Source organism: Amia ocellicauda, chromosome 13 (assembly GCF_036373705.1).
Source record: "Amia ocellicauda isolate fAmiCal2 chromosome 13, fAmiCal2.hap1, whole genome shotgun sequence".
In the NCBI taxonomy this organism is placed as follows: Eukaryota; Metazoa; Chordata; class Actinopteri; order Amiiformes; family Amiidae; genus Amia; species Amia ocellicauda.
The window spans coordinates 7,227,365-7,298,842 of NC_089862.1; the positions used below are offsets into that span (position 1 = coordinate 7,227,365).

The 71,478-nt window shown below is 48.2% G+C and overlaps 4 protein-coding genes and 1 pseudogene across 4 annotated transcripts; all 5 read right to left on the reverse strand.

Moving 5' to 3' along the window:
* Positions 1-16,883: 16,883 nt before the first annotated feature.
* LOC136766957 (zona pellucida sperm-binding protein 4-like) lies at positions 16,884-18,881 on the reverse strand. Its single transcript, XM_066720935.1, has 9 exons — positions 18,665-18,881; positions 18,399-18,586; positions 18,206-18,303; positions 17,996-18,126; positions 17,715-17,904; positions 17,481-17,628; positions 17,314-17,392; positions 17,096-17,215; positions 16,884-17,005 (listed from the first exon to the last, which is right to left on the reverse strand). Exons 1-9 carry the CDS (start codon positions 18,879-18,881, stop codon positions 16,884-16,886), a joined length of 1,293 nt encoding a protein of 430 aa, XP_066577032.1.
* A 9,700-nt stretch (positions 18,882-28,581) lies between these two features.
* On the reverse strand, positions 28,582-30,461 carry LOC136766958 (zona pellucida sperm-binding protein 4-like). Its single transcript, XM_066720937.1, has 9 exons — positions 30,416-30,461; positions 30,096-30,283; positions 29,903-30,000; positions 29,694-29,824; positions 29,413-29,602; positions 29,179-29,326; positions 29,012-29,090; positions 28,794-28,913; positions 28,582-28,703 (listed from the first exon to the last, which is right to left on the reverse strand). The coding sequence occupies exons 1-9, from the start codon at positions 30,459-30,461 to the stop codon at positions 28,582-28,584; spliced, it is 1,122 nt and encodes a 373-aa protein (XP_066577034.1).
* Positions 30,462-32,985: 2,524 nt separating this feature from the next.
* Positions 32,986-35,140, reverse strand: LOC136766959 (zona pellucida sperm-binding protein 3-like). The gene is made up of 9 exons (XM_066720938.1): positions 34,712-35,140; positions 34,504-34,622; positions 34,326-34,429; positions 34,056-34,233; positions 33,836-33,956; positions 33,610-33,695; positions 33,409-33,524; positions 33,211-33,330; positions 32,986-33,098 (listed from the first exon to the last, which is right to left on the reverse strand). The coding sequence occupies exons 1-9, from the start codon at positions 35,090-35,092 to the stop codon at positions 32,986-32,988; spliced, it is 1,338 nt and encodes a 445-aa protein (XP_066577035.1). The 5' UTR covers positions 35,093-35,140.
* A 5,145-nt stretch (positions 35,141-40,285) lies between these two features.
* Positions 40,286-42,282, reverse strand: LOC136766960 (zona pellucida sperm-binding protein 4-like). The gene is made up of 9 exons (XM_066720939.1): positions 42,066-42,282; positions 41,800-41,987; positions 41,607-41,704; positions 41,398-41,528; positions 41,117-41,306; positions 40,883-41,030; positions 40,716-40,794; positions 40,498-40,617; positions 40,286-40,407 (listed from the first exon to the last, which is right to left on the reverse strand). The coding sequence occupies exons 1-9, from the start codon at positions 42,280-42,282 to the stop codon at positions 40,286-40,288; spliced, it is 1,293 nt and encodes a 430-aa protein (XP_066577036.1).
* A 2,366-nt stretch (positions 42,283-44,648) lies between these two features.
* LOC136766961 (zona pellucida sperm-binding protein 3-like) lies at positions 44,649-46,842 on the reverse strand (annotated as a pseudogene).
* Between the last annotated feature and the right edge of the window lie 24,636 nt (positions 46,843-71,478).

Sequence of the window (71,478 nt, forward strand, 5' to 3'; positions counted from 1 at the left end):
ACAATACAAGGCTAGCTCACAGATCCGCGATGCTTACCCAGCCCACACCGCCTCCTTTTATACACTGACATGATCCCGCTCAGCGCGTCTCTCTGAGGAGACAGCGCGACATTTTCACGTGGAATTCGCTTCACGCTGAGCGCCCGAGTTCCGGCTGAGAGAGCGGCTTGATCAAAGGAGGCGACAAGTGGCGCAGCGCCAGCAGCGGCGCGGATCCAGCGTGTCCAGTGTGTTGGGTCCTGCACAGCTGCAGCCAGCAGGGACCACGGAACCGATTTTGCGGCTGTGTGAGCGTGGTTTTGTGCTGTGCCGATTTCATTATTTAGGCTACACTCACTTCAATGCTGGTGGAAAAACTTGAATGTGACACTGGGAGCTCTCGGTTCTTATTCAGAAAGAAGAGGAACGTGGAGTTTAGATAACACGCGCATTTATGCATTGATGCATGTACTTATTGTTAACGGTAACATCAGTAATCTGACAACAACTGGATATTGGGCTAGATTCCTCTCATCCAGGGTGTTAGAAAAGATTGTTCTCTCATTGTTTTCTAAATGGAGTAGAATGCAAATTAAAGTTAACGTGTATACACCCGAGTGTACAATTGAATAGAAAGATGCTGTGTGTGAGCCAGTCCTGTTTCAATCATTTTGCGGCTTTTTTGTACGTTTGTTTGTGTCAGATCAGTGTCAATAAGTGTCAGAAATAACGACTTGCTATAAAAACCCTGCATTTAATGTATTAGTTAAAGTAGCACTATGTTTAAAGTTATGGCAATAACGGTAAAATTCTCCTAGATGGATATTTAGGGGACGTCACACTACTGTGTTATTGTATATGTGTATATAGGCAAACCAATCAGCATTCGGCAGCGCAACACTCATTATAATATGCAGCCTATTGTTGTGTTCAGCAACTGCATACAGTATGTGTTAAATAGTGGATGCGTTCACGATACACGCAATCGTCACATATTGTGAAAATGAATTGCTTTGCCGGTCAGATCTGCGCCCACGACGGACGCGCCCGTGTATTATTATTCGCTTGTAACAGAGGTAGACTGTCAAATGTGTTAGGACTACTGCAGTTACTTCATTGCCGTCATATGTATGTAATTGGTATTGTAGGCGTTATGCTGCCATTTCTTGTGCACTAATCATGTAAAAAGTACACATGTTTTATTAATACAAAACGATCCGAGCTCACTTGATTATTGCAATATGAACACAAGTGATCTGAGACCTGAGAAAACACGACAGTGAACCACGACAACGACCCCGAGTTAGTTTCCAAACGATCTGATTTCGTTTGAAACGAACCCAGTGTGAGGGGGCAACACGTTTGCCTGTATTGAGATATTGTATGTTGCATGATGTAATGGTATTTAACATATGCCATATGTGTGACAATAGTTCTTGTTCAAAGGTGGCATGACCTCCTGCTGTTGCGGTCACAAAAATGCGCCCCTATTCTGATTCACACAGACTTTGAAAGCAACAAAATGCCACCAAATCCGGCAATCTTTTCAGTGAGAATGGGGTTTTTGACACGTTGAATATTGCGGCAGGAAATACACACGTTTTGTTAAAGGGGGCATGCAACCCGTTTTGACCACATAATCATCAGAATGTGTAAATAGGTCATTTCAGTGTTTTAGTTTACTAGTTGGAAGCCAGCATTTGTCAACACAATATTTCAATACCATGAATTCATTGGCACTGCTGAGCTTCAATGGAAATGAATACTGTACCTTCTCTCCGTGACATATAACTTGCGTGTTTATCCCACTGCGGTCTCTCTCTTCAGCCTACGGATTTACACCTCCATTACCGTGACTATGTGTAATACATTAGACTACAGGCACTAGATATTAAGCTCTAGGTATTACAAGGAGTTCAGTACATCAACAGCCCTTGGGTGGCGATGACCCTGACGGTGTCTGTGTGTGCTGATAGCCCTCAGCTGCTGATCATAAAATGCAAGAGATGACAGAATTATAATGAAAATGACTTATAACCTATAGGCTATACAAGAGCTCAAGTGTGGTAACTTGAGACCCAATCGCAGTAACTGCAATAATATTCAATAACTTCAGAAAGACCGAGCCAGTAGAAGAGAAAATACGGGTTAAATTCAATAATGGGCAGAACAAATTGGAACAATTAATGGCAGTTAGATTAGGGTCCGATACCACCGTCTCAAGTATTGCAGATACAAGGCAGTTTAAGTGCAGGGTTATACAGCAGGTATCAATAAAATTAATCGCATATTGTAGCTCATGGACTCCACTGAAAAGTATAATACAACGCAGTGCCAAAATGAAACAACTGTCGTATTTTAAGGTGTTTTAAAGCAATATGAAGAATTGCACGGCGGTAAGGTTATTCGACTGCCCCCATGAATGAAAAGAGCCTCAAATCCTCAAATGACAGCTAACGTTTTCAAGACTACTTTAAATACCAATTGTGAACGGTTTCAGAGCCTGCTTCTACATGTGACTGCGAAGAATGAATTGTGAGAAACCATACCACATACACGCACACACCCCTTGAACTTTAACACGGAATTTGTTCAAGGGCAATGAGACCTTGTTGAAATTCACCAAAGCACAGTGTGCTGTAAGAGATGTGGTTTTGAGTTCATTGAAAGGAGACCAGTTGTGAATGGTTTCACAGTCCGTTTACCTCGGCCATGTGGCTGCCGGCTTGTAGAGTGCCACTCAGCGAGCTCGTAGTAGCGTCGTTTAGTGATTCTAGAGCAACGGGGTATCAGTGAGCAAGTGTATCTGTGAACACAAGCGACAGAAAGGACAGTCGCTGCCTCCCCCTTCTGGGGGTACTTGGGCACTACAGCAGATCATGGCATTACAGCGCCAAGGGCACCTCCTTGGCTACAGGAACATTATTGACATTTCTTCTTTGGATCTGGGCAACATGCTGATCAATACAGAGCAAGCAAGAGACCACGTTTACTCCACGTCAGGACTATACTCTCAGCAACCCCTCACAAATGAAAGGGAAGTTTGATGGGGAGGGGAGACATGGAGGGGTCACTTGTTGCCACCACCAGGGCCGTAGCAAGAGGATTCGGGGCCCCCACCGCCCTCCACCCATATCATATACTGTATACTGTAACCTAATATGGGTTTATTGCAAAATAACAAAACAGATAACATACATGAATGCAAATAAAGGTCTTTACTGAACATCGGCAAAAGCAAAATACACAAATATAACATTAAATATAAAAACAAATACATAGCAAACACTAAAACAAATTTCAATCAGCAATGCACATTTAAATAACAACGAAAATTATACGAATCATTAGTATATGTATATCGGTTTGATTGATCTTTAACCTTTGATGACCTTTCACGTCCCTTCACGTAGGATGAACCAAAATCCCATTGTCAGACCTTTCTGTTGGCAAAGTCACTTATGATGTCTTTGTAGTCCAGCTGTCTGTTTAGCTGGCTTTCAATTGAAAGTCAGGCAAGGTTATAAAACCTCTCTTGAGTTTGGTTAGACCTGAGATTTCTTGACAAGCTTCAACTTGCTGAAAGCCCTTTCTGCACCAGAAACAGAGACAGGCAGAGTGCAGAAGATGTCCACTGCAACACACACTTCTCCAAAAATGCTGTGGAGCTGCATCCTGTAGATTGAATTCAGCAGGTCGAGAGGAGACTGGCAGTCTGCAAATATGACATTATACACAGACTTAAGATGCCTCACTTCATTCTCAAAGCCTGCTGTAAGATCCTGTGTATATTTGCTCACTAATGAGTGGCAAGCTGGGTGAATCTGACCTTCTTCTAAGTCTTTTAAATTTAAGTAAACCTTAATTTTAAAAGTTAAATGTTTATATAAATACTACATCCAAAGAATGCCATTAAGCCATAACTTATGAAACACTGTTTAAAGTCCTCATACCATTATTCAATACAAACTAATTAAAAACTAACAAAAGCCAAGAAATTATTAAATAATAATTACAAAACCAATTTTAAAAATGGACCAGCAATAGGCCTATAATAGTTATTCCCATCAGTCTGTTATAAATCATAAATCAAAAAGTAAACATTCAGAAATTAACAAGAATGCAGTCAAATGTTAAAAAAAATACCACTAAAATTACTCAGTGTTCATTTTTAATGAAGATAATATGGTACTGCATAATATATTAATTAAAGCGAATACATCCATCCAAGAGCAGTGTGTTGTATTCGTGTTTTCGTGACTGTATTAAAATACATCAAAAGCCGGCAGGTCGGTAATGCTTGTGACATGCGTCGTGACTCGTGTCCATTTTCCCTGTGTTATACAAACCAACTCTATTCACAACAGCGTAAAAAAGACGGGGATTTCAACCACATTATCATTCTGTTGGTGGCGGTGTGCGCCGGTAAGGAAAATTATGTGACAATACTGACCGGTAGTTTTCCTATGCCCACGAAAGTAAATCTGGCAGAGAAATGACAATACACTAACCGGTCTTAAAGAACGTCTTGATAGACTGGGATACAGCAATTCTCCTGGCCTCTCTCTCCCCTTCTTTTCATGGCGTTACTAGTACCCTGATTTAGGTTTTCCTTTCCCAGACATTTTCAGTCAGTCAGTGTCCTGCTCATCCACTAACTTCACCGCTAACCTCAGCAGCTCTGATTGGATCAGTTCACGAGCTGGGGTGGGACTTACAATTCATTGGGTCCCCCTGCTGTTTGTCACTGCATAATTAATAACAACGTCGGATCGGCCAAACCATTTTTCGGGAGGGCAGAGGAGCAGATACTTGGAAAGCTTGTCACCAAATTGCATGTTTGTGTGGTTTTCATTCAATTCTCAGGCATACAACTAATATAAAATAGAATTATTCACAGAACAGGTGTATATAGATACATATATATATATATATATATAGAGGCTAACTGCTGGATGTTGTGGGGCCCCCTATAATTGTCATCACCTTTCACCACACTAGCAAAGGCCCTGGCCACCACTGTGAAACGTACAGTAGGGCCAGGAGTACTACACACCTGTTGGAGTGCCTTACTAGAGGGAAGAGCACCCACTGAACCAAGGGCCTGTGGAGCACACGGCTGAAGGATCTTTGCAAGGCAATAAGAAACTGATCGAGTCACATATTTCACAGTCCAGTTTTATTCAAAAGCCTGATCCAGCTACAGTTGGGTTTCCCGCCTGTGGGGCTTGGATCTCCACACAGCCACCAGCAGTACAGCACAGAGCACAAGCACCGTGAAGGCAGCCACAGTCAGCACAGCATAGCCGAAGGCCTGGGACACTGTGGAGACAGGAGAGGGACAGGCAGCTCACAAGGGCGCAGACACCAGAGGACGGAGCGCCAGCAGACAGTCAAAGCTCCCCTCCTCACCTTCACGGGGAGAAGCCCTCCTGTCCACAGCAGAGAGCTCAGAGGCAGTCAGGATCACTTCCCCACTGGACACCACTGCCGTCTCCCTGGAGGCCCTCTGCACCGGGGCAACAGCTCTCCCTGAAGGGACAAGAGCAGCATTACAGAAGCAGGCCCTCCACTGGCAGAGCCTTAGGGAAAGATGCCATTCCAGCTCACACTGGAACCGAGCCACTCACTCATTCTCTGGCTGCATGGAGCGACACAGCTGTCAGTAGCACTGGGTTGGCACACTGCTGCACTACAGTGGATGAACACCTGGGGAAGCAGGAGATGCAGTACAATACAATGCCACCATTGGGAATACAGTCAAGACCATGGCACTCCTTGGCCAATAGACCCTTACCTTCTCCTTCAGAGGGAGCTGGGAGCCAGCATCCACAAAAGTGAACATCTGCACGATGAAGCGCTTGTAGTGCGTTGGGTATGGCAGCCCTGAGGAGCCAGCCACGGGAACCAAGGTGGTCTGGTACTGGTCGTCTCTGTACGGACACCTGGAAAGAGCACCACAATTGGGTTCAGAGGTCTACCTAAACCAGCAACACGAGCCGGCCGGAAAGAGATACAGGGCTCCAGTTACCCAGCAACCAGCAGGCTCCACTGGGGCTGGCCGAGTGGGCTGGGGGTGGAAGTTGCCCAGCAGTCTTCCAGCGTCAGGACAATGTTGGGGTCGGTCCTATTCAGGATGCGAACCTCAACATACACAGGATCCCGCAGGACCTTGGTCACGGGGTAGTCCCCATCACCGTAGTAGGAGGCATACACAGCTTCTACAGGAGGAACGACAGGGAGCTTTAAGAAGCCAGCATGCATTGGAAACCAGTTCATAGCATGGCCACGTACAAGGGCTCGTCACAGTACCCGTTGCAATCCTGAGCTCCACACTGAGAGGTCCCGGGGCCACGACTGAAGGAGGAGGCGGGGCTGCAGTGTACACTACAGCCTCCACGGGAACAAGCTCACTGCCCGAATACTTGCACAGGAAGGTCAGCCTGGAAGGAGAAGCAGGCAGCCATTGGACCTAGTCGGGTACTGGCACAAGGAGACGGGCACTGGGGAGCCCCACTTACTCATAGTAGCTGTCCCTGGTGATGGAGCCATCAGGCCCGTTCTGCACATCGCGTTTAGAGGACATCGTGTTCTCGTACACCACATCGCCACCCTCACTCTGGAAGAGGGAGGCAGACCCTCACGTTATGCAGCCGAGACAATGACCACAAGGCGCTGCAATGCTCAGGGCAAAGCTGGGAAACGCTTCCTCACCTTCAGCGTGCTTCCACAGGCACTGACTGGGAACTGGAACAAGGCAAAGCCAGCAGTGGTTCCAACAGGGCTGCAGGGGGCGCTCTGACCCCCTAGCAGGCTGACCGTGTCAAGGCTCAGCGGAGGCGTGGTCACATTCCTGGGTACTACAACCACAAACTGACCATCCGTGGTGCATTGCACAGTCACTGGAGGGAGAGGGGAGAAGATTAGCAAAGCAACGCGCTCAGGAGCCCTTTGTACGATATGTTGCCCTGAACACTCACCCTCATTGCTGTAATAACAGGGCTGTCTTCCCCTCTGATCAAAGCAGCAGTTACTCGCTTCACAGTCGGCTCTACTGATAGCAGGGGCACCACACGCCATTTTCTCGTTGTCACTAACCAAGCAGTTCTGACCCTGGGCTACAGAAACATCCGCCGCAGCCGCCATCAGCAAACAGACAAGACTCCAGACCCGCACGCTCATCCCAGACCTCTCCATTGTGCAACTCGGCAACGAACTACCGAGAAGCGGCGCTCCGCTCCTTAAATAATCCGGCGCCCTGATTGGCTGAGGGCTGGCCCTGGCGCAGCAGGGTGCACGAGGGTTTCAGCCACCCCAGCGGGCCAATCGGGCTCTTTGGTGGAGCTCTCGCTTTGCTGCCACACAATCACGGTCAGATGCCACATCACTGTCTGTCGGCAACCCCGCCGCGCCCCGCTGCGCTCACTTCACTGCCCTGGCTCTCAACGCACAGCTCCCCTACCTACTGAGCACTCATCTCCAAGACTTCCACAGCTTTTTAGAGACAGTTCCGACTCATGTGAAGCTGAATGAGCACAACTATACCTTTATCATTTGTTTTTTGGTCCTAAATAGTAATAGAAACATTGAATACGACCATTCGAGGATTCGGTCTGCATGCGACACTCGTACCAGTAGCAGTGAAGATTAAGTGCATGACATTGTAACGGGTTTTCTTCAGAGACAGTGTTGGCTTTTCCAAAGAACGGAAGTGCAAAACCACATGGATTATCTGTTGATTCACACATTCCTATTGTAATTGAGCTTCGAGTTATACTTTAAACGGACAGTGTGCAAAATCACGTCCTCCTTGTAACGAGACACGATTTGATGCCCTGATTGCAACGAACCAATTACTTCCAGCATCACCGAGTGCACACTGAAAATGTATGGCAAGCCGCTGTGACATTTAGTCCATAATTTCTGATATCAAAAATACAATTGTTGGTATCAAGAATGATCTGCTACTTGTGATATCAACATTTGTATTTTTCACATCAGCAACTGTATTGTTGATTTCATTAACTGTATTTTTGATATCAAAAACGCATACTATTTAGCATCCGTAACATGCGTACTAACTGACGTGAAACTTAACCCTTTACACTCCGCCCCAATATTTTCATATCGTCCGCGAGCCAAGTAGTAAATTGTAGGTTTATCAAAACTACAAAATGTACTAGAGACTATAGAGAAACTAGAAACCGGGAGCTTTCAAACGATGTCTTTCTCGCCTATGTAGGGTCTTCATAGCATGGGCTACAGGCTTGCGAAATCAGCCATTTGTCCTAGTGTACAGAGTGTTTGTTTTTAGTCTGTCAGCCGATTAGACCTTAAAATACGAAAGGCCACAACTTTCACTTGATCGAAGATAAATGCATAAGGCACAACGTAGCAAGGAGAAACACAAACCGGAAAAATGCCAGTCGAGAATGGCTGCCGCTGAGATTGTTCAACAGTGAACAGGGCAATGTCAGACATTAACAACGAGAGGAATGGCCGTTCTGAGTGCTCGCAATTATGAACGTCTACTCAGTGAATGCTCGCTCACCTGTTGCTGTCGTGACTGGGATGGTATACGAGTACATTACAAACTACATGACCCTCAGAGAAAGCCTGTACGGGGTTTTCTTCCTCGAGAAATGCGGCTATTGCGCGCAGTGCTCTTACCGCTCCTCGGTTCACTCGTGCAGCTCGGAGGAGCGCCTGGCGTATGCGGCTCGCACCCCGAAATATTCACTAGTTTGTGTCAAAATACATTGATTCGACTATTTTAAACGACACTGGCTCCGAAGTCTGTACCAAAATGACAATGTCAGTTTCATCTTCATTACGTCCTTTTGTTTCCAGGAGTTTCAAAGGATTTGCGGTGTTTCGGCAGAGAAATAAGGCACGAACAGTTCTGGGATCAGAACATTATGACCCCACATACACCTAAATCAAAGGTACACAATCCTAGCTCGGATTGCCGCTCTGTGACAAATGTATACACTTCAAATCAAGCAGCAGATTAGACGGAACAGACCCAACACTCTATAATGGCATCAAACCATCCTCTAGGTATACACAGACAGACCCAGGCATTGTTCATTGCACAATGATGCACAGGTTTCTCCCATACAAGGACGTTAGCTTAACAGAAAGTTAGTCCCTCATAGGCTGAGTCACATTTGCTCGGATTGAATACCTAAGCGTGCAACCATGCTTTTTGACCAAGAATTCGTCATACACACATCTGATCTAACCGTGTAGCTTAGGGTCACATGTGATGGTTTGTAACCCTGGCATCTGGGGTCATAACGATCCCCGTCCTCCTCCTGCATGTTCTAAAATACAGTTTCCTGCCACCACATGTGACTAGGGTGCAATGTTCCCAAACACTGAACCTTCTCCCGAAGCAGTCGTGTCTCACCCTCCAGAGCCCAATTCTCTGCACAAGAGCTGCAGAGATGCTGGAAAGCAGCAACACTCAAACGGAGCGCTAAAGGACAGCTTTACATGATCTGTAGCATCCATTGATTGAGATCATGCAGAACTTGGAGAGCAAAGAGGAAAGACACGGGTCATGGTCTGTTCTCAGCTTTATTGATCAGTCACACCACAGTCAAGCCGTGGGTGGGCTTGCTCTCCTGTACAGCACAGTCCCCAGCACAGCAATGCACAACACAGCCACAGCAGCCACCACACCAGCCAGGAGCACAACCTCAGCAGAGATGCCTGCAAAGAAAGCACAGGTCAGTCACTTTAGGTCAAACCCAGACTACAGCAAGGGACCACAACCTCTGGCTCCAATTCAAGAGGCACATTCCCCACGCAAAGGCCCCAGTACCTGCTGCTTTGCCGTCCTCTGCAGTCAGGGGAGACCTCTGGGCATTCGTCTCCACTGGAGGGACGGCATCCTGCGGCTTCTCCAGCACACGCACAGACACCATGGCATCACCTTCCCATTCTGGAAGGTGGAGAGGCTTAGATCCAGCCAGACTCTATAGCCCAGTACCACACTCACAACCAGGCAAAGCATCCTTACCCTCCTTGAAAGCCAAGTCCCTGCCAAACCTCCCAATAAGCCTAGATCCAGACAGAGGGTTACAGCTGGAGTCACAGCAGCTACAGACCTGATCACTCCCATCCACCGAGCTCCAGCTACAACAGGGATACAGCGGTCAGTACAGATACCGGGAAGGGAACACCAAGGGCCTAGAGCACCCTCCCACCCCCACCCCACTACCTGTTGCCCACAGGCTGGCAGGCCTTGTCCAGGTTGTCCACAGCCTGGGAAGCAGCAGTCACCTTCAGGTGGCAGGTCAAGTAGATCTGAGCAGAACAGACATTGGCATGGTTAGTGCACCTTGGGAGAGCTGCTTCAATGCCAAAGCAGCCACACGGTTGAGAAAGCAGAGCCCAAACAAGCCAAAGATACAAAAGCACAGAGGCACAGTGGCTGGGAGACGTACGGAGCTGTTGGCTTCATTGTGGAACCTGAAGGCATCAAGCACCAGCTGCAGCTTCGTGACATCCTGAGGTCTTGGCATGAAGTGAGAACTGGAGCCCGTCACCTTGGCATCAATCAGGCAACTGGGCACAGGAGGAAATCCATTATAATGGCCCCGCTCAGAGTCGAGAGCCAACACCTGCAAGCACACTGGCCATGCTTGACTATGGGATCTCACTCACCCATAGTTCCCAATGAAAGTATAACTGGGAGAAGAGGTCGGGTCAGAGGTCAAGGTGGCCACACAGCTGTCCACAAACAGCCGCAGGGGCACGTGGCTGGCCTGGTTGACGGAGGCTTGGATGTTCAGGACGTCCCCCAGGAAGTACACGTTGGAGGGTCTCGGGGAGCTCCAGTCATCTGCCGAGACAGGGAGCAGCATGAGGCCTCTGCAGAGCAGAGCAGCACTCCGGTAAACGGGAGGCTTAGAGCTGCATTAGGTTGGCCTCTACCAGTCATGAGCTGCAGGGAGAAGTCCAGGAGATCCTCCGCAGACTTGGTGGAGGTGTAGGGGACCCAGGTTGGCTGCAGGGCATCGCTGCTCACATTGTGGAGCCTAGGGAGCAGACAGCAATTACACACCGATCCTACAGCAGCTAGGCTGAAGCAGTACTGCGGCAGAGTCCTCACCGGAGGTAGACGCACTCGATGTGGACAACAGCAGGGTCGGTTCTCACGATGCCAGTGTTGGCAATCGGGGACGGGTTGTAGTTTAGGGAGAAGCTGTACACCAGCTCGTCCTCGGTCATCTACAAGTGAAAGGCGCAACGCTTAAGCTCGGGATGGTTTTACCCATTCACCGTGCGAGTCTGCAGCCTTATTCCCCTCCCCTACTTACCGACAGGGCGCTGCCACAACCCTGCAGCTCCGACTGGAAGACCAGGACCGTGTCGTTCTGCCCGCTGAGCGCACAGCCTCCCAACTGGATATCCGCAGCCTGGATCAGTCTGCCGGTACCGAACAGGTCTCTCTCCACCGACACCTGGATCGCGCTCTCCCCACACTGCGCCCACACGACGGGGGAGACTTGCTGCTTGAACAGAGAAGAGTTCACTCGCACAACGGCCTTGGCTCTGGCGACAGGCTTGGCTCTGGCAGCAGGCTTCCCTCTGACAGCAGGCTTGGCTCTCGCCCACTTAGAAACTCTCCCGGCGTCGCAGAGCCCAGCGACCACACACAGCACTAGCAGCCCACACCACGAAACCCTCGCACGCAGCATTGCGGCCACAATACAAGGCTAGCTCACAGATCCGCGATGCTTACCCAGCCCACACCGCCTCCTTTTATACACTGACATGATCCCGCTCAGCGCGTCTCTCTGAGGAGACAGCGCGACATTTTCACGTGGAATTCGCTTCACGCTGAGCGCCCGAGTTCCGGCTGAGAGAGCGGCTTGATCAAAGGAGGCGACAAGTGGCGCAGCGCCAGCAGCGGCGCGGATCCAGCGTGTCCAGTGTGTTGGGTCCTGCACAGCTGCAGCCAGCAGGGACCACGGAACCGATTTTGCGGCTGTGTGAGCGTGGTTTTGTGCTGTGCCGATTTCATTATTTAGGCTACACTCACTTCAATGCTGGTGGAAAAACTTGAATGTGACACTGGGAGCTCTCGGTTCTTATTCAGAAAGAAGAGGAACGTGGAGTTTAGATAACACGCGCATTTATGCATTGATGCATGTACTTATTGTTAACGGTAACATCAGTAATCTGACAACAACTGGATATTGGGCTAGATTCCTCTCATCCAGGGTGTTAGAAAAGATTGTTCTCTCATTGTTTTCTAAATGGAGTAGAATGCAAATTAAAGTTAACGTGTATACACCCGAGTGTACAATTGAATAGAAAGATGCTGTGTGTGAGCCAGTCCTGTTTCAATCATTTTGCGGCTTTTTTGTACGTTTGTTTGTGTCAGATCAGTGTCAATAAGTGTCAGAAATAACGACTTGCTATAAAAACCCTGCATTTAATGTATTAGTTAAAGTAGCACTATGTTTAAAGTTATGGCAATAACGGTAAAATTCTCCTAGATGGATATTTAGGGGACGTCACACTACTGTGTTATTGTATATGTGTATATAGGCAAACCAATCAGCATTCGGCAGCGCAACACTCATTATAATATGCAGCCTATTGTTGTGTTCAGCAACTGCATACAGTATGTGTTAAATAGTGGATGCGTTCACGATACACGCAATCGTCACATATTGTGAAAATGAATTGCTTTGCCGGTCAGATCTGCGCCCACGACGGACGCGCCCGTGTATTATTATTCGCCTGTAACAGAGGTAGACTGTCAAATGTGTTTGGACTACTGCAGTTACTTCATTGCCGTCATATGTATGTATTTGTTATTGTAGGCGTTATGCTGCCATTTCTTGTGCACTAATCATGTAAAAAGTACACATGTTTTATTAATACAAAACGATCCGAGCTCACTTGATTATTGCAATATGAACACAAGTGATCTGAGACCTGAGAAAACACGACAGTGAACCACGACAACGACCCCGAGTTAGTTTCCAAACGAGCTGATTTCGTTTGAAACGAACCCAGTGTGAGGGGGCAACACGTTTGCCTGTATTGAGATATTGTATGTTGCATGATGTAATGGTATTTAACATATGCCATATGTGTGACAGTAGTTCTTGTTCAAAGGTGGCTTGACCTCGTGCTGTTGCGGTCACAAAAATGCGCCCCTATTCTGATTCACACAGACTTTGAAAGCAACAAAATGCCACCAAATTGCCGGCAATCGTTTCAGTGGGAATGGGGTTTTTGACACGTTGAATATTGCGGCAGGAAATACACACGTTTAGTTAAAGGGGGCATGCAACCCGTTTTGACCACATAATCATCAGAATGTGTAAATATTGGTCATTTCAGTGTTTTAGTTTACTAGTTGGAAGCCAGCATTTGTCAACACAATATTTCAATACCATGAATTCATTGGCACTGCTGAGCTTCAATGGAAATGAATACTGTACCTTCTCTCCGTGACATATAACTTGCGTGTTTATCCCACTGCGGTCTCTCTCTTCAGCCTACGGATTTACACCTCCATTACCGTGACTATGTGTAATACATTAGACTACAGGCACTAGATATTAAGCTCTAGGTATTACAAGGAGTTCAGTACATCAACAGCCCTTGGGTGGCGATGACCCTGACGGTGTCTGTGTGTGCTGATAGCCCTCAGCTGCTGATCATAAAATGCAAGAGATGACAGAATTATAATGAAAATGACTTATAACCTATAGGCTATACAAGAGCTCAAGTGTGGTAACTTGAGACCCAATCGCAGTAACTGCAATAATATTCAATAACTTCAGAAAGACCGAGCCAGTAGAAGAGAAAATACGGGTTAAATTCAATAATGGGCAGAACAAATTGGAACAATTAATGGCAGTTAGATTAGGGTCCGATACCACCGTCTCAAGTATTGCAGATACAAGGCAGTTTAAGTGCAGGGTTATACAGCAGGTATCAATAAAATTAATCGCATATTGTAGCTCATGGACTCCACTGAAAAGTATAATACAACGCAGTGCCAAAATGAAACAACTGTCGTATTTTAAGGTGTTTTAAAGCAATATGAAGAATTGCACGGCGGTAAGGTTATTCGACTGCCCCCATGAATGAAAAGAGCCTCAAATCCTCAAATGACAGCTAACGTTTTCAAGACTACTTTAAATACCAACTGTGAACGGTTTCAGAGCCTGCTTCTACATGTGACTGCGAAGAATGAATTGTGAGAAACCATACCACATACACGCACACACCCCTTGAACTTTAACACGGAATTTGTTCAAGGGCAATGAGACCTTGTTGAAATTCACCAAAGCACAGTGTGCTGTAAGCGATGTGGTTTTGAGTTCATTGAAAGGAGACCAGTTGTGAATGGTTTCACAGTCCGTTTACCTCGGCCATGTGGCTGCCGGCTTGTAGAGTGCCACTCAGCGAGCTCGTAGTAGCGTCGTTTAGTGATTCTAGAGCAACGGGGTATCAGTGAGCAAGTGTATCTGTGAACACAAGCGACAGAAAGGACAGTCGCTGCCTCCCCCTTCTGGGGGTACTTGGGCACTACAGCAGATCATGGCATTACAGCGCCAAGGGCACCTCCTTGGCTACAGGAACATTATTGGCATTTCTTCTTTGGATCTGGGCAACATGCTGATCAATACAGAGCAAGCAAGAGACCACGTTTACTCCACGTCAGGACTATACTCTCAGCAACCCCTCACAAATGAAAGGGAAGTTTGATGGGGAGGGGAGACATGGAGGGGTCACTTGTTGCCACCACCAGGGCCGTAGCTAGAGGATTCGGGGCCCCCACCGCCCTCCACCCATATCATATACTGTATACTGTAACCTAATATGGGTTTATTGCAAAATAACAAAACAGATAACATACATGAATGCAAATAAAGGTCTTTACTGAACATCGGCAAAAGCAAAATACACAAATATAACATTAAATATAAAAACAAATACATAGCAAACACTAAAACAAATTTCAATCAGCAATGCACATTTAAATAACAACGAAAATTATACGAATCATTAGTATATGTATATCGGTTTGATTGATCTTTAACCTTTGATGACCTTTCACGTCCCTTCACGTAGGATGAACCAAAATCCCATTGTCAGACCTTTCTGTTGGCAAAGTCACTTATGATGTCTTTGTAGTCCAGCTGTCTGTTTAGCTGGCTTTCAATTGAAAGTCAGGCAAGGTTATAAAACCTCTCTTGAGTTTGGTTAGACCTGAGATTTCTTGACAAGCTTCAACTTGCTGAAAGCCCTTTCTGCACCAGAAACAGAGACAGGCAGAGTGCAGAAGATGCCCACTGCAACACACACTTCTCCAAAAATGCTGTGGAGCTGCATCCTGTAGATTGAATTCAGCAGGTCGAGAGGAGACTGGCAGTCTGCAAATATGACATTATACACAGACTTAAGATGCCTCACTTCATTCTCAAAGCCTGCTGTAAGATCCTGTGTATATTTGCTCACTAATGAGTGGCAAGCTGGGTGAATCTGACCTTCTTCTAAGTCTTTTAAATTTAAGTAAACCTTAATTTTAAAAGTTAAATGTTTATATAAATACTACATCCAAAGAATGCCATTAAGCCATAACTTATGAAACACTGTTTAAAGTCCTCATACCATTATTCAATACAAACTAATTAAAAACTAACAAAAGCCAAGAAATTATTAAATAATAATTACAAAACCAATTTTAAAAATGGACCAGCAATAGGCCTATAATAGTTATTCCCATCAGTCTGTTATAAATCATAAATCAAAAAGTAAACATTCAGAAATTAACAAGAATGCAGTCAAATGTTAAAAAAAATACCACTAAAATTACTCAGTGTTCATTTTGAATGAAGATAATATGGTACTGCATAATATATTAATTAAAGCGAATACATCCATCCAAGAGCAGTGTGTTGTATTCGTGTTTTCGTGACTGTATTAAAATACATCAAAAGCCGGCAGGTCGGTAATGCTTGTGACATGCGTCGTGACTCGTGTCCATTTTCCCTGTGTTATACAAACCAACTCTATTCACAACAGCGTAAAAAAGACGGGGATTTCAACCACATTATCATTCTGTTGGTGGCGGTGTGCGCCGGTAAGGAAAATTATGTGACAATACTGACCGGTAGTTTTCCTATGCCCACGAAAGTAAATCTGGCAGAGAAATGACAATACACTAACCGGTCTTAAAGAACGTCTTGATAGACTGGGATACAGCAATTCTCCTGGCCTCTCTCTCCCCTTCTTTTCATGGCGTTACTAGTACCCTGATTTAGGTTTTCCTTTCCCAGACATTTTCAGTCAGTCAGTGTCCTGCTCATCCACTAACTTCACCGCTAACCTCAGCAGCTCTGATTGGATCAGTTCACGAGCTGGGGTGGGACTTACAATTCATTGAGTCCCCCTGCTGTTTGTCACTGCATAATTAATAACAACGTCGGATCGGCCAAACCATTTTTCGGGAGGGCAGAGGAGCAGATACTTGGAAAGCTTGTCACCAAATTGCATGTTTGTGTGGTTTTCATTCAATTCTCAGGCATACAACTAATATAAAATAGAATTATTCACAGAACAGGTGTATATAGATACATATATATATATAGAGGCTAACTGCTGGATGTTGTGGGGCCCCCTATAATTGTCATCACCTTTCACCACACTAGCAAAGGCCCTGGCCACCACTGTGAAACGTACAGTAGGGCCAGGAGTACTACACACCTGTTGGAGTGCCTTACTAGAGGGAAGAGCACCCACTGAACCAAGGGCCTGGACTCAGGCTGTGGAGCACACGGCTGAAGGATCTTTGCAAGGCAATAAGAAACTGATCGAGTCACATATTTCACAGTCCAGTTTTATTCAAAAGCCTGATCCAGCTACAGTTGGGTTTCCCGCCTGTGGGGCTTGGATCTCCACACAGCCACCAGCAGTACAGCACAGAGCACAAGCACCGTGAAGGCAGCCACAGTCAGCACAGCATAGCCGAAGGCCTGGGACACTGTGGAGACAGGAGAGGGACAGGCAGCTCACAAGGGCGCAGACACCAGAGGACGGAGCGCCAGCAGACAGTCAAAGCTCCCCTCCTCACCTTCACGGGGAGAAGCCCTCCTGTCCACAGCAGAGAGCTCAGAGGCAGTCAGGATCACTTCCCCACTGGACACCACTGCCGTCTCCCTGGAGGCCCTCTGCACCGGGGCAACAGCTCTCCCTGAAGGGACAAGAGCAGCATTACAGAAGCAGGCCCTCCACTGGCAGAGCCTTAGGGAAAGATGCCATTCCAGCTCACACTGGAACCGAGCCACTCACTCATTCTCTGGCTGCATGGAGCGACACAGCTGTCAGTAGCACTGGGTTGGCACACTGCTGCACTACAGTGGATGAACACCTGGGGAAGCAGGAGATGCAGTACAATACAATGCCACCATTGGGAATACAGTCAAGACCATGGCACTCCTTGGCCAATAGACCCTTACCTTCTCCTTCAGAGGGAGCTGGGAGCCAGCATCCACAAAAGTGAACATCTGCACGATGAAGCGCTTGTAGTGCGTTGGGTATGGCAGCCCTGAGGAGCCAGCCACGGGAACCAAGGTGGTCTGGTACTGGTCGTCTCTGTACGGACACCTGGAAAGAGCACCACAATTGGGTTCAGAGGTCTACCTAAACCAGCAACACGAGCCGGCCGGAAAGAGATACAGGGCTCCAGTTACCCAGCAACCAGCAGGCTCCACTGGGGCTGGCCGAGTGGGCTGGGGGTGGAAGTTGCCCAGCAGTCTTCCAGCGTCAGGACAATGTTGGGGTCGGTCCTATTCAGGATGCGAACCTCAACATACACAGGATCCCGCAGGACCTTGGTCACGGGGTAGTCCCCATCACCGTAGTAGGAGGCATACACAGCTTCTACAGGAGGAACGACAGGGAGCTTTAAGAAGCCAGCATGCATTGGAAACCAGTTCATAGCATGGCCACGTACAAGGGCTCGTCACAGTACCCGTTGCAATCCTGAGCTCCACACTGAGAGGTCCCGGGGCCACGACTGAAGGAGGAGGCGGGGCTGCAGTGTACACTACAGCCTCCACGGGAACAAGCTCACTGCCCGAATACTTGCACAGGAAGGTCAGCCTGGAAGGAGAAGCAGGCAGCCATTGGACCTAGTCGGGTACTGGCACAAGGAGACGGGCACTGGGGAGCCCCAACTTACTCATAGTAGCTGTCCCTGGTGATGGAGCCATCAGGCCCGTTCTGCACATCGCGTTTAGAGGACATCGTGTTCTCGTACACCACATCGCCACCCTCACTCTGGAAGAGGGAGGCAGACCCTCACGTTATGCAGCCGAGACAATGACCACAAGGCGCTGCAATGCTCAGGGCAAAGCTGGGAAACACTTCCTCACCTTCAGCGTGCTTCCACAGGCACTGACTGGGAACTGGAACAAGGCAAAGCCAGCAGTGGTGCCAACAGGGCTGCAGGGGGCGCTCTGACCCCCTAGCAGGCTGACCGTGTCAAGGCTCAGCGGAGGCGTGGTCACATTCCTGGGTACTACAACCACAAACTGACCATCCGTGGTGCATTGCACAGTCACTGGAGGGAGAGGGGAGAAGATTAGCAAAGCAACGCGCTCAGGAGCCCTTTGTACGATATGTTGCCCTGAACACTCACCCTCATTGCTGTAATAACAGGGCTGTCTTCCCCTCTGATCAAAGCAGCAGTTACTCGCTTCACAGTCGGCTCTACTGATAGCAGGGGCACCACACGCCATTTTCTCGTTGTCACTAACCAAGCAGTTCTGACCCTGGGCTACAGAAACATCCGCCGCAGCCGCCATCAGCAAACAGACAAGACTCCAGACCCGCACGCTCATCCCAGACCTCTCCATTGTGCAACTCGGCAACGAACTACCGAGAAGCGGCGCTCCGCTCCTTAAATAATCCGGCGCCCTGATTGGCTGAGGGCTGGCCCTGGCGCAGCAGGGTGCACGAGGGTTTCAGCCACCCCAGCGGGCCAATCGGGCTCTTTGGTGGAGCTCTCGCTTTGCTGCCACACAATCACGGTCAGATGCCACATCACTGTCTGTCGGCAACCCCGCCGCGCCCCGCTGCGCTCACTTCACTGCCCTGGCTCTCAACGCACAGCTCCCCTACCTACTGAGCACTCATCTCCAAGACTTCCACAGCTTTTTAGAGACAGTTCCGACTCATGTGAAGCTGAATGAGCACAACTATACCTTTATCATTTGTTTTTTGGTCCTAAATAGTAATAGAAACATTGAATACGACCATTCGAAGATTCGGTCTGCATGCGACACTCGTACCAGTAGCAGTGAAGATTAAGTGCATGACATTGTAACGGGTTTTCTTCAGAGACAGTGTTGGCTTTTCCAAAGAACGGAAGTGCAAAACCACATGGATTATCTGTTGATTCACACATTTCTATTGTAATTGAGATTCGGGTTATACTTTAAACGGACAGTGTGCAAAATCACGTCCTCCTTGTAACGAGACACGATTTGATGCCCTGATTGCAACGAACCAATTACTTCCAGCATCACCGAGTGCACACTGAAAATGTATGGCAAGCCGCTGTGACATTTAGTCCATAATTTCTGATATCAAAAATACAATTGTTGGTATCAAGAATGATCTGCTACTTGTGATATCAACATTTGTATTTTTCACATCAGCAACTGTATTGTTGATTTCATTAACTGTATTTTTGATATCAAAAACGCATACTATTTAGCATCCGTAACATGCGTACTAACTGACGTGAAACTTAACCCTTTACACTCCGCCCCAATATTTTCATATCGTCCGCGAGCCAAGTAGTAAATTGTAGGTTTATCAAAACTACAAAATGTACTAGAGACTATAGAGAAACTAGAAACCGGGAGCTTTCAAACGATGTCTTTCTCGCCTATGTAGGGTCTTCATAGCATGGGCTACAGGCTTGCGAAATCAGCCATTTGTCCTAGTGTACAGAGTGTTTGTTTTTAGTCTGTCAGCCGATTAGACCTTAAAAGGCCACAACTTTCACTTGATCGAAGATAAATGCATAAGGCACAACGTAGCAAGGAGAAACACAAACCGGAAAAATGCCAGTCGAGAATGGCTGCCGCTGAGATTGTTCAACAGTGAACAGGGCAATGTCAGACATTAACAACGAGAGGAATGGCCGTTCTGAGTGCTCGCAATTATGAACGTCTACTCAGTGAATGCTCGCTCACCTGTTGCTGTCGTGACTGGGATGGTATACGAGTACATTACAAACTACATGACCCTCAGAGAAAGCCTGTACGGGGTTTTCTTCCTCGAGAAATGCGGCTATTGCGCGCAGTGCTCTTACCGCTCCTCGGTTCACTCGTGCACACTCGTGCAGCGCCTGGCGTATGCGGCTCGCACCCCGAAATATTCACTAGTTTGTGTCAAAATACATTGATTCGACTATTTTAAACGACACTGGCTCCGAAGTCTGTACCAAAATGACAATGTCAGTTTCATCTTCATTACGTCCTTTTGTTTCCAGGAGTTTCAAAGGATTTGCGGTGTTTCGGCAGAGAAATAAGGCACGAACAGTTCTGGGATCAGAACATTATGACCCCACATACACCTAAATCAAAGGTACACAATCCTAGCTCGGATTGCCGCTCTGTGACAAATGTATACACTTCAAATCAAGCAGCAGATTAGACGGAACAGACCCAACACTCTATAATGGCATCAAACCATCCTCTAGGTATACACAGACAGACCCAGGCATTGTTCATTGCACAATGATGCACAGGTTTCTCCCATACAAGGACGTTAGCTTAACAGAAAGTTAGTCCCTCATAGGCTGAGTCACATTTGCTCGGATTGAATACCTAAGCGTGCAACCATGCTTTTTGACCAAGAATTCGTCATACACACATCTGATCTAACCGTGTAGCTTAGGGTCACATGTGATGGTTTGTAACCCTGGCATCTGGGGTCATAACGATCCCCGTCCTCCTCCTGCATGTTCTAAAATACAGTTTCCTGCCACCACATGTGACTAGGGTGCAATGTTCCCAAACACTGAACCTTCTCCCGAAGCAGTCGTGTCTCACCCTCCAGAGCCCAATTCTCTGCACAAGAGCTGCAGAGATGCTGGAAAGCAGCAACACTCAAACGGAGCGCTAAAGGACAGCTTTACATGATCTGTAGCATCCATTGATTGAGATCATGCAGAACTTGGAGAGCAAAGAGGAAAGACACGGGTCATGGTCTGTTCTCAGCTTTATTGATCAGTCACACCACAGTCAAGCCGTGGGTGGGCTTGCTCTCCTGTACAGCACAGTCCCCAGCACAGCAATGCACAACACAGCCACAGCAGCCACCACACCAGCCAGGAGCACAACCTCAGCAGAGATGCCTGCAAAGAAAGCACAGGTCAGTCACTTTAGGTCAAACCCAGACTACAGCAAGGGACCACAACCTCTGGCTCCAATTCAAGAGGCACATTCCCCACGCAAAGGCCCCAGTACCTGCTGCTTTGCCGTCCTCTGCAGTCAGGGGAGACCTCTGGGCATTCGTCTCCACTGGAGGGACGGCATCCTGCGGCTTCTCCAGCACACGCACAGACACCATGGCATCACCTTCCCATTCTGGAAGGTGGAGAGGCTTAGATCCAGCCAGACTCTATAGCCCAGCACCACACTCACAACCAGGCAAAGCATCCTTACCCTCCTTGAAAGCCAAGTCCCTGCCAAACCTCCCAATAAGCCTAGATCCAGACAGAGGGTTACAGCTGGAGTCACAGCAGCTACAGACCTGATCACTCCCATCCACCGAGCTCCAGCTACAACAGGGATACAGCGATCAGTACAGATACCGGGAAGGGAACACCAAGGGCCTAGAGCACCCTCCCACCCCCACCCCACTACCTGTTGCCCACAGGCTGGCAGGCCTTGTCCAGGTTGTCCACAGCCTGGGAAGCAGCAGTCACCTTCAGGTGGCAGGTCAAGTAGATCTGAGCAGAACAGACATTGGCATGGTTAGTGCACCTTGGGAGAGCTGCTTCAATGCCAAAGCAGCCACACGGTTGAGAAAGCAGAGCCCAAACAAGCCAAAGATACAAAAGCACAGAGGCACAGTGGCTGGGAGACGTACGGAGCTGTTGGCTTCATTGTGGAACCTGAAGGCATCAAGCACCAGCTGCAGCTTCGTGACATCCTGAGGTCTTGGCATGAAGTGAGAACTGGAGCCCGTCACCTTGGCATCAATCAGGCAACTGGGCACAGGAGGAAATCCATTATAATGGCCCCGCTCAGAGTCGAGAGCCAACACCTGCAAGCACACTGGCCATGCTTGACTATGGGATCTCACTCACCCATAGTTCCCAATGAAAGTATAACTGGGAGAAGAGGTCGGGTCAGAGGTCAAGGTGGCCACACAGCTGTCCACAAACAGCCGCAGGGGCACGTGGCTGGCCTGGTTGACGGAGGCTTGGATGTTCAGGACGTCCCCCAGGAAGTACACGTTGGAGGGTCTCGGGGAGCTCCAGTCATCTGCCGAGACAGGGAGCAGCATGAGGCCTCTGCAGAGCAGAGCAGCACTCCGGTAAACGGGAGGCTTAGAGCTGCATTAGGTTGGCCTCTACCAGTCATGAGCTGCAGGGAGAAGTCCAGGAGATCCTCCGCAGACTTGGTGGAGGTGTAGGGGACCCAGGTTGGCTGCAGGGCATCGCTGCTCACATTGTGGAGCCTAGGGAGCAGACAGCAATTACACACCGATCCTACAGCAGCTAGGCTGAAGCAGTACTGCGGCAGAGTCCTCACCGGAGGTAGACGCACTCGATGTGGACAACAGCAGGGTCGGTTCTCACGATGCCAGTGTTGGCAATCGGGGACGGGTTGTAGTTTAGGGAGAAGCTGTACACCAGCTCGTCCTCGGTCATCTACAAGTGAAAGGCGCAACGCTTAAGCTCGGGATGGTTTTACCCATTCACCGTGCGAGTCTGCAGCCTTATTCCCCTCCCCTACTTACCGACAGGGCGCTGCCACAACCCTGCAGCTCCGACTGGAAGACCAGGACCGTGTTGTTCTGCCCGCTGAGCGCACAGCCTCCCAACTGGATATCCGCAGCCTGGATCAGTCTGCCGGTACCGAACAGGTCTCTCTCCACCGACACCTGGATCGCGCTCTCCCCACACTGCGCCCACACGACGGGGGAGACTTGCTGCTTGAACAGAGAAGAGTCCACTCGCACAACGGCCTTGGCTCTGGCGACAGGCTTGGCTCTGGCAGCAGGCTTCCCTCTGACAGCAGGCTTGGCTCTCGCCCACTTAGAAACTCTCCCGGCGTCGCAGAGCCCAGCGACCACACACAGCACTAGCAGCCCACACCACGAAACCCTCGCACGCAGCATTGCGGCCACAATACAAGGCTAGCTCACAGATCCGCGATGCTTACCCAGCCCACACCGCCTCCTTTTATACACTGACATGATCCCGCTCAGCGCGTCTCTCTGAGGAGACAGCGCGACATTTTCACGTGGAATTCGCTTCACGCTGAGCGCCCGAGTTCCGGCTGAGAGAGCGGCTTGATCAAAGGAGGCGACAAGTGGCGCAGCGCCAGCAGCGGCGCGGATCCAGCGTGTCCAGTGTGTTGGGTCCTGCACAGCTGCAGCCAGCAGGGACCACGGAACCGATTTTGCGGCTGTGTGAGCGTGGTTTTGTGCTGTGCCGATTTCATTATTTAGGCTACACTCACTTCAATGCTGGTGGAAAAACTTGAATGTGACACTGGGAGCTCTCGGTTCTTATTCAGAAAGAAGAGGAACGTGGAGTTTTGACTGTACCCGTTAAGATAACACGCGCATTTATGCATTGATGCATGTACTTATTGTTAACGGTAACATCAGTAATCTGACAACAACTGGATATTGGGCTAGATTCCTCTCATCCAGGGTGTTAGAAAAGATTGTTCTCTCATTGTTTTCTAAATGGAGTAGAATGCAAATTAAAGTTAACGTGTATACACCCGAGTGTACAATTGAATAGAAAGATGCTGTGTGTGAGCCAGTCCTGTTTCAATCATTTTGCGGCTTTTTTGTACGTTTGTTTGTGTCAGATCAGTGTCAATAAGTGTCAGAAATAACGACTTGCTATAAAAACCCTGCATTTAATGTATTAGTTAAAGTAGCACTATGTTTAAAGTTATGGCAATAACGGTAAAATTCTCCTAGATGGATATTTAGGGGACGTCACACTACTGTGTTATTGTATATGTGTATATAGGCAAACCAATCAGCATTCGGCAGCGCAACACTCATTATAATATGCAGCCTATTGTTGTGTTCAGCAACTGCATACAGTATGTGTTAAATAGTGGATGCGTTCACGATACACGCAATCGTCACATATTGTGAAAATGAATTGCTTTGCCGGTCAGATCTGCGCCCACGACGGACGCGCCCGTGTATTATTATTCGCTTGTAACAGAGGTAGACTGTCAAATGTGTTAGGACTACTGCAGTTACTTCATTGCCGTCATATGTATGTAATTGGTATTGTAGGCGTTATGCTGCCATTTCTTGTGCACTAATCATGTAAAAAGTACACATGTTTTATTAATACAAAACGATCCGAGCTCACTTGATTATTGCAATATGAACACAAGTGATCTGAGACCTGAGAAAACACGACAGTGAACCACGACAACGACCCCGAGTTAGTTTCCAAACGAGCTGATTTCGTTTGAAACGAACCCAGTGTGAGGGGGCAACACGTTTGCCTGTATTGAGATATTGTATGTTGCATGATGTAATGGTATTTAACATATGCCATATGTGTGACAATAGTTCTTGTTCAAAGGTGGCATGACCTCCTGCTGTTGCGGTCACAAAAATGCGCCCCTATTCTGATTCACACAGACTTTGAAAGCAACAAAATGCCACCAAATCCGGCAATCTTTTCAGTGAGAATGGGGTTTTTGACACGTTGAATATTGCGGCAGGAAATACACACGTTTTGTTAAAGGGGGCATGCAACCCGTTTTGACCACATAATCATCAGAATGTGTAAATAGGTCATTTCAGTGTTTTAGTTTACTAGTTGGAAGCCAGCATTTGTCAACACAATATTTCAATACCATGAATTCATTGGCACTGCTGAGCTTCAATGGAAATGAATACTGTACCTTCTCTCCGTGACATATAACTTGCGTGTTTATCCCACTGCGGTCTCTCTCTTCAGCCTACGGATTTACACCTCCATTACCGTGACTATGTGTAATACATTAGACTACAGGCACTAGATATTAAGCTCTAGGTATTACAAGGAGTTCAGTACATCAACAGCCCTTGGGTGGCGATGACCCTGACGGTGTCTGTGTGTGCTGATAGCCCTCAGCTGCTGATCATAAAATGCAAGAGATGACAGAATTATAATGAAAATGACTTATAACCTATAGGCTATACAAGAGCTCAAGTGTGGTAACTTGAGACCCAATCGCAGTAACTGCAATAATATTCAATAACTTCAGAAAGACCGAGCCAGTAGAAGAGAAAATACGGGTTAAATTCAATAATGGGCAGAACAAATTGGAACAATTAATGGCAGTTAGATTAGGGTCCGATACCACCGTCTCAAGTATTGCAGATACAAGGCAGTTTAAGTGCAGGGTTATACAGCAGGTATCAATAAAATTAATCGCATATTGTAGCTCATGGACTCCACTGAAAAGTATAATACAACGCAGTGCCAAAATGAAACAACTGTCGTATTTTAAGGTGTTTTAAAGCAATATGAAGAATTGCACGGCGGTAAGGTTATTCGACTGCCCCCATGAATGAAAAGAGCCTCAAATCCTCAAATGACAGCTAACGTTTTCAAGACTACTTTAAATACCAACTGTGAACGGTTTCAGAGCCTGCTTCTACATGTGACTGCGAAGAATGAATTGTGAGAAACCATACCACATACACGCACACACCCCTTGAACTTTAACACGGAATTTGTTCAAGGGCAATGAGACCTTGTTGAAATTCACCAAAGCACAGTGTGCTGTAAGAGATGTGGTTTTGAGTTCATTGAAAGGAGACCAGTTGTGAATGGTTTCACAGTCCGTTTACCTCGGCCATGTGGCTGCCGGCTTGTAGAGTGCCACTCAGCGAGCTCGTAGTAGCGTCGTTTAGTGATTCTAGAGCAACGGGGTATCAGTGAGCAAGTGTATCTGTGAACACAAGCGACAGAAAGGACAGTCGCTGCCTCCCCCTTCTGGGGGTACTTGGGCACTACAGCAGATCATGGCATTACAGCGCCAAGGGCACCTCCTTGGCTACAGGAACATTATTGACATTTCTTCTTTGGATCTGGGCAACATGCTGATCAATACAGAGCAAGCAAGAGACCACGTTTACTCCACGTCAGGACTATACTCTCAGCAACCCCTCACAAATGAAAGGGAAGTTTGATGGGGAGGGGAGACATGGAGGGGTCACTTGTTGCCACCACCAGGGCCGTAGCAAGAGGATTCGGGGCCCCCACCGCCCTCCACCCATATCATATACTGTATACTGTAACCTAATATGGGTTTATTGCAAAATAACAAAACAGATAACATACATGAATGCAAATAAAGGTCTTTACTGAACATCGGCAAAAGCAAAATACACAAATATAACATTAAATATAAAAACAAATACATAGCAAACACTAAAACAAATTTCAATCAGCAATGCACATTTAAATAACAACGAAAATTATACGAATCATTAGTATATGTATATCGGTTTGATTGATCTTTAACCTTTGATGACCTTTCACGTCCCTTCACGTAGGATGAACCAAAATCCCATTGTCAGACCTTTCTGTTGGCAAAGTCACTTATGATGTCTTTGTAGTCCAGCTGTCTGTTTAGCTGGCTTTCAATTGAAAGTCAGGCAAGGTTATAAAACCTCTCTTGAGTTTGGTTAGACCTGAGATTTCTTGACAAGCTTCAACTTGCTGAAAGCCCTTTCTGCACCAGAAACAGAGACAGGCAGAGTGCAGAAGATGTCCACTGCAACACACACTTCTCCAAAAATGCTGTGGAGCTGCATCCTGTAGATTGAATTCAGCAGGTCGAGAGGAGACTGGCAGTCTGCAAATATGACATTATACACAGACTTAAGATGCCTCACTTCATTCTCAAAGCCTGCTGTAAGATCCTGTGTATATTTGCTCACTAATGAGTGGCAAGCTGGGTGAATCTGACCTTCTTCTAAGTCTTTTAAATTTAAGTAAACCTTAATTTTAAAAGTTAAATGTTTATATAAATACTACATCCAAAGAATGCCATTAAGCCATAACTTATGAAACACTGTTTAAAGTCCTCATACCATTATTCAATACAAACTAATTAAAAACTAACAAAAGCCAAGAAATTATTAAATAATAATTACAAAACCAATTTTAAAAATGGACCAGCAATAGGCCTATAATAGTTATTCCCATCAGTCTGTTATAAATCATAAATCAAAAAGTAAACATTCAGAAATTAACAAGAATGCAGTCAAATGTTAAAAAAAATACCACTAAAATTACTCAGTGTTCATTTTTAATGAAGATAATATGGTACTGCATAATATATTAATTAAAGCGAATACATCCATCCAAGAGCAGTGTGTTGTATTCGTGTTTTCGTGACTGTATTAAAATACATCAAAAGCCGGCAGGTCGGTAATGCTTGTGACATGCGTCGTGACTCGTGTCCATTTTCCCTGTGTTATACAAACCAACTCTATTCACAACAGCGTAAAAAAGACGGGGATTTCAACCACATTATCATTCTGTTGGTGGCGGTGTGCGCCGGTAAGGAAAATTATGTGACAATACTGACCGGTAGTTTTCCTATGCCCACGAAAGTAAATCTGGCAGAGAAATGACAATACACTAACCGGTCTTAAAGAACGTCTTGATAGACTGGGATACAGCAATTCTCCTGGCCTCTCTCTCCCCTTCTTTTCATGGCGTTACTAGTACCCTGATTTAGGTTTTCCTTTCCCAGACATTTTCAGTCAGTCAGTGTCCTGCTCATCCACTAACTTCACCGCTAACCTCAGCAGCTCTGATTGGATCAGTTCACGAGCTGGGGTGGGACTTACAATTCATTGGGTCCCCCTGCTGTTTGTCACTGCATAATTAATAACAACGTCGGATCGGCCAAACCATTTTTCGGGAGGGCAGAGGAGCAGATACTTGGAAAGCTTGTCACCAAATTGCATGTTTGTGTGGTTTTCATTCAATTCTCAGGCATACAACTAATATAAAATAGAATTATTCACAGAACAGGTGTATATAGATACATATATATATATAGAGGCTAACTGCTGGATGTTGTGGGGCCCCCTATAATTGTCATCACCTTTCACCACACTAGCAAAGGCCCTGGCCACCACTGTGAAACGTACAGTAGGGCCAGGAGTACTACACACCTGTTGGAGTGCCTTACTAGAGGGAAGAGCACCCACTGAACCAAGGGCCTGTGGAGCACACGGCTGAAGGATCTTTGCAAGGCAATAAGAAACTGATCGAGTCACATATTTCACAGTCCAGTTTTATTCAAAAGCCTGATCCAGCTACAGTTGGGTTTCCCGCCTGTGGGGCTTGGATCTCCACACAGCCACCAGCAGTACAGCACAGAGCACAAGCACCGTGAAGGCAGCCACAGTCAGCACAGCATAGCCGAAGGCCTGGGACACTGTGGAGACAGGAGAGGGACAGGCAGCTCACAAGGGCGCAGACACCAGAGGACGGAGCGCCAGCAGACAGTCAAAGCTCCCCTCCTCACCTTCACGGGGAGAAGCCCTCCTGTCCACAGCAGAGAGCTCAGAGGCAGTCAGGATCACTTCCCCACTGGACACCACTGCCGTCTCCCTGGAGGCCCTCTGCACCGGGGCAACAGCTCTCCCTGAAGGGACAAGAGCAGCATTACAGAAGCAGGCCCTCCACTGGCAGAGCCTTAGGGAAAGATGCCATTCCAGCTCACACTGGAACCGAGCCACTCACTCATTCTCTGGCTGCATGGAGCGACACAGCTGTCAGTAGCACTGGGTTGGCACACTGCTGCACTACAGTGGATGAACACCTGGGGAAGCAGGAGATGCAGTACAATACAATGCCACCATTGGGAATACAGTCAAGACCATGGCACTCCTTGGCCAATAGACCCTTACCTTCTCCTTCAGAGGGAGCTGGGAGCCAGCATCCACAAAAGTGAACATCTGCACGATGAAGCGCTTGTAGTGCGTTGGGTATGGCAGCCCTGAGGAGCCAGCCACGGGAACCAAGGTGGTCTGGTACTGGTCGTCTCTGTACGGACACCTGGAAAGAGCACCACAATTGGGTTCAGAGGTCTACCTAAACCAGCAACACGAGCCGGCCGGAAAGAGATACAGGGCTCCAGTTACCCAGCAACCAGCAGGCTCCACTGGGGCTGGCCGAGTGGGCTGGGGGTGGAAGTTGCCCAGCAGTCTTCCAGCGTCAGGACAATGTTGGGGTCGGTCCTATTCAGGATGCGAACCTCAACATACACAGGATCCCGCAGGACCTTGGTCACGGGGTAGTCCCCATCACCGTAGTAGGAGTCATACACAGCTTCTACAGGAGGAACGACAGGCAGCTTTAAGAAGCCAGCATGCATTGGAAACCAGTTCATAGCATGGCCACGTACAAGGGCTCGTCACAGTACCCGTTGCAATCCTGAGCTCCACACCGAGAGGTCCCGGGGCCACGACTGAAGGAGGAGGCGGGGCTGCAGTGTACACTACAGCCTCCACGGGAACAAGCTCACTGCCCGAATACTTGCACAGGAAGGTCAGCCTGGAAGGAGAAGCAGGCAGCCATTGGACCTAGTCGGGTACTGGCACAAGGAGACGGGCACTGGGGAGCCCCACTTACTCATAGTAGCTGTCCCTGGTGATGGAGCCATCAGGCCCGTTCTGCACATCGCGTTTAGAGGACATCGTGTTCTCGTACACCACATCGCCACCCTCACTCTGGAAGAGGGAGGCAGACCCTCACGTTATGCAGCCGAGACAATGACCACAAGGCGCTGCAATGCTCAGGGCAAAGCTGGGAAACGCTTCCTCACCTTCAGCGTGCTTCCACAGGCACTGACTGGGAACTGGAACAAGGCAAAGCCAGCAGTGGTGCCAACAGGGCTGCAGGGGGCGCTCTGACCCCCTAGCAGGCTGACCGTGTCAAGGCTCAGCGGAGGCGTGGTCACATTCCTGGGTACTACAACCACAAACTGACCATCCGTGGTGCATTGCACAGTCACTGGAGGGAGAGGGGAGAAGATTAGCAAAGCAACGCGCTCAGGAGCCCTTTGTACGATATGTTGCCCTGAACACTCACCCTCATTGCTGTAATAACAGGGCTGTCTTCCCCTCTGATCAAAGCAGCAGTTACTCGCTTCACAGTCGGCTCTACTGATAGCAGGGGCACCACACGCCATTTTCTCGTTGTCACTAACCAAGCAGTTCTGACCCTGGGCTACAGAAACATCCGCCGCAGCCGCCATCAGCAAACAGACAAGACTCCAGACCCGCACGCTCATCCCAGACCTCTCCATTGTGCAACTCGGCAACGAACTACCGAGAAGCGGCGCTCCGCTCCTTAAATAATCCGGCGCCCTGATTGGCTGAGGGCTGGCCCTGGCGCAGCAGGGTGCACGAGGGTTTCAGCCACCCCAGCGGGCCAATCGGGCTCTTTGGTGGAGCTCTCGCTTTGCTGCCACACAATCACGGTCAGATGCCACATCACTGTCTGTCGGCAACCCCGCCGCGCCCCGCTGCGCTCACTTCACTGCCCTGGCTCTCAACGCACAGCTCCCCTACCTACTGAGCACTCATCTCCAAGACTTCCACAGCTTTTTAGAGACAGTTCCGACTCATGTGAAGCTGAATGAGCACAACTATACCTTTATCATTTGTTTTTTGGTCCTAAATAGTAATAGAAACATTGAATACGACCATTCGAGGATTCGGTCTGCATGCGACACTCGTACCAGTAGCAGTGAAGATTAAGTGCATGACATTGTAACGGGTTTTCTTCAGAGACAGTGTTGGCTTTTCCAAAGAACGGAAGTGCAAAACCACATGGATTATCTGTTGATTCACACATTCCTATTGTAATTGAGCTTCGAGTTATACTTTAAACGGACAGTGTGCAAAATCACGTCCTCCTTGTAACGAGACACGATTTGATGCCCTGATTGCAACGAACCAATTACTTCCAGCATCACCGAGTGCACACTGAAAATGTATGGCAAGCCGCTGTGACATTTAGTCCATAATTTCTGATATCAAAAATACAATTGTTGGTATCAAGAATGATCTGCTACTTGTGATATCAACATTTGTATTTTTCACATCAGCAACTGTATTGTTGATTTCATTAACTGTATTTTTGATATCAAAAACGCATACTATTTAGCATCCGTAACATGCGTACTAACTGACGTGAAACTTAACCCTTTACACTCCGCCCCAATATTTTCATATCGTCCGCGAGCCAAGTAGTAAATTGTAGGTTTATCAAAACTACAAAATGTACTAGAGACTATAGAGAAACTAGAAACCGGGAGCTTTCAAACGATGTCTTTCTCGCCTATGTAGGGTCTTCATAGCATGGGCTACAGGCTTGCGAAATCAGCCATTTGTCCTAGTGTACAGAGTGTTTGTTTTTAGTCTGTCAGCCGATTAGACCTTAAAATACGAAAGGCCACAACTTTCACTTGATCGAAGATAAATGCATAAGGCACAACGTAGCAAGGAGAAACACAAACCGGAAAAATGCCAGTCGAGAATGGCTGCCGCTGAGATTGTTCAACAGTGAACAGGGCAATGTCAGACATTAACAACGAGAGGAATGGCCGTTCTGAGTGCTCGCAATTATGAACGTCTACTCAGTGAATGCTCGCTCACCTGTTGCTGTCGTGACTGGGATGGTATACGAGTACATTACAAACTACATGACCCTCAGAGAAAGCCTGTACGGGGTTTTCTTCCTCGAGAAATGCGGCTATTGCGCGCAGTGCTCTTACCGCTCCTCGGTTCACTCGTGCAGCTCGGAGGAGCGCCTGGCGTATGCGGCTCGCACCCCGAAATATTCACTAGTTTGTGTCAAAATACATTGATTCGACTATTTTAAACGACACTGGCTCCGAAGTCTGTACCAAAATGACAATGTCAGTTTCATCTTCATTACGTCCTTTTGTTTCCAGGAGTTTCAAAGGATTTGCGGTGTTTCGGCAGAGAAATAAGGCACGAACAGTTCTGGGATCAGAACATTATGACCCCACATACACCTAAATCAAAGGTACACAATCCTAGCTCGGATTGCCGCTCTGTGACAAATGTATACACTTCAAATCAAGCAGCAGATTAGACGGAACAGACCCAACACTCTATAATGGCATCAAACCATCCTCTAGGTATACACAGACAGACCCAGGCATTGTTCATTGCACAATGATGCACAGGTTTCTCCCATACAAGGACGTTAGCTTAACAGAAAGTTAGTCCCTCATAGGCTGAGTCACATTTGCTCGGATTGAATACCTAAGCGTGCAACCATGCTTTTTGACCAAGAATTCGTCATACACACATCTGATCTAACCGTGTAGCTTAGGGTCACATGTGATGGTTTGTAACCCTGGCATCTGGGGTCATAACGATCCCCGTCCTCCTCCTGCATGTTCTAAAATACAGTTTCCTGCCACCACATGTGACTAGGGTGCAATGTTCCCAAACACTGAACCTTCTCCCGAAGCAGTCGTGTCTCACCCTCCAGAGCCCAATTCTCTGCACAAGAGCTGCAGAGATGCTGGAAAGCAGCAACACGCAAACGGAGCGCTAAAGGACAGCTTTACATGATCTGTAGCATCCATTGATTGAGATCATGCAGAACTTGGAGAGCAAAGAGGAAAGACACGGGTCATGGTCTGTTCTCAGCTTTATTGATCAGTCACACCACAGTCAAGCCGTGGGTGGGCTTGCTCTCCTGTACAGCACAGTCCCCAGCACAGCAATGCACAACACAGCCACAGCAGCCACCACACCAGCCAGGAGCACAACCTCAGCAGAGATGCCTGCAAAGAAAGCACAGGTCAGTCACTTTAGGTCAAACCCAGACTACAGCAAGGGACCACAACCTCTGGCTCCAATTCAAGAGGCACATTCCCCACGCAAAGGCCCCAGTACCTGCTGCTTTGCCGTCCTCTGCAGTCAGGGGAGACCTCTGGGCATTCGTCTCCACTGGAGGGACGGCATCCTGCGGCTTCTCCAGCACACGCACAGACACCATGGCATCACCTTCCCATTCTGGAAGGTGGAGAGGCTTAGATCCAGCCAGACTCTATAGCCCAGTACCACACTCACAACCAGGCAAAGCATCCTTACCCTCCTTGAAAGCCAAGTCCCTGCCAAACCTCCCAATAAGCCTAGATCCAGACAGAGGGTTACAGCTGGAGTCACAGCAGCTACAGACCTGATCACTCCCATCCACCGAGCTCCAGCTACAACAGGGATACAGCGGTCAGTACAGATACCGGGAAGGGAACACCAAGGGCCTAGAGCACCCTCCCACCCCCACCCCACTACCTGTTGCCCACAGGCTGGCAGGCCTTGTCCAGGTTGTCCACAGCCTGGGAAGCAGCAGTCACCTTCAGGTGGCAGGTCAAGTAGATCTGAGCAGAACAGACATTGGCATGGTTAGTGCACCTTGGGAGAGCTGCTTCAATGCCAAAGCAGCCACACGGTTGAGAAAGCAGAGCCCAAACAAGCCAAAGATACAAAAGCACAGAGGCACAGTGGCTGGGAGACGTACGGAGCTGTTGGCTTCATTGTGGAACCTGAAGGCATCAAGCACCAGCTGCAGCTTCGTGACATCCTGAGGTCTTGGCATGAAGTGAGAACTGGAGCCCGTCACCTTGGCATCAATCAGGCAACTGGGCACAGGAGGAAATCCATTATAATGGCCCCGCTCAGAGTCGAGAGCCAACACCTGCAAGCACACTGGCCATGCTTGACTATGGGATCTCACTCACCCATAGTTCCCAATGAAAGTATAACTGGGAGAAGAGGTCGGGTCAGAGGTCAAGGTGGCCACACAGCTGTCCACAAACAGCCGCAGGGGCACGTGGCTGGCCTGGTTGACGGAGGCTTGGATGTTCAGGACGTCCCCCAGGAAGTACACGTTGGAGGGTCTCGGGGAGCTCCAGTCATCTGCCGAGACAGGGAGCAGCATGAGGCCTCTGCAGAGCAGAGCAGCACTCCGGTAAACGGGAGGCTTAGAGCTGCATTAGGTTGGCCTCTACCAGTCATGAGCTGCAGGGAGAAGTCCAGGAGATCCTCCGCAGACTTGGTGGAGGTGTAGGGGACCCAGGTTGGCTGCAGGGCATCGCTGCTCACATTGTGGAGCCTAGGGAGCAGACAGCAATTACACACCGATCCTACAGCAGCTAGGCTGAAGCAGTACTGCGGCAGAGTCCTCACCGGAGGTAGACGCACTCGATGTGGACAACAGCAGGGTCGGTTCTCACGATGCCAGTGTTGGCAATCGGGGACGGGTTGTAGTTTAGGGAGAAGCTGTACACCAGCTCGTCCTCGGTCATCTACAAGTGAAAGGCGCAACGCTTAAGCTCGGGATGGTTTTACCCATTCACCGTGCGAGTCTGCAGCCTTATTCCCCTCCCCTACTTACCGACAGGGCGCTGCCACAACCCTGCAGCTCCGACTGGAAGACCAGGACCGTGTCGTTCTGCCCGCTGAGCGCACAGCCTCCCAACTGGATATCCGCAGCCTGGATCAGTCTGCCGGTACCGAACAGGTCTCTCTCCACCGACACCTGGATCGCGCTCTCCCCACACTGCGCCCACACGACGGGGGAGACTTGCTGCTTGAACAGAGAAGAGTCCACTCGCACAACGGCCTTGGCTCTGGCGACAGGCTTGGCTCTGGCAGCAGGCTTCCCTCTGACAGCAGGCTTGGCTCTCGCCCACTTAGAAACTCTCCCGGCGTCGCAGAGCCCAGCGACCACACACAGCACTAGCAGCCCACACCACGAAACCCTCGCACGCAGCATTGCGGCCACAATACAAGGCTAGCTCACAGATCCGCGATGCTTACCCAGCCCACACCGCCTCCTTTTATACACTGACATGATCCCGCTCAGCGCGTCTCTCTGAGGAGACAGCGCGACATTTTCACGTGGAATTCGCTTCACGCTGAGCGCCCGAGTTCCGGCTGAGAGAGCGGCTTGATCAAAGGAGGCGACAAGTGGCGCAGCGCCAGCAGCGGCGCGGATCCAGCGTGTCCAGTGTGTTGGGTCCTGCACAGCTGCAGCCAGCAGGGACCACGGAACCGATTTTGCGGCTGTGTGAGCGTGGTTTTGTGCTGTGCCGATTTCATTATTTAGGCTACACTCACTTCAATGCTGGTGGAAAAACTTGAATGTGACACTGGGAGCTCTCGGTTCTTATTCAGAAAGAAGAGGAACGTGGAGTTTAGATAACACGCGCATTTATGCATTGATGCATGTACTTATTGTTAACGGTAACATCAGTAATCTGACAACAACTGGATATTGGGCTAGATTCCTCTCATCCAGGGTGTTAGAAAAGATTGTTCTCTCATTGTTTTCTAAATGGAGTAGAATGCAAATTAAAGTTAACGTGTATACACCCGAGTGTACAATTGAATAGAAAGATGCTGTGTGTGAGCCAGTCCTGTTTCAATCATTTTGCGGCTTTTTTGTACGTTTGTTTGTGTCAGATCAGTGTCAATAAGTGTCAGAAATAACGACTTGCTATAAAAACCCTGCATTTAATGTATTAGTTAAAGTAGCACTATGTTTAAAGTTATGGCAATAACGGTAAAATTCTCCTAGATGGATATTTAGGGGACGTCACACTACTGTGTTATTGTATATGTGTATATAGGCAAACCAATCAGCATTCGGCAGCGCAACACTCATTATAATATGCAGCCTATTGTTGTGTTCAGCAACTGCATACAGTATGTGTTAAATAGTGGATGCGTTCACGATACACGCAATCGTCACATATTGTGAAAATGAATTGCTTTGCCGGTCAGATCTGCGCCCACGACGGACGCGCCCGTGTATTATTATTCGCCTGTAACAGAGGTAGACTGTCAAATGTGTTTGGACTACTGCAGTTACTTCATTGCCGTCATATGTATGTATTTGTTATTGTAGGCGTTATGCTGCCATTTCTTGTGCACTAATCATGTAAAAAGTACACATGTTTTATTAATACAAAACGATCCGAGCTCACTTGATTATTGCAATATGAACACAAGTGATCTGAGACCTGAGAAAACACGACAGTGAACCACGACAACGACCCCGAGTTAGTTTCCAAACGAGCTGATTTCGTTTGAAACGAACCCAGTGTGAGGGGGCAACACGTTTGCCTGTATTGAGATATTGTATGTTGCATGATGTAATGGTATTTAACATATGCCATATGTGTGACAATAGTTCTTGTTCAAAGGTGGCTTGACCTCGTGCTGTTGCGGTCACAAAAATGCGCCCCTATTCTGATTCACACAGACTTTGAAAGCAACAAAATGCCACCAAATTGCCGGCAATCGTTTCAGTGGGAATGGGGTTTTTGACACGTTGAATATTGCGGCAGGAAATACACACGTTTAGTTAAAGGGGGCATGCAACCCGTTTTGACCACATAATCATCAGAATGTGTAAATATTGGTCATTTCAGTGTTTTAGTTTACTAGTTGGAAGCCAGCATTTGTCAACACAATATTTCAATACCATGAATTCATTGGCACTGCTGAGCTTCAATGGAAATGAATACTGTACCTTCTCTCCGTGACATATAACTTGCGTGTTTATCCCACTGCGGTCTCTCTCTTCAGCCTACGGATTTACACCTCCATTACCGTGACTATGTGTAATACATTAGACTACAGGCACTAGATATTAAGCTCTAGGTATTACAAGGAGTTCAGTACATCAACAGCCCTTGGGTGGCGATGACCCTGACGGTGTCTGTGTGTGCTGATAGCCCTCAGCTGCTGATCATAAAATGCAAGAGATGACAGAATTATAATGAAAATGACTTATAACCTATAGGCTATACAAGAGCTCAAGTGTGGTAACTTGAGACCCAATCGCAGTAACTGCAATAATATTCAATAACTTCAGAAAGACCGAGCCAGTAGAAGAGAAAATACGGGTTAAATTCAATAATGGGCAGAACAAATTGGAACAATTAATGGCAGTTAGATTAGGGTCCGATACCACCGTCTCAAGTATTGCAGATACAAGGCAGTTTAAGTGCAGGGTTATACAGCAGGTATCAATAAAATTAATCGCATATTGTAGCTCATGGACTCCACTGAAAAGTATAATACAACGCAGTGCCAAAATGAAACAACTGTCGTATTTTAAGGTGTTTTAAAGCAATATGAAGAATTGCACGGCGGTAAGGTTATTCGACTGCCCCCATGAATGAAAAGAGCCTCAAATCCTCAAATGACAGCTAACGTTTTCAAGACTACTTTAAATACCAACTGTGAACGGTTTCAGAGCCTGCTTCTACATGTGACTGCGAAGAATGAATTGTGAGAAACCATACCACATACACGCACACACCCCTTGAACTTTAACACGGAATTTGTTCAAGGGCAATGAGACCTTGTTGAAATTCACCAAAGCACAGTGTGCTGTAAGCGATGTGGTTTTGAGTTCATTGAAAGGAGACCAGTTGTGAATGGTTTCACAGTCCGTTTACCTCGGCCATGTGGCTGCCGGCTTGTAGAGTGCCACTCAGCGAGCTCGTAGTAGCGTCGTTTAGTGATTCTAGAGCAACGGGGTATCAGTGAGCAAGTGTATCTGTGAACACAAGCGACAGAAAGGACAGTCGCTGCCTCCCCCTTCTGGGGGTACTTGGGCACTACAGCAGATCATGGCATTACAGCGCCAAGGGCACCTCCTTGGCTACAGGAACATTATTGGCATTTCTTCTTTGGATCTGGGCAACATGCTGATCAATACAGAGCAAGCAAGAGACCACGTTTACTCCACGTCAGGACTATACTCTCAGCAACCCCTCACAAATGAAAGGGAAGTTTGATGGGGAGGGGAGACATGGAGGGGTCACTTGTTGCCACCACCAGGGCCGTAGCTAGAGGATTCGGGGCCCCCACCGCCCTCCACCCATATCATATACTGTATACTGTAACCTAATATGGGTTTATTGCAAAATAACAAAACAGATAACATACATGAATGCAAATAAAGGTCTTTACTGAACATCGGCAAAAGCAAAATACACAAATATAACATTAAATATAAAAACAAATACATAGCAAACACTAAAACAAATTTCAATCAGCAATGCACATTTAAATAACAACGAAAATTATACGAATCATTAGTATATGTATATCGGTTTGATTGATCTTTAACCTTTGATGACCTTTCACGTCCCTTCACGTAGGATGAACCAAAATCCCATTGTCAGACCTTTCTGTTGGCAAAGTCACTTATGATGTCTTTGTAGTCCAGCTGTCTGTTTAGCTGGCTTTCAATTGAAAGTCAGGCAAGGTTATAAAACCTCTCTTGAGTTTGGTTAGACCTGAGATTTCTTGACAAGCTTCAACTTGCTGAAAGCCCTTTCTGCACCAGAAACAGAGACAGGCAGAGTGCAGAAGATGCCCACTGCAACACACACTTCTCCAAAAATGCTGTGGAGCTGCATCCTGTAGATTGAATTCAGCAGGTCGAGAGGAGACTGGCAGTCTGCAAATATGACATTATACACAGACTTAAGATGCCTCACTTCATTCTCAAAGCCTGCTGTAAGATCCTGTGTATATTTGCTCACTAATGAGTGGCAAGCTGGGTGAATCTGACCTTCTTCTAAGTCTTTTAAATTTAAGTAAACCTTAATTTTAAAAGTTAAATGTTTATATAAATACTACATCCAAAGAATGCCATTAAGCCATAACTTATGAAACACTGTTTAAAGTCCTCATACCATTATTCAATACAAACTAATTAAAAACTAACAAAAGCCAAGAAATTATTAAATAATAATTACAAAACCAATTTTAAAAATGGACCAGCAATAGGCCTATAATAGTTATTCCCATCAGTCTGTTATAAATCATAAATCAAAAAGTAAACATTCAGAAATTAACAAGAATGCAGTCAAATGTTAAAAAAAATACCACTAAAATTACTCAGTGTTCATTTTGAATGAAGATAATATGGTACTGCATAATATATTAATTAAAGCGAATACATCCATCCAAGAGCAGTGTGTTGTATTCGTGTTTTCTTGACTGTATTAAAATACATCAAAAGCCGGCAGGTCGGTAATGCTTGTGACATGCGTCGTGACTCGTGTCCATTTTCCCTGTGTTATACAAACCAACTCTATTCACAACAGCGTAAAAAAGACGGGGATTTCAACCACATTATCATTCTGTTGGTGGCGGTGTGCGCCGGTAAGGAAAATTATGTGACAATACTGACCGGTAGTTTTCCTATGCCCACGAAAGTAAATCTGGCAGAGAAATGACAATACACTAACCGGTCTTAAAGAACGTCTTGATAGACTGGGATACAGCAATTCTCCTGGCCTCTCTCTCCCCTTCTTTTCATGGCGTTACTAGTACCCTGATTTAGGTTTTCCTTTCCCAGACATTTTCAGTCAGTCAGTGTCCTGCTCATCCACTAACTTCACCGCTAACCTCAGCAGCTCTGATTGGATCAGTTCACGAGCTGGGGTGGGACTTACAATTCATTGGGTCCCCCTGCTGTTTGTCACTGCATAATTAATAACAACGTCGGATCGGCCAAACCATTTTTCGGAAGGGCAGAGGAGCAGATACTTGGAAAGCTTGTCACCAAATTGCATGTTTGTGTGGTTTTCATTCAATTCTCAGGCATACAACTAATATAAAATAGAATTATTCACAGAACAGGTGTATATAGATACATATATATATATAGAGGCTAACTGCTGGATGTTGTGGGGCCCCCTATAATTGTCATCACCTTTCACCACACTAGCAAAGGCCCTGGCCACCACTGTGAAACGTACAGTAGGGCCAGGAGTACTACACACCTGTTGGAGTGCCTTACTAGAGGGAAGAGCACCCACTGAACCAAGGGCCTGGACTCAGGCTGTGGAGCACACGGCTGAAGGATCTTTGCAAGGCAATAAGAAACTGATCGAGTCACATATTTCACAGTCCAGTTTTATTCAAAAGCCTGATCCAGCTACAGTTGGGTTTCCCGCCTGTGGGGCTTGGATCTCCACACAGCCACCAGCAGTACAGCACAGAGCACAAGCACCGTGAAGGCAGCCACAGTCAGCACAGCATAGCCGAAGGCCTGGGACACTGTGGAGACAGGAGAGGGACAGGCAGCTCACAAGGGCGCAGACACCAGAGGACGGAGCGCCAGCAGACAGTCAAAGCTCCCCTCCTCACCTTCACGGGGAGAAGCCCTCCTGTCCACAGCAGAGAGCTCAGAGGCAGTCAGGATCACTTCCCCACTGGACACCACTGCCGTCTCCCTGGAGGCCCTCTGCACCGGGGCAACAGCTCTCCCTGAAGGGACAAGAGCAGCATTACAGAAGCAGGCCCTCCACTGGCAGAGCCTTAGGGAAAGATGCCATTCCAGCTCACACTGGAACCGAGCCACTCACTCATTCTCTGGCTGCATGGAGCGACACAGCTGTCAGTAGCACTGGGTTGGCACACTGCTGCACTACAGTGGATGAACACCTGGGGAAGCAGGAGATGCAGTACAATACAATGCCACCATTGGGAATACAGTCAAGACCATGGCACTCCTTGGCCAATAGACCCTTACCTTCTCCTTCAGAGGGAGCTGGGAGCCAGCATCCACAAAAGTGAACATCTGCACGATGAAGCGCTTGTAGTGCGTTGGGTATGGCAGCCCTGAGGAGCCAGCCACGGGAACCAAGGTGGTCTGGTACTGGTCGTCTCTGTACGGACACCTGGAAAGAGCACCACAATTGGGTTCAGAGGTCTACCTAAACCAGCAACACGAGCCGGCCGGAAAGAGATACAGGGCTCCAGTTACCCAGCAACCAGCAGGCTCCACTGGGGCTGGCCGAGTGGGCTGGGGGTGGAAGTTGCCCAGCAGTCTTCCAGCGTCAGGACAATGTTGGGGTCGGTCCTATTCAGGATGCGAACCTCAACATACACAGGATCCCGCAGGACCTTGGTCACGGGGTAGTCCCCATCACCGTAGTAGGAGGCATACACAGCTTCTACAGGAGGAACGACAGGGAGCTTTAAGAAGCCAGCATGCATTGGAAACCAGTTCATAGCATGGCCACGTACAAGGGCTCGTCACAGTACCCGTTGCAATCCTGAGCTCCACACTGAGAGGTCCCGGGGCCACGACTGAAGGAGGAGGCGGGGCTGCAGTGTACACTACAGCCTCCACGGGAACAAGCTCACTGCCCGAATACTTGCACAGGAAGGTCAGCCTGGAAGGAGAAGCAGGCAGCCATTGGACCTAGTCGGGTACTGGCACAAGGAGACGGGCACTGGGGAGCCCCACTTACTCATAGTAGCTGTCCCTGGTGATGGAGCCATCAGGCCCGTTCTGCACATCGCGTTTAGAGGACATCGTGTTCTCGTACACCACATCGCCACCCTCACTCTGGAAGAGGGAGGCAGACCCTCACGTTATGCAGCCGAGACAATGACCACAAGGCGCTGCAATGCTCAGGGCAAAGCTGGGAAACGCTTCCTCACCTTCAGCGTGCTTCCACAGGCACTGACTGGGAACTGGAACAAGGCAAAGCCAGCAGTGGTGCCAACAGGGCTGCAGGGGGCGCTCTGACCCCCTAGCAGGCTGACCGTGTCAAGGCTCAGCGGAGGCGTGGTCACATTCCTGGGTACTACAACCACAAACTGACCATCCGTGGTGCATTGCACAGTCACTGGAGGGAGAGGGGAGAAGATTAGCAAAGCAACGCGCTCAGGAGCCCTTTGTACGATATGTTGCCCTGAACACTCACCCTCATTGCTGTAATAACAGGGCTGTCTTCCCCTCTGATCAAAGCAGCAGTTACTCGCTTCACAGTCGGCTCTACTGATAGCAGGGGCACCACACGCCATTTTCTCGTTGTCACTAACCAAGCAGTTCTGACCCTGGGCTACAGAAACATCCGCCGCAGCCGCCATCAGCAAACAGACAAGACTCCAGACCCGCACGCTCATCCCAGACCTCTCCATTGTGCAACTCGGCAACGAACTACCGAGAAGCGGCGCTCCGCTCCTTAAATAATCCGGCGCCCTGATTGGCTGAGGGCTGGCCCTGGCGCAGCAGGGTGCACGAGGGTTTCAGCCACCCCAGCGGGCCAATCGGGCTCTTTGGTGGAGCTCTCGCTTTGCTGCCACACAATCACGGTCAGATGCCACATCACTGTCTGTCGGCAACCCCGCCGCGCCCCGCTGCGCTCACTTCACTGCCCTGGCTCTCAACGCACAGCTCCCCTACCTACTGAGCACTCATCTCCAAGACTTCCACAGCTTTTTAGAGACAGTTCCGACTCATGTGAAGCTGAATGAGCACAACTATACCTTTATCATTTGTTTTTTGGTCCTAAATAGTAATAGAAACATTGAATACGACCATTCGAAGATTCGGTCTGCATGCGACACTCGTACCAGTAGCAGTGAAGATTAAGTGCATGACATTGTAACGGGTTTTCTTCAGAGACAGTGTTGGCTTTTCCAAAGAACGGAAGTGCAAAACCACATGGATTATCTGTTGATTCACACATTCCTATTGTAATTGAGCTTCGAGTTATACTTTAAACGGACAGTGTGCAAAATCACGTCCTCCTTGTAACGAGACACGATTTGATGCCCTGATTGCAACGAACCAATTACTTCCAGCATCACCGAGTGCACACTGAAAATGTATGGCAAGACGCTGTGACATTTAGTCCATAATTTCTGATATCAAAAATACAATTGTTGGTATCAAGAATGATCTGCTACTTGTGATATCAACATTTGTATTTTTCACATCAGCAACTGTATTGTTGATTTCATTAACTGTATTTTTGATATCAAAAACGCATACTATTTAGCATCCGTAACATGCGTACTAATTGACGTGAAACTTAACCCTTTACACTCCGCCCCAATATTTTCATATCGTCCGCGAGCCAAGTAGTAAATTGTAGGTTTATCAAAACTACAAAATGTACTAGAGACTATAGAGAAACTAGAAACCGGGAGCTTTCAAACGATGTCTTTCTCGCCTATGTAGGGTCTTCATAGCATGGGCTACAGGCTTGCGAAATCAGTCATTTGTCCTAGTGTACAGAGTGTTTGTTTTTAGTCTGTCAGCCGATTAGACCTTAAAATACGAAAGGCCACAACTTTCACTTGATCGAAGATAAATGCATAAGGCACAACGTAGCAAGGAGAAACACAAACCGGAAAAATGCCAGTCGAGAATGGCTGCCGCTGAGATTGTTCAACAGTGAACAGGGCAATGTCAGACATTAACAACGAGAGGAATGGCCGTTCTGAGTGCTCGCAATTATGAACGTCTACTCAGTGAATGCTCGCTCACCTGTTGCTGTCGTGACTGGGATGGTATACGAGTACATTACAAACTACATGACCCTCAGAGAAAGCCTGTACGGGGTTTTCTTCCTCGAGAAATGCGGCTATTGCGCGCAGTGCTCTTACCGCTCCTCGGTTCACTCGTGCAGCTCGGAGGAGCGCCTGGCGTATGCGGCTCGCACCCCGAAATATTCACTAGTTTGTGTCAAAATACATTGATTCGACTATTTTAAACGACACTGGCTCCGAAGTCTGTACCAAAATGACAATGTCAGTTTCATCTTCATTACGTCCTTTTGTTTCCAGGAGTTTCAAAGGATTTGCGGTGTTTCGGCAGAGAAATAAGGCACGAACAGTTCTGGGATCAGAACATTATGACCCCACATACACCTAAATCAAAGGTACACATTCCTAGCTCGGATTGCCGCTCTGTGACAAATGTATACACTTCAAATCAAGCAGCAGATTAGACGGAACAGACCCAACACTCTATAATGGCATCAAACCATCCTCTAGGTATACACAGACAGACCCAGGCATTGTTCATTGCACAATGATGCACAGGTTTCTCCCATACAAGGACGTTAGCTTAACAGAAAGTTAGTCCCTCATAGGCTGAGTCACATTTGCTCGGATTGAATACCTAAGCGTGCAACCATGCTTTTTGACCAAGAATTCGTCATACACACATCTGATCTAACCGTGTAGCTTAGGGTCACATGTGATGGTTTGTAACCCTGGCATCTGGGGTCATAACGATCCCCGTCCTCCTCCTGCATGTTCTAAAATACAGTTTCCTGCCACCACATGTGACTAGGGTGCAATGTTCCCAAACACTGAACCTTCTCCCGAAGCAGTCGTGTCTCACCCTCCAGAGCCCAATTCTCTGCACAAGAGCTGCAGAGATGCTGGAAAGCAGCAACACTCAAACGGAGCGCTAAAGGACAGCTTTACATGATCTGTAGCATCCATTGATTGAGATCATGCAGAACTTGGAGAGCAAAGAGGAAAGACACGGGTCATGGTCTGTTCTCAGCTTTATTGATCAGTCACACCACAGTCAAGCCGTGGGTGGGCTTGCTCTCCTGTACAGCACAGTCCCCAGCACAGCAATGCACAACACAGCCACAGCAGCCACCACACCAGCCAGGAGCACAACCTCAGCAGAGATGCCTGCAAAGAAAGCACAGGTCAGTCACTTTAGGTCAAACCCAGACTACAGCAAGGGACCACAACCTCTGGCTCCAATTCAAGAGGCACATTCCCCACGCAAAGGCCCCAGTACCTGCTGCTTTGCCGTCCTCTGCAGTCAGGGGAGACCTCTGGGCATTCGTCTCCACTGGAGGGACGGCATCCTGCGGCTTCTCCAGCACACGCACAGACACCATGGCATCACCTTCCCATTCTGGAAGGTGGAGAGGCTTAGATCCAGCCAGACTCTATAGCCCAGTACCACACTCACAACCAGGCAAAGCATCCTTACCCTCCTTGAAAGCCAAGTCCCTGCCAAACCTCCCAATAAGCCTAGATCCAGACAGAGGGTTACAGCTGGAGTCACAGCAGCTACAGACCTGATCACTCCCATCCACCGAGCTCCAGCTACAACAGGGATACAGCGGTCAGTACAGATACCGGGAAGGGAACACCAAGGGCCTAGAGCACCCTCCCACCCCCACCCCACTACCTGTTGCCCACAGGCTGGCAGGCCTTGTCCAGGTTGTCCACAGCCTGGGAAGCAGCAGTCACCTTCAGGTGGCAGGTCAAGTAGATCTGAGCAGAACAGACATTGGCATGGTTAGTGCACCTTGGGAGAGCTGCTTCAATGCCAAAGCAGCCACACGGTTGAGAAAGCAGAGCCCAAACAAGCCAAAGATACAAAAGCACAGAGGCACAGTGGCTGGGAGACGTACGGAGCTGTTGGCTTCATTGTGGAACCTGAAGGCATCAAGCACCAGCTGCAGCTTCGTGACATCCTGAGGTCTTGGCATGAAGTGAGAACTGGAGCCCGTCACCTTGGCATCAATCAGGCAACTGGGCACAGGAGGAAATCCATTATAATGGCCCCGCTCAGAGTCGAGAGCCAACACCTGCAAGCACACTGGCCATGCTTGACTATGGGATCTCACTCACCCATAGTTCCCAATGAAAGTATAACTGGGAGAAGAGGTCGGGTCAGAGGTCAAGGTGGCCACAGCTGTCCACAAATAGCCGCAGGGGCACGTGGCTGGCCTGGTTGACGGAGGCTTGGATGTTCAGGACGTCCCCCAGGAAGTACACGTTGGAGGGTCTCGGGGAGCTCCAGTCATCTGCCGAGACAGGGAGCAGCATGAGGCCTCTGCAGAGCAGAGCAGCACTCCGGTAAACGGGAGGCTTAGAGCTGCATTAGGTTGGCCTCTACCAGTCATGAGCTGCAGGGAGAAGTCCAGGAGATCCTCCGCAGACTTGGTGGAGGTGTAGGGGACCCAGGTTGGCTGCAGGGCATCGCTGCTCACATTGTGGAGCCTAGGGAGCAGACAGCAATTACACACCGATCCTACAGCAGCTAGGCTGAAGCAGTACTGCGGCAGAGTCCTCACCGGAGGTAGACGCACTCGATGTGGACAACAGCAGGGTCGGTTCTCACGATGCCAGTGTTGGCAATCGGGGACGGGTTGTAGTTTAGGGAGAAGCTGTACACCAGCTCGTCCTCGGTCATCTACAAGTGAAAGGCGCAACGCTTAAGCTCGGGATGGTTTTACCCATTCACCGTGCGAGTCTGCAGCCTTATTCCCCTCCCCTACTTACCGACAGGGCGCTGCCACAACCCTGCAGCTCCGACTGGAAGACCAGGACCGTGTCGTTCTGCCCGCTGAGCGCACAGCCTCCCAACTGGATATCCGCAGCCTGGATCAGTCTGCCGGTACCGAACAGGTCTCTCTCCACCGACACCTGGATCGCGCTCTCCCCACACTGCGCCCACACGACGGGGGAGACTTGCTGCTTGAACAGAGAAGAGTCCACTCGCACAACGGCCTTGGCTCTGGCGACAGGCTTGGCTCTGGCAGCAGGCTTCCCTCTGACAGCAGGCTTGGCTCTCGCCCACTTAGAAACTCTCCCGGCGTCGCAGAGCCCAGCGACCACACACAGCACTAGCAGCCCACACCACGAAACCCTCGCACGCAGCATTGCGGCCACAATACAAGGCTAGCTCACAGATCCGCGATGCTTACCCAGCCCACACCGCCTCCTTTTATACACTGACATGATCCCGCTCAGCGCGTCTCTCTGAGGAGACAGCGCGACATTTTCACGTGGAATTCGCTTCACGCTGAGCGCCCGAGTTCCGGCTGAGAGAGCGGCTTGATCAAAGGAGGCGACAAGTGGCGCAGCGCCAGCAGCGGCGCGGATCCAGCGTGTCCAGTGTGTTGGGTCCTGCACAGCTGCAGCCAGCAGGGACCACGGAACCGATTTTGCGGCTGTGTGAGCGTGGTTTTGTGCTGTGCCGATTTCATTATTTAGGCTACACTCACTTCAATGCTGGTGGAAAAACTTGAATGTGACACTGGGAGCTCTCGGTTCTTATTCAAAAGAAGAGGAACGTGGAGTTTTGACTGTACCCGTTAAGATAACACGCGCATTTATGCATTGATGCATGTACTTATTGTTAACGGTAACATCAGTAATCTGACAACAACTGGATATTGGGCTAGATTCCTCTCATCCAGGGTGTTAGAAAAGATTGTTCTCTCATTGTTTTCTAAATGGAGTAGAATGCAAATTAAAGTTAACGTGTATACACCCGAGTGTACAATTGAATAGAAAGATGCTGTGTGTGAGCCAGTCCTGTTTCAATCATTTTGCGGCTTTTTTGTACGTTTGTTTGTGTCAGATAAGTGTCAATAAGTGTCAGAAATAACGACTTGCTATAAAAACCCTGCATTTAATGTATTAGTTAAAGTAGCACTATGTTTAAAGTTATGGCAATAACGGTAAAATTCTCCTAGATGGATATTTAGGGGACGTCACACTACTGTGTTATTGTATATGTGTATATAGGCAAACCAATCAGCATTCGGCAGCGCAACACTCATTATAATATGCAGCCTATTGTTGTGTTCAGCAACTGCATACAGTATGTGTTAAATAGTGGATGCGTTCACGATACACGCAATCGTCACATATTGTGAAAATGAATTGCTTTGCCGGTCAGATCTGCGCCCACGACGGACGCGCCCGTGTATTATTATTCGCTTGTAACAGAGGTAGACTGTCAAATGTGTTTGGACTACTGCAGTTACTTCATTGCCGTCATATGTATGTAATTGGTATTGTAGGCGTTATGCTGCCATTTCTTGTGCACTAATCATGTAAAAAGTACACATGTTTTATTAATACAAAACGATCCGAGCTCACTTGATTATTGCAATATGAACACAAGTGATCTGAGACCTGAGAAAACACGACAGTGAACCACGACAACGACCCCGAGTTAGTTTCCAAACGAGCTGATTTCGTTTGAAACGAACCCAGTGTGAGGGGGCAACACGTTTGCCTGTATTGAGATATTGTATGTTGCATGATGTAATGGTATTTAACATATGCCATATGTGTGACAATAGTTCTTGTTCAAAGGTGGCATGACCTCCTGCTGTTGCGGTCACAAAAATGCGCCCCTATTCTGATTCACACAGACTTTGAAAGCAACAAAATGCCACCAAATCCGGCAATCTTTTCAGTGGGAATGGGGTTTTTGACACGTTGAATATTGCGGCAGGAAATACACACGTTTTGTTAAAGGGGGCATGCAACCCGTTTTGACCACATAATCATCAGAATGTGTAAATAGGTCATTTCAGTGTTTTAGTTTACTAGTTGGAAGCCAGCATTTGTCAACACAATATTTCAATACCATGAATTCATTGGCACTGCTGAGCTTCAATGGAAATGAATACTGTACCTTCTCTCCGTGACATATAACTTGCGTGTTTATCCCACTGCGGTCTCTCTCTTCAGCCTACGGATTTACACCTCCATTACCGTGACTATGTGTAATACATTAGACTACAGGCACTAGATATTAAGCTCTAGGTATTACAAGGAGTTCAGTACATCAACAGCCCTTGGGTGGCGATGACCCTGACGGTGTCTGTGTTTGCTGATAGCCCTCAGCTGCTGATCATAAAATGCAAGAGATGACAGAATTATAATGAAAATGACTTATAACCTATAGGCTATACAAGAGCTCAAGTGTGGTATCTTGAGACCCAATCGCAGTAACTGCAATAATATTCAATAACTTCAGAAAGACCGAGCCAGTAGAAGAGAAAATACGGGTTAAATTCAATAATGGGCAGAACAAATTGGAACAATTAATATGGCAGTTAGATTAGGGTCCGATACCACCGTCTCAAGTATTGCAGATACAAGGCAGTTTAAGTGCAGGGTTATACAGCAGGTATCAATAAAATTAATCGCATATTGTAGCTCATGGACTCCACTGAAAAGTATAATACAACGCAGTGCCAAAATGAAACAACTGTCGTATTTTAAGGTGTTTTAAAGCAATATGAAGAATTGCACGGCGGTAAGGTTATTCGACTGCCCCCATGAATGAAAAGAGCCTCAAATCCTCAAATGACAGCTAACGTTTTCAAGACTACTTTAAATACCAATTGTGAACGGTTTCAGAGCCTGCTTCTACATGTGACTGCGAAGAATGAATTGTGAGAAACCATACCACATACACGCACACACCCCTTGAACTTTAACACGGAATTTGTTCAAGGGCAATGAGACCTTGTTGAAATTCACCAAAGCACAGTGTGCTGTAAGCGATGTGGTTTTGAGTTCATTGAAAGGAGACCAGTTGTGAATGGTTTCACAGTCCGTTTACCTCGGCCATGTGGCTGCCGGCTTGTAGAGTGCCACTCAGCGAGCTCGTAGTAGCGTCGTTTAGTGATTCTAGAGCAACGGGGTATCAGTGAGCAAGTGTATCTGTGAACACAAGCGACAGAAAGGACAGTCGCTGCCTCCCCCTTCTGGGGGTACTTGGGCACTACAGCAGATCATGGCATTACAGCGCCAAGGGCACCTCCTTGGCTACAGGAACATTATTGGCATTTCTTCTTTGGATCTGGGCAACATGCTGATCAATACAGAGCAAGCAAGAGACCACGTTTACTCCACGTCAGGACTATACTCTCAGCAACCCCTCACAAATGAAAGGGAAGTTTGATGGGGAGGGGAGACATGGAGGGGTCACTTGTTGCCACCACCAGGGCCGTAGCTAGAGGATTCGGGGCCCCCACCGCCCTCCACCCATATCATATACTGTATACTGTAACCTAATATGGGTTTATTGCAAAATAACAAAACAGATAACATACATGAATGCAAATAAAGGTCTTTGCTGAACATCGGCAAAAGCAAAATACACAAATATAACATTAAATATAAAAACAAATACATAGCAAACACTAAAACAAATTTCAATCAGCAATGCACATTTAAATAACAACGAAAATTATACGAATCATTAGTATATGTATATCGGTTTGATTGATCTTTAACCTTTGATGACCTTTCACGTCCCTTCACGTAGGATGAACCAAAATCCCATTGTCAGACCTTTCTGTTGGCAAAGTCACTTATGATGTCTTTGTAGTCCAGCTGTCTGTTTAGCTGGCTTTCAATTGAAAGTCAGGCAAGGTTATAAAACCTCTCTTGAGTTTGGTTAGACCTGAGATTTCTTGACAAGCTTCAACTTGCTGAAAGCCCTTTCTGCACCAGAAACAGAGACAGGCAGAGTGCAGAAGATGCCCACTGCAACACACACTTCTCCAAAAATGCTGTGGAGCTGCATCCTGTAGATTGAATTCAGCAGGTCTAGAGGAGACTGTCAGTCTGCAAATATGACATTATACACAGACTTAAGATGCCTCACTTCATTCTCAAAGCCTGCTGTAAGATCCTGTGTATATTTGCTCACTAATGAGTGGCAAGCTGGGTGAATCTGACCTTCTTCTAAGTCTTTTAAATTTAAGTAAACCTTAATTTTAAAAGTTAAATGTTTATATAAATACTACATCCAAAGAATGCCATTAAGCCATAACTTACGAAACACTGTTTAAAGTCCTCATGCAATTATTCAAGACAAACTAATTAAAAACTAACAAAAGCCAAGAAATTATTAAATAATAATTACAAAACCAATTTTAAAAATGGACCAGCAATAGGCCTATAATAGTTATTCCCATCAGTCTGTTATAAATCATAAATCAAAAAGTAAACATTCAGAAATTAACAAGAATGCAGTCAAATGTTAAAAAAAATACCACTAAAATTACTCAGTGTTCATTTTGAATGAAGATAATATGGTACTGCATAATATATTAATTAAAGCGAATACATCCATCCAAGAGCAGTGTGTTGTATTCGTGTTTTCTTGACTGTATTAAAATACATCAAAAGCCGGCAGGTCGGTAATGCTTGTGACATGCGTCGTGACTCGTGTCCATTTTCCCTGTGTTATACAAACCAACTCTATTCACAACAGCGTAAAAAAGACGGGGATTTCAACCACATTATCATTCTGTTGGTGGCGGTGTGCGCCGGTAAGGAAAATTATGTGACAATACTGACCGGTAGTTTTCCTATGCCCACGAAAGTAAATCTGGCAGAGAAATGACAATACACTAACCGGTCTTAAAGAACGTCTTGATAGACTGGGATACAGCAATTCTCCTGGCCTCTCTCTCCCCTTCTTTTCATGGCGTTACTAGTACCCTGATTTAGGTTTTCCTTTCCCAGACATTTTCAGTCAGTCAGTGTCCTGCTCATCCACTAACTTCACCGCTAACCTCAGCAGCTCTGATTGGATCAGTTCACGAGCTGGGGTGGGACTTACAATTCATTGGGTCCCCCTGCTGTTTGTCACTGCATAATTAATAACAACGTCGGATCGGCCAAACCATTTTTCGGGAGGGCAGAGGAGCAGATACTTGGAAAGCTTGTCACCAAATTGCATGTTTGTGTGGTTTTCATTCAATTCTCAGGCATACAACTAATATAAAATAGAATTATTCACAGAACAGGTGTATATAGATACATATATATATATATATATAGAGGCTAACTGCTGGATGTTGTGGGGCCCCCTATAATTGTCATCACCTTTCACCACACTAGCAAAGGCCCTGGCCACCACTGTGAAACGTACAGTAGGGCCAGGAGTACTACACACCTGTTGGAGTGCCTTACTAGAGGGAAGAGCACCCACTGAACCAAGCCTGGACCTGTGGAGCACACGGCTGAAGGATCTTTGCAAGGCAATAAGAAACTGATCGAGTCACATATTTCACAGTCCAGTTTTATTCAAAAGCCTGATCCAGCTACAGTTGGGTTTCCCGCCTGTGGGGCTTGGATCTCCACACAGCCACCAGCAGTACAGCACAGAGCACAAGCACCGTGAAGGCAGCCACAGTCAGCACAGCATAGCCGAAGGCCTGGGACACTGTGGAGACAGGAGAGGGACAGGCAGCTCACAAGGGCGCAGACACCAGAGGACGGAGCGCCAGCAGACAGTCAAAGCTCCCCTCCTCACCTTCACGGGGAGAAGCCCTCCTGTCCACAGCAGAGAGCTCAGAGGCAGTCAGGATCACTTCCCCACTGGACACCACTGCCGTCTCCCTGGAGGCCCTCTGCACCGGGGCAACAGCTCTCCCTGAAGGGACAAGAGCAGCATTACAGAAGCAGGCCCTCCACTGGCAGAGCCTTAGGGAAAGATGCCATTCCAGCTCACACTGGAACCGAGCCACTCACTCATTCTCTGGCTGCATGGAGCGACACAGCTGTCAGTAGCACTGGGTTGGCACACTGCTGCACTACAGTGGATGAACACCTGGGGAAGCAGGAGATGCAGTACAATACAATGCCACCATTGGGAATACAGTCAAGACCATGGCACTCCTTGGCCAATAGACCCTTACCTTCTCCTTCAGAGGGAGCTGGGAGCCAGCATCCACAAAAGTGAACATCTGCACGATGAAGCGCTTGTAGTGCGTTGGGTATGGCAGCCCTGAGGAGCCAGCCACGGGAACCAAGGTGGTCTGGTACTGGTCGTCTCTGTACGGACACCTGGAAAGAGCACCACAATTGGGTTCAGAGGTCTACCTAAACCAGCAACACGAGCCGGCCGGAAAGAGATACAGGGCTCCAGTTACCCAGCAACCAGCAGGCTCCACTGGGGCTGGCCGAGTGGGCTGGGGGTGGAAGTTGCCCAGCAGTCTTCCAGCGTCAGGACAATGTTGGGGTCGGTCCTATTCAGGATGCGAACCTCAACATACACAGGATCCCGCAGGACCTTGGTCACGGGGTAGTCCCCATCACCGTAGTAGGAGTCATACACAGCTTCTACAGGAGGAACGACAGGCAGCTTTAAGAAGCCAGCATGCATTGGAAACCAGTTCATAGCATGGCCACGTACAAGGGCTCGTCACAGTACCCGTTGCAATCCTGAGCTCCACACCGAGAGGTCCCGGGGCCACGACTGAAGGAGGAGGCGGGGCTGCAGTGTACACTACAGCCTCCACGGGAACAAGCTCACTGCCCGAATACTTGCACAGGAAGGTCAGCCTGGAAGGAGAAGCAGGCAGCCATTGGACCTAGTCGGGTACTGGCACAAGGAGACGGGCACTGGGGAGCCCCACTTACTCATAGTAGCTGTCCCTGGTGATGGAGCCATCAGGCCCGTTCTGCACATCGCGTTTAGAGGACATCGTGTTCTCGTACACCACATCGCCACCCTCACTCTGGAAGAGGGAGGCAGACCCTCACGTTATGCAGCCGAGACAATGACCACAAGGCGCTGCAATGCTCAGGGCAAAGCTGGGAAACGCTTCCTCACCTTCAGCGTGCTTCCACAGGCACTGACTGGGAACTGGAACAAGGCAAAGCCAGCAGTGGTGCCAACAGGGCTGCAGGGGGCGCTCTGACCCCCTAGCAGGCTGACCGTGTCAAGGCTCAGCGGAGGCGTGGTCACATTCCTGGGTACTACAACCACAAACTGACCATCCGTGGTGCATTGCACAGTCACTGGAGGGAGAGGGGAGAAGATTAGCAAAGCAACGCGCTCAGGAGCCTTTTGTACGATATGTTGCCCTGAACACTCACCCTCATTGCTGTAATAACAGGGCTGTCTTCCCCTCTGATCAAAGCAGCAGTTACTCGCTTCACAGTCGGCTCTACTGATAGCAGGGGCACCACACGCCATTTTCTCGTTGTCACTAACCAAGCAGTTCTGACCCTGGGCTACAGAAACATCCGCCGCAGCCGCCATCAGCAAACAGACAAGACTCCAGACCCGCACGCTCATCCCAGACCTCTCCATTGTGCAACTCGGCAACGAACTGCCGAGAAGCGGCGCTCCGCTCCTTAAATAATCCGGCGCCCTGATTGGCTGAGGGCTGGCCCTGGCGCAGCAGGGTGCACGAGGGTTTCAGCCACCCCAGCGGGCCAATCGGGCTCTTTGGTGGAGCTCTCGCTTTGCTGCCACACAATCACGGTCAGATGCCACATCACTGTCTGTCGGCAACCCCGCCGCGCCCCGCTGCGCTCACTTCACTGCCCTGGCTCTCAACGCACAGCTCCCCTACCTACTGAGCACTCATCTCCAAGACTTCCACAGCTTTTTAGAGACAGTTCCGACTCATGTGAAGCTGAATGAGCACAACTATACCTTTATCATTTGTTTTTTGGTCCTAAATAGTAATAGAAACATTGAATACGACCATTCGAAGATTCGGTCTGCATGCGACACTCGTACCAGTAGCAGTGAAGATTAAGTGCATGACATTGTAACGGGTTTTCTTCAGAGACAGTGTTGGCTTTTCCAAAGAACGGAAGTGCAAAACCACATGGATTATCTGTTGATTCACACATTTCTATTGTAATTGAGCTTCGGGTTATACTTTAAACGGACAGTGTGCAAAATCACGTCCTCCTTGTAACGAGACACAATTTGATGCCCTGATTGCAACGAACCAATTACTTCCAGCATCACCGAGTGCACACTGAAAATGTATGGCAAGACGCTGTGACATTTAGTCCATAATTTCTGATATCAAAAATACAATTGTTGGTATCAAGAATGATCTGCTACTTGTGATATCAACATTTGTATTTTTCACATCAGCAACTGTATTGTTGATTTCATTAACTGTATTTTTGATATCAAAAACGCATACTATTTAGCATCCGTAACATGCGTACTAACTGACGTGAAACTTAACCCTTTACACTCCGCCCCAATATTTTCATATCGTCCGCGAGCCAAGTAGTAAATTGTAGGTTTATCAAAACTACAAAATGTACTAGAGACTATAGAGAAACTAGAAACCGGGAGCTTTCAAACGATGTCTTTCTCGCCTATGTAGGGTCTTCATAGCATGGGCTACAGGCTTGCGAAATCAGCCATTTGTCCTAGTGTACAGAGTGTTTGTTTTTAGTCTGTCAGCCGATTAGACCTTAAAATACGAAAGGCCACAACTTTCACTTGATCGAAGATAAATGCATAAGGCACAACGTAGCAAGGAGAAACACAAACCGGAAAAATGCCAGTCGAGAATGGCTGCCGCTGAGATTGTTCAACAGTGAACAGGGCAATGTCAGACATTAACAACGAGAGGAATGGCCGTTCTGAGTGCTCGCAATTATGAACGTCTACTCAGTGAATGCTCGCTCACCTGTTGCTGTCGTGACTGGGATGGTATACGAGTACATTACAAACTACATGACCCTCAGAGAAAGCCTGTACGGGGTTTTCTTCCTCGAGAAATGCGGCTATTGCGCGCAGTGCTCTTACCGCTCCTCGGTTCACTCGTGCAGCTCGGAGGAGCGCCTGGCGTATGCGGCTCGCACCCCGAAATATTCACTAGTTTGTGTCAAAATACATTGATTCGACTATTTTAAACGACACTGGCTCCGAAGTCTGTACCAAAATGACAATGTCAGTTTCATCTTCATTACGTCCTTTTGTTTCCAGGAGTTTCAAAGGATTTGCGGTGTTTCGGCAGAGAAATAAGGCACGAACAGTTCTGGGATCAGAACATTATGACCCCACATACACCTAAATCAAAGGTACACAATCCTAGCTCGGATTGCCGCTCTGTGACAAATGTATACACTTCAAATCAAGCAGCAGATTAGACGGAACAGACCCAACACTCTATAATGGCATCAAACCATCCTCTAGGTATACACAGACAGACCCAGGCATTGTTCATTGCACAATGATGCACAGGTTTCTCCCATACAAGGACGTTAGCTTAACAGAAAGTTAGTCCCTCATAGGCTGAGTCACATTTGCTCGGATTGAATACCTAAGCGTGCAACCATGCTTTTTGACCAAGAATTCGTCATACACACATCTGATCTAACCGTGTAGCTTAGGGTCACATGTGATGGTTTGTAACCCTGGCATCTGGGGTCATAACGATCCCCGTCCTCCTCCTGCATGTTCTAAAATACAGTTTCCTGCCACCACATGTGACTAGGGTGCAATGTTCCCAAACACTGAACCTTCTCCCGAAGCAGTCGTGTCTCACCCTCCAGAGCCCAATTCTCTGCACAAGAGCTGCAGAGATGCTGGAAAGCAGCAACACTCAAACGGAGCGCTAAAGGACAGCTTTACATGATCTGTAGCATCCATTGATTGAGATCATGCAGAACTTGGAGAGCAAAGAGGAAAGACACGGGTCATGGTCTGTTCTCAGCTTTATTGATCAGTCACACCACAGTCAAGCCGTGGGTGGGCTTGCTCTCCTGTACAGCACAGTCCCCAGCACAGCAATGCACAACACAGCCACAGCAGCCACCACACCAGCCAGGAGCACAACCTCAGCAGAGATGCCTGCAAAGAAAGCACAGGTCAGTCACTTTAGGTCAAACCCAGACTACAGCAAGGGACCACAACCTCTGGCTCCAATTCAAGAGGCACATTCCCCACGCAAAGGCCCCAGTACCTGCTGCCGTCCTCTGCAGTCAGGGGAGACCTCTGGGCATTCGTCTCCACTGGAGGGACGGCATCCTGCGGCTTCTCCAGCACACGCACAGACACCATGGCATCACCTTCCCATTCTGGAAGGTGGAGAGGCTTAGATCCAGCCAGACTCTATAGCCCAGTACCACACTCACAACCAGGCAAAGCATCCTTACCCTCCTTGAAAGCCAAGTCCCTGCCAAACCTCCCAATAAGCCTAGATCCAGACAGAGGGTTACAGCTGGAGTCACAGCAGCTACAGACCTGATCACTCCCATCCACCGAGCTCCAGCTACAACAGGGATACAGCGGTCAGTACAGATACCGGGAAGGGAACACCAAGGGCCTAGAGCACCCTCCCACCCCCACCCCACTACCTGTTGCCCACAGGCTGGCAGGCCTTGTCCAGGTTGTCCACAGCCTGGGAAGCAGCAGTCACCTTCAGGTGGCAGGTCAAGTAGATCTGAGCAGAACAGACATTGGCATGGTTAGTGCACCTTGGGAGAGCTGCTTCAATGCCAAAGCAGCCACACGGTTGAGAAAGCAGAGCCCAAACAAGCCAAAGATACAAAAGCACAGAGGCACAGTGGCTGGGAGACGTACGGAGCTGTTGGCTTCATTGTGGAACCTGAAGGCATCAAGCACCAGCTGCAGCTTCGTGACATCCTGAGGTCTTGGCATGAAGTGAGAACTGGAGCCCGTCACCTTGGCATCAATCAGGCAACTGGGCACAGGAGGAAATCCATTATAATGGCCCCGCTCAGAATCGAGAGCCAACACCTGCAAGCACACTGGCCATGCTTGACTATGGGATCTCACTCACCCATAGTTCCCAATGAAAGTATAACTGGGAGAAGAGGTCGGGTCAGAGGTCAAGGTGGCCACACAGCTGTCCACAAACAGCCGCAGGGGCACGTGGCTGGCCTGGTTGACGGAGGCTTGGATGTTCAGGACGTCCCCCAGGAAGTACACGTTGGAGGGTCTCGGGGAGCTCCAGTCATCTGCCGAGACAGGGAGCAGCATGAGGCCTCTGCAGAGCAGAGCAGCACTCCGGTAAACGGGAGGCTTAGAGCTGCATTAGGTTGGCCTCTACCAGTCATGAGCTGCAGGGAGAAGTCCAGGAGATCCTCCGCAGACTTGGTGGAGGTGTAGGGGACCCAGGTTGGCTGCAGGGCATCGCTGCTCACATTGTGGAGCCTAGGGAGCAGACAGCAATTACACACCGATCCTACAGCAGCTAGGCTGAAGCAGTACTGCGGCAGAGTCCTCACCGGAGGTAGACGCACTCGATGTGGACAACAGCAGGGTCGGTTCTCACGATGCCAGTGTTGGCAATCGGGGACGGGTTGTAGTTTAGGGAGAAGCTGTACACCAGCTCGTCCTCGGTCATCTACAAGTGAAAGGCGCAACGCTTAAGCTCGGGATGGTTTTACCCATTCACCGTGCGAGTCTGCAGCCTTATTCCCCTCCCCTACTTACCGACAGGGCGCTGCCACAACCCTGCAGCTCCGACTGGAAGACCAGGACCGTGTCGTTCTGCCCGCTGAGCGCACAGCCTCCCAACTGGATATCCGCAGCCTGGATCAGTCTGCCGGTACCGAACAGGTCTCTCTCCACCGACACCTGGATCGCGCTCTCCCCACACTGCGCCCACACGACGGGGGAGACTTGCTGCTTGAACAGAGAAGAGTCCACTCGCACAACGGCCTTGGCTCTGGCGACAGGCTTGGCTCTGGCAGCAGGCTTCCCTCTGACAGCAGGCTTGGCTCTCGCCCACTTAGAAACTCTCCCGGCGTCGCAGAGCCCAGCGACCACACACAGCACTAGCAGCCCACACCACGAAACCCTCGCACGCAGCATTGCGGCCACAATACAAGGCTAGCTCACAGATCCGCGATGCTTACCCAGCCCACACCGCCTCCTTTTATACACTGACATGATCCCGCTCAGCGCGTCTCTCTGAGGAGACAGCGCGACATTTTCACGTGGAATTCGCTTCACGCTGAGCGCCCGAGTTCCGGCTGAGAGAGCGGCTTGATCAAAGGAGGCGACAAGTGGCGCAGCGCCAGCAGCGGCGCGGATCCAGCGTGTCCAGTGTGTTGGGTCCTGCACAGCTGCAGCCAGCAGGGACCACGGAACCGATTTTGCGGCTGTGTGAGCGTGGTTTTGTGCTGTGCCGATTTCATTATTTAGGCTACACTCACTTCAATGCTGGTGGAAAAACTTGAATGTGACACTGGGAGCTCTCGGTTCTTATTCAGAAAGAAGAGGAACGTGGAGTTTAGATAACACGCGCATTTATGCATTGATGCATGTACTTATTGTTAACGGTAACATCAGTAATCTGACAACAACTGGATATTGGGCTAGATTCCTCACATCCAGGGTGTTAGAAAAGATTGTTCTCTCATTGTTTTCTAAATGGAGTAGAATGCAAATTAAAGTTAACGTGTATACACCCGAGTGTACAATTGAATAGAAAGATGCTGTGTGTGAGCCAGTCCTGTTTCAATCATTTTGCGGCTTTTTTGTACGTTTGTTTGTGTCAGATCAGTGTCAATAAGTGTCAGAAATAACGACTTGCTATAAAAACCCTGCATTTAATGTATTAGTTAAAGTAGCACTATGTTTAAAGTTATGGCAATAACGGTAAAATTCTCCTAGATGGATATTTAGGGGACGTCACACTACTGTGTTATTGTATATGTGTATATAGGCAAACCAATCAGCATTCGGCAGCGCAACACTCATTATAATATGCAGCCTATTGTTGTGTTCAGCAACTGCATACAGTATGTGTTAAATAGTGGATGCGTTCACGATACACGCAATCGTCACATATTGTGAAAATGAATTGCTTTGCCGGTCAGATCTGCGCCCACGACGGACGCGCCCGTGTATTATTATTCGCCTGTAACAGAGGTAGACTGTCAAATGTGTTTGGACTACTGCAGTTACTTCATTGCCGTCATATGTATGTATTTGTTATTGTAGGCGTTATGCTGCCATTTCTTGTGCACTAATCATGTAAAAAGTACACATGTTTTATTAATACAAAACGATCCGAGCTCACTTGATTATTGCAATATGAACACAAGTGATCTGAGACCTGAGAAAACACGACAGTGAACCACGACAACGACCCCGAGTTAGTTTCCAAACGATCTGATTTCGTTTGAAACGAACCCAGTGTGAGGGGGCAACACGTTTGCCTGTATTGAGATATTGTATGTTGCATGATGTAATGGTATTTAACATATGCCATATGTGTGACAATAGTTCTTGTTCAAAGGTGGCTTGACCTCGTGCTGTTGCGGTCACAAAAATGCGCCCCTATTCTGATTCACACAGACTTTGAAAGCAACAAAATGCCACCAAATTGCCGGCAATCGTTTCAGTGGGAATGGGGTTTTTGACACGTTGAATATTGCGGCAGGAAATACACACGTTTAGTTAAAGGGGGCATGCAACCCGTTTTGACCACATAATCATCAGAATGTGTAAATATTGGTCATTTCAGTGTTTTAGTTTACTAGTTGGAAGCCAGCATTTGTCAACACAATATTTCAATACCATGAATTCATTGGCACTGCTGAGCTTCAATGGAAATGAATACTGTACCTTCTCTCCGTGACATATAACTTGCGTGTTTATCCCACTGCGGTCTCTCTCTTCAGCCTACGGATTTACACCTCCATTACCGTGACTATGTGTAATACATTAGACTACAGGCACTAGATATTAAGCTCTAGGTATTACAAGGAGTTCAGTACATCAACAGCCCTTGGGTGGCGATGACCCTGACGGTGTCTGTGTGTGCTGATAGCCCTCAGCTGCTGATCATAAAATGCAAGAGATGACAGAATTATAATGAAAATGACTTATAACCTATAGGCTATACAAGAGCTCAAGTGTGGTAACTTGAGACCCAATCGCAGTAACTGCAATAATATTCAATAACTTCAGAAAGACCGAGCCAGTAGAAGAGAAAATACGGGTTAAATTCAATAATGGGCAGAACAAATTGGAACAATTAATGGCAGTTAGATTAGGGTCCGATACCACCGTCTCAAGTATTGCAGATACAAGGCAGTTTAAGTGCAGGGTTATACAGCAGGTATCAATAAAATTAATCGCATATTGTAGCTCATGGACTCCACTGAAAAGTATAATACAACGCAGTGCCAAAATGAAACAACTGTCGTATTTTAAGGTGTTTTAAAGCAATATGAAGAATTGCACGGCGGTAAGGTTATTCGACTGCCCCCATGAATGAAAAGAGCCTCAAATCCTCAAATGACAGCTAACGTTTTCAAGACTACTTTAAATACCAACTGTGAACGGTTTCAGAGCCTGCTTCTACATGTGACTGCGAAGAATGAATTGTGAGAAACCATACCACATACACGCACACACCCCTTGAACTTTAACACGGAATTTGTTCAAGGGCAATGAGACCTTGTTGAAATTCACCAAAGCACAGTGTGCTGTAAGCGATGTGGTTTTGAGTTCATTGAAAGGAGACCAGTTGTGAATGGTTTCACAGTCCGTTTACCTCGGCCATGTGGCTGCCGGCTTGTAGAGTGCCACTCAGCGAGCTCGTAGTAGCGTCGTTTAGTGATTCTAGAGCAACGGGGTATCAGTGAGCAAGTGTATCTGTGAACACAAGCGACAGAAAGGACAGTCGCTGCCTCCCCCTTCTGGGGGTACTTGGGCACTACAGCAGATCATGGCATTACAGCGCCAAGGGCACCTCCTTGGCTACAGGAACATTATTGGCATTTCTTCTTTGGATCTGGGCAACATGCTGATCAATACAGAGCAAGCAAGAGACCACGTTTACTCCACGTCAGGACTATACTCTCAGCAACCCCTCACAAATGAAAGGGAAGTTTGATGGGGAGGGGAGACATGGAGGGGTCACTTGTTGCCACCACCAGGGCCGTAGCTAGAGGATTCGGGGCCCCCACCGCCCTCCACCCATATCATATACTGTATACTGTAACCTAATATGGGTTTATTGCAAAATAACAAAACAGATAACATACATGAATGCAAATAAAGGTCTTTGCTGAACATCGGCAAAAGCAAAATACACAAATATAACATTAAATATAAAAACAAATACATAGCAAACACTAAAACAAATTTCAATCAGCAATGCACATTTAAATAACAACGAAAATTATACGAATCATTAGTATATGTATATCGGTTTGATTGATCTTTAACCTTTGATGACCTTTCACGTCCCTTCACGTAGGATGAACCAAAATCCCATTGTCAGACCTTTCTGTTGGCAAAGTCACTTATGATGTCTTTGTAGTCCAGCTGTCTGTTTAGCTGGCTTTCAATTGAAAGTCAGGCAAGGTTATAAAACCTCTCTTGAGTTTGGTTAGACCTGAGATTTCTTGACAAGCTTCAACTTGCTGAAAGCCCTTTCTGCACCAGAAACAGAGACAGGCAGAGTGCAGAAGATGCCCACTGCAACACACACTTCTCCAAAAATGCTGTGGAGCTGCATCCTGTAGATTGAATTCAGCAGGTCGAGAGGAGACTGGCAGTCTGCAAATATGACATTATACACAGACTTAAGATACCTCACTTCATTCTCAAAGCCTGCTGTAAGATCCTGTGTATATTTGCTCACTAATGAGTGGCAAGCTGGGTGAATCTGACCTTCTTCTAAGTCTTTTAAATTTAAGTAAACCTTAATTTTAAAAGTTAAATGTTTATATAAATACTACATCCAAAGAATGCCATTAAGCCATAACTTATGAAACACTGTTTAAAGTCCTCATACCATTATTCAATACAAACTAATTAAAAACTAACAAAAGCCAAGAAATTATTAAATAATAATTACAAAACCAATTTTAAAAATGGACCAGCAATAGGCCTATAATAGTTATTCCCATCAGTCTGTTATAAATCATAAATCAAAAAGTAAACATTCAGAAATTAACAAGAATGCAGTCAAATGTTAAAAAAAATACCACTAAAATTACTCAGTGTTCATTTTTAATGAAGATAATATGGTACTGCATAATATATTAATTAAAGCGAATACATCCATCCAAGAGCAGTGTGTTGTATTCGTGTTTTCGTGACTGTATTAAAATACATCAAAAGCCGGCAGGTCGGTAATGCTTGTGACATGCGTCGTGACTCGTGTCCATTTTCCCTGTGTTATACAAACCAACTCTATTCACAACAGCGTAAAAAAGACGGGGATTTCAACCACATTATCATTCTGTTGGTGGCGGTGTGCGCCGGTAAGGAAAATTATGTGACAATACTGACCGGTAGTTTTCCTATGCCCACGAAAGTAAATCTGGCAGAGAAATGACAATACACTAACCGGTCTTAAAGAACGTCTTGATAGACTGGGATACAGCAATTCTCCTGGCCTCTCTCTCCCCTTCTTTTCATGGCGTTACTAGTACCCTGATTTAGGTTTTCCTTTCCCAGACATTTTCAGTCAGTCAGTGTCCTGCTCATCCACTAACTTCACCGCTAACCTCAGCAGCTCTGATTGGATCAGTTCACGAGCTGGGGTGGGACTTACAATTCATTGGGTCCCCCTGCTGTTTGTCACTGCATAATTAATAACAACGTCGGATCGGCCAAACCATTTTTCGGGAGGGCAGAGGAGCAGATACTTGGAAAGCTTGTCACCAAATTGCATGTTTGTGTGGTTTTCATTCAATTCTCAGGCATACAACTAATATAAAATAGAATTATTCACAGAACAGGTGTATATAGATACATATATATATATATATATAGAGGCTAACTGCTGGATGTTGTGGGGCCCCCTATAATTGTCATCACCTTTCACCACACTAGCAAAGGCCCTGGCCACCACTGTGAAACGTACAGTAGGGCCAGGAGTACTACACACCTGTTGGAGTGCCTTACTAGAGGGAAGAGCACCCACTGAACCAAGGGCCTGTGGAGCACACGGCTGAAGGATCTTTGCAAGGCAATAAGAAACTGATCGAGTCACATATTTCACAGTCCAGTTTTATTCAAAAGCCTGATCCAGCTACAGTTGGGTTTCCCGCCTGTGGGGCTTGGATCTCCACACAGCCACCAGCAGTACAGCACAGAGCACAAGCACCGTGAAGGCAGCCACAGTCAGCACAGCATAGCCGAAGGCCTGGGACACTGTGGAGACAGGAGAGGGACAGGCAGCTCACAAGGGCGCAGACACCAGAGGACGGAGCGCCAGCAGACAGTCAAAGCTCCCCTCCTCACCTTCACGGGGAGAAGCCCTCCTGTCCACAGCAGAGAGCTCAGAGGCAGTCAGGATCACTTCCCCACTGGACACCACTGCCGTCTCCCTGGAGGCCCTCTGCACCGGGGCAACAGCTCTCCCTGAAGGGACAAGAGCAGCATTACAGAAGCAGGCCCTCCACTGGCAGAGCCTTAGGGAAAGATGCCATTCCAGCTCACACTGGAACCGAGCCACTCACTCATTCTCTGGCTGCATGGAGCGACACAGCTGTCAGTAGCACTGGGTTGGCACACTGCTGCACTACAGTGGATGAACACCTGGGGAAGCAGGAGATGCAGTACAATACAATGCCACCATTGGGAATACAGTCAAGACCATGGCACTCCTTGGCCAATAGACCCTTACCTTCTCCTTCAGAGGGAGCTGGGAGCCAGCATCCACAAAAGTGAACATCTGCACGATGAAGCGCTTGTAGTGCGTTGGGTATGGCAGCCCTGAGGAGCCAGCCACGGGAACCAAGGTGGTCTGGTACTGGTCGTCTCTGTACGGACACCTGGAAAGAGCACCACAATTGGGTTCAGAGGTCTACCTAAACCAGCAACACGAGCCGGCCGGAAAGAGATACAGGGCTCCAGTTACCCAGCAACCAGCAGGCTCCACTGGGGCTGGCCGAGTGGGCTGGGGGTGGAAGTTGCCCAGCAGTCTTCCAGCGTCAGGACAATGTTGGGGTCGGTCCTATTCAGGATGCGAACCTCAACATACACAGGATCCCGCAGGACCTTGGTCACGGGGTAGTCCCCATCACCGTAGTAGGAGTCATACACAGCTTCTACAGGAGGAACGACAGGGAGCTTTAAGAAGCCAGCATGCATTGGAAACCAGTTCATAGCATGGCCACGTACAAGGGCTCGTCACAGTACCCGTTGCAATCCTGAGCTCCACACCGAGAGGTCCCGGGGCCACGACTGAAGGAGGAGGCGGGGCTGCAGTGTACACTACAGCCTCCACGGGAACAAGCTCACTGCCCGAATACTTGCACAGGAAGGTCAGCCTGGAAGGAGAAGCAGGCAGCCATTGGACCTAGTCGGGTACTGGCACAAGGAGACGGGCACTGGGGAGCCCCACTTACTCATAGTAGCTGTCCCTGGTGATGGAGCCATCAGGCCCGTTCTGCACATCGCGTTTAGAGGACATCGTGTTCTCGTACACCACATCGCCACCCTCACTCTGGAAGAGGGAGGCAGACCCTCACGTTATACAGCCGAGACAATGACCACAAGGCGCTGCAATGCTCAGGGCAAAGCTGGGAAACGCTTCCTCACCTTCAGCGTGCTTCCACAGGCACTGACTGGGAACTGGAACAAGGCAAAGCCAGCAGTGGTGCCAACAGGGCTGCAGGGGGCGCTCTGACCCCCTAGCAGGCTGACCGTGTCAAGGCTCAGCGGAGGCGTGGTCACATTCCTGGGTACTACAACCACAAACTGACCATCCGTGGTGCATTGCACAGTCACTGGAGGGAGAGGGGAGAAGATTAGCAAAGCAACGCGCTCAGGAGCCCTTTGTACGATATGTTGCCCTGAACACTCACCCTCATTGCTGTAATAACAGGGCTGTCTTCCCCTCTGATCAAAGCAGCAGTTACTCGCTTCACAGTCGGCTCTACTGATAGCAGGGGCACCACACGCCATTTTCTCGTTGTCACTAACCAAGCAGTTCTGACCCTGGGCTACAGAAACATCCGCCGCAGCCGCCATCAGCAAACAGACAAGACTCCAGACCCGCACGCTCATCCCAGACCTCTCCATTGTGCAACTCGGCAACGAACTGCCGAGAAGCGGCGCTCCGCTCCTTAAATAATCCGGCGCCCTGATTGGCTGAGGGCTGGCCCTGGCGCAGCAGGGTGCACGAGGGTTTCAGCCACCCCAGCGGGCCAATCGGGCTCTTTGGTGGAGCTCTCGCTTTGCTGCCACACAATCACGGTCAGATGCCACATCACTGTCTGTCGGCAACCCCGCCGCGCCCCGCTGCGCTCACTTCACTGCCCTGGCTCTCAACGCACAGCTCCCCTACCTACTGAGCACTCATCTCCAAGACTTCCACAGCTTTTTAGAGACAGTTCCGACTCATGTGAAGCTGAATGAGCACAACTATACCTTTATCATTTGTTTTTTGGTCCTAAATAGTAATAGAAACATTGAATACGACCATTCGAAGATTCGGTCTGCATGCGACACTCGTACCAGTAGCAGTGAAGATTAAGTGCATGACATTGTAACGGGTTTTCTTCAGAGACAGTGTTGGCTTTTCCAAAGAACGGAAGTGCAAAACCACATGGATTATCTGTTGATTCACACATTTCTATTGTAATTGAGCTTCGGGTTATACTTTAAACGGACAGTGTGCAAAATCACGTCCTCCTTGTAACGAGACACAATTTGATGCCCTGATTGCAACGAACCAATTACTTCCAGCATCACCGAGTGCACACTGAAAATGTATGGCAAGACGCTGTGACATTTAGTCCATAATTTCTGATATCAAAAATACAATTGTTGGTATCAAGAATGATCTGCTACTTGTGATATCAACATTTGTATTTTTCACATCAGCAACTGTATTGTTGATTTCATTAACTGTATTTTTGATATCAAAAACGCATACTATTTAGCATCCGTAACATGCGTACTAACTGACGTGAAACTTAACCCTTTACACTCCGCCCCAATATTTTCATATCGTCCGCGAGCCAAGTAGTAAATTGTAGGTTTATCAAAACTACAAAATGTACTAGAGACTATAGAGAAACTAGAAACCGGGAGCTTTCAAACGATGTCTTTCTCGCCTATGTAGGGTCTTCATAGCATGGGCTACAGGCTTGCGAAATCAGCCATTTGTCCTAGTGTACAGAGTGTTTGTTTTTAGTCTGTCAGCCGATTAGACCTTAAAATACGAAAGGCCACAACTTTCACTTGATCGAAGATAAATGCATAAGGCACAACGTAGCAAGGAGAAACACAAACCGGAAAAATGCCAGTCGAGAATGGCTGCCGCTGAGATTGTTCAACAGTGAACAGGGCAATGTCAGACATTAACAACGAGAGGAATGGCCGTTCTGAGTGCTCGCAATTATGAACGTCTACTCAGTGAATGCTCGCTCACCTGTTGCTGTCGTGACTGGGATGGTATACGAGTACATTACAAACTACATGACCCTCAGAGAAAGCCTGTACGGGGTTTTCTTCCTCGAGAAATGCGGCTATTGCGCGCAGTGCTCTTACCGCTCCTCGGTTCACTCGTGCAGCTCGGAGGAGCGCCTGGCGTATGCGGCTCGCATCCCGAAATATTCACTAGTTTGTGTCAAAATACATTGATTCGACTATTTTAAACGACACTGGCTCCGAAGTCTGTACCAAAATGACAATGTCAGTTTCATCTTCATTACGTCCTTTTGTTTCCAGGAGTTTCAAAGGATTTGCGGTGTTTCGGCAGAGAAATAAGGCACGAACAGTTCTGGGATCAGAACATTATGACCCCACATACACCTAAATCAAAGGTACACAATCCTAGCTCGGATTGCCGCTCTGTGACAAATGTATACACTTCAAATCAAGCAGCAGATTAGACGGAACAGACCCAACACTCTATAATGGCATCAAACCATCCTCTAGGTATACACAGACAGACCCAGGCATTGTTCATTGCACAATGATGCACAGGTTTCTCCCATACAAGGACGTCAGCTTAACAGAACGTTAGTCCCTCATAGGCTGAGTCACATTTGCTCGGATTGAATACCTAAGCGTGCAACCATGCTTTTTGACCAAGAATTCGTCATACACACATCTGATCTAACCGTGTAGCTTAGGGTCACATGTGATGGTTTGTAACCCTGGCATCTGGGGTCATAACGATCCCCGTCCTCCTCCTGCATGTTCTAAAATACAGTTTCCTGCCACCACATGTGACTAGGGTGCAATGTTCCCAAACACTGAACCTTCTCCCGAAGCAGTCGTGTCTCACCCTCCAGAGCCCAATTCTCTGCACAAGAGCTGCAGAGATTCTGGAAAGCAGCAACACGCAAACGGAGCGCTAAAGGACAGCTTTACATGATCTGTAGCATCCATTGATTGAGATCATGCAGAACTTGGAGAGCAAAGAGGAAAGACACGGGTCATGGTCTGTTCTCAGCTTTATTGATCAGTCACACCACAGTCAAGCCGTGGGTGGGCTTGCTCTCCTGTACAGCACAGTCCCCAGCACAGCAATGCACAACACAGCCACAGCAGCCACCACACCAGCCAGGAGCACAACCTCAGCAGAGATGCCTGCAAAGAAAGCACAGGTCAGTCACTTTAGGTCAAACCCAGACTACAGCAAGGGACCACAACCTCTGGCTCCAATTCAAGAGGCACATTCCCCACGCAAAGGCCCCAGTACCTGCTGCTTTGCCGTCCTCTGCAGTCAGGGGAGACCTCTGGGCATTCGTCTCCACTGGAGGGACGGCATCCTGCGGCTTCTCCAGCACACGCACAGACACCATGGCATCACCTTCCCATTCTGGAAGGTGGAGAGGCTTAGATCCAGCCAGACTCTATAGCCCAGTACCACACTCACAACCAGGCAAAGCATCCTTACCCTCCTTGAAAGCCAAGTCCCTGCCAAACCTCCCAATAAGCCTAGATCCAGACAGAGGGTTACAGCTGGAGTCACAGCAGCTACAGACCTGATCACTCCCATCCACCGAGCTCCAGCTACAACAGGGATACAGCGGTCAGTACAGATACCGGGAAGGGAACACCAAGGGCCTAGAGCACCCTCCCACCCCCACCCCACTACCTGTTGCCCACAGGCTGGCAGGCCTTGTCCAGGTTGTCCACAGCCTGGGAAGCAGCAGTCACCTTCAGGTGGCAGGTCAAGTAGATCTGAGCAGAACAGACATTGGCATGGTTAGTGCACCTTGGGAGAGCTGCTTCAATGCCAAAGCAGCCACACGGTTGAGAAAGCAGAGCCCAAACAAGCCAAAGATACAAAAGCACAGAGGCACAGTGGCTGGGAGACGTACGGAGCTGTTGGCTTCATTGTGGAACCTGAAGGCATCAAGCACCAGCTGCAGCTTCGTGACATCCTGAGGTCTTGGCATGAAGTGAGAACTGGAGCCCGTCACCTTGGCATCAATCAGGCAACTGGGCACAGGAGGAAATCCATTATAATGGCCCCGCTCAGAGTCGAGAGCCAACACCTGCAAGCACACTGGCCATGCTTGACTATGGGATCTCACTCACCCATAGTTCCCAATGAAAGTATAACTGGGAGAAGAGGTCGGGTCAGAGGTCAAGGTGGCCACACAGCTGTCCACAAACAGCCGCAGGGGCACGTGGCTGGCCTGGTTGACGGAGGCTTGGATGTTCAGGACGTCCCCCAGGAAGTACACGTTGGAGGGTCTCGGGGAGCTCCAGTCATCTGCCGAGACAGGGAGCAGCATGAGGCCTCTGCAGAGCAGAGCAGCACTCCGGTAAACGGGAGGCTTAGAGCTGCATTAGGTTGGCCTCTACCAGTCATGAGCTGCAGGGAGAAGTCCAGGAGATCCTCCGCAGACTTGGTGGAGGTGTAGGGGACCCAGGTTGGCTGCAGGGCATCGCTGCTCACATTGTGGAGCCTAGGGAGCAGACAGCAATTACACACCGATCCTACAGCAGCTAGGCTGAAGCAGTACTGCGGCAGAGTCCTCACCGGAGGTAGACGCACTCGATGTGGACAACAGCAGGGTCGGTTCTCACGATGCCAGTGTTGGCAATCGGGGACGGGTTGTAGTTTAGGGAGAAGCTGTACACCAGCTCGTCCTCGGTCATCTACAAGTGAAAGGCGCAACGCTTAAGCTCGGGATGGTTTTACCCATTCACCGTGCGAGTCTGCAGCCTTATTCCCCTCCCCTACTTACCGACAGGGCGCTGCCACAACCCTGCAGCTCCGACTGGAAGACCAGGACCGTGTCGTTCTGCCCGCTGAGCGCACAGCCTCCCAACTGGATATCCGCAGCCTGGATCAGTCTGCCGGTACCGAACAGGTCTCTCTCCACCGACACCTGGATCGCGCTCTCCCCACACTGCGCCCACACGACGGGGGAGACTTGCTGCTTGAACAGAGAAGAGTTCACTCGCACAACGGCCTTGGCTCTGGCGACAGGCTTGGCTCTGGCAGCAGGCTTCCCTCTGACAGCAGGCTTGGCTCTCGCCCACTTAGAAACTCTCCCGGCGTCGCAGAGCCCAGCGACCACACACAGCACTAGCAGCCCACACCACGAAACCCTCGCACGCAGCATTGCGGCCACAATACAAGGCTAGCTCACAGATCCGCGATGCTTACCCAGCCCACACCGCCTCCTTTTATACACTGACATGATCCCGCTCAGCGCGTCTCTCTGAGGAGACAGCGCGACATTTTCACGTGGAATTCGCTTCACGCTGAGCGCCCGAGTTCCGGCTGAGAGAGCGGCTTGATCAAAGGAGGCGACAAGTGGCGCAGCGCCAGCAGCGGCGCGGATCCAGCGTGTCCAGTGTGTTGGGTCCTGCACAGCTGCAGCCAGCAGGGACCACGGAACCGATTTTGCGGCTGTGTGAGCGTGGTTTTGTGCTGTGCCGATTTCATTATTTAGGCTACACTCACTTCAATGCTGGTGGAAAAACTTGAATGTGACACTGGGAGCTCTCGGTTCTTATTCAGAAAGAAGAGGAACGTGGAGTTTAGATAACACGCGCATTTATGCATTGATGCATGTACTTATTGTTAACGGTAACATCAGTAATCTGACAACAACTGGATATTGGGCTAGATTCCTCAATACAAAACGATCCGAGCTCACTTGATTATTGCAATATGAACACAAGTGATCTGAGACCTGAGAAAACACGACAGTGAACCACGAAAACGACCCCGAGTTAGTTTCCAAACGAGCTGATTTCGTTTGAAACGAACCCAGTGTGAGGGGGCAACACGTTTGCCTGTATTGAGATATTGTATGTTGCATGATGTAATGGTATTTAACATATGCCATATGTGTGACAATAGTTCTTGTTCAAAGGTGGCATGACCTCCTGCTGTTGCGGTCACAAAAATGCGCCCCTATTCTGATTCACACAGACTTTGAAAGCAACAAAATGCCACCAAATCCGGCAATCTTTTCAGTGAGAATGGGGTTTTTGACACGTTGAATATTGCGGCAGGAAATACACACGTTTTGTTAAAGGGGGCATGCAACCCGTTTTGACCACATAATCATCAGAATGTGTAAATAGGTCATTTCAGTGTTTTAGTTTACTAGTTGGAAGCCAGCATTTGTCAACACAATATTTCAATACCATGAATTCATTGGCACTGCTGAGCTTCAATGGAAATGAATACTGTACCTTCTCTCCGTGACATATAACTTGCGTGTTTATCCCACTGCGGTCTCTCTCTTCAGCCTACGGATTTACACCTCCATTACCGTGACTATGTGTAATACATTAGACTACAGGCACTAGATATTAAGCTCTAGGTATTACAAGGAGTTCAGTACATCAACAGCCCTTGGGTGGCGATGACCCTGACGGTGTCT

Coding starts and splice junctions, on each gene's coding strand:
- LOC136766957 (XM_066720935.1), bottom strand. CDS start 18,881: ATGGAGAGGTCTGGGATGAGCGTGCGGGTCTGGAGTCTTGTCTGTTTG. Junction 17,393..17,480: donor AGCTCCCTCTGAAGGAGAAG/GTAAGGGTCTAT, acceptor CTGCTTCCCCAG/GTGTTCATCCACTGTAGTGC. Junction 17,006..17,095: donor GAGGGCTTCTCCCCGTGAAG/GTGAGGAGGGGA, acceptor CTGTCTCCACAG/TGTCCCAGGCCTTCGGCTAT.
- LOC136766958 (XM_066720937.1), bottom strand. CDS start 30,461: ATGGCGTGTGGTGCCCCTGCTATCAGTAGAGCCGACTGTGAAGCGA. Junction 28,914..29,011: donor TCCATGCAGCCAGAGAATGA/GTGAGTGGCTCG, acceptor TTGTCCCTTCAG/GGAGAGCTGTTGCCCCGGTG. Junction 28,704..28,793: donor GAGGGCTTCTCCCCGTGAAG/GTGAGGAGGGGA, acceptor CTGTCTCCACAG/TGTCCCAGGCCTTCGGCTAT.
- LOC136766959 (XM_066720938.1), bottom strand. CDS start 35,092: ATGCTGCGTGCGAGGGTTTCGTGGTGTGGGCTGCTAGTGCTGTGTGTG. Junction 33,525..33,609: donor TGCCAGCCTGTGGGCAACAG/GTAGTGGGGTGG, acceptor TCCCTGTTGTAG/CTGGAGCTCGGTGGATGGGA. Junction 33,331..33,408: donor GGACTTGGCTTTCAAGGAGG/GTAAGGATGCTT, acceptor TCCACCTTCCAG/AATGGGAAGGTGATGCCATG.
- LOC136766960 (XM_066720939.1), bottom strand. CDS start 42,282: ATGGAGAGGTCTGGGATGAGCGTGCGGGTCTGGAGTCTTGTCTGTTTG. Junction 41,988..42,065: donor CTGTTATTACAGCAATGAGG/GTGAGTGTTCAG, acceptor CTCTCCCTCCAG/TGACTGTGCAATGCACCACG. Junction 41,031..41,116: donor TGGAGCCTGCTGGTTGCTGG/GTAACTGGAGCC, acceptor TGCTCTTTCCAG/GTGTCCGTACAGAGACGACC.